The 72,089-nt window shown below is 45.3% G+C and overlaps 1 protein-coding gene across 1 annotated transcript; it reads right to left on the bottom strand.

Moving 5' to 3' along the window:
* Nucleotides 1-20,572: 20,572 nt before the first annotated feature.
* HAPSTR1 (HUWE1 associated protein modifying stress responses) lies at nucleotides 20,573-48,746 on the bottom strand. Its single transcript, XM_077448851.1, has 4 exons — nucleotides 48,279-48,746; nucleotides 47,629-47,709; nucleotides 30,677-30,952; nucleotides 20,573-20,955 (listed from the first exon to the last, which is right to left on the bottom strand). The coding sequence occupies exons 1-4, from the start codon at nucleotides 48,472-48,474 to the stop codon at nucleotides 20,714-20,716; spliced, it is 795 nt and encodes a 264-aa protein (XP_077304977.1). The 5' UTR covers nucleotides 48,475-48,746; the 3' UTR covers nucleotides 20,573-20,713.
* Nucleotides 48,747-72,089: the final 23,343 nt, after the last annotated feature.

The raw sequence follows: 72,089 nt of genomic DNA, 5'->3' as shown, positions 1-72,089 counted from the left end.
CATGTGTGGAGGCACAGCCTGATCGCTCTTAATTCAAGCAGATTGATCGGCAACCCGGGTTCTTCCGTCGACCAGAGGCCCTGAGCCGACTGAACCCCTAGCACTCCACCACAGCCGGATAGACTGGCGTCCGTTGTGATCACCGTCCATTTCAGAGGAAGGAACGATTTTCCGGACTGAATCACCGGGGACCTCAACAACCAGATCAGAGAGTCCCTGACTGGCTGGCTCACCTGGATCTGTTGATCCAGGGACAACTGAGATTTGTCCCATTTCAACAAGATCTCCTTCTGCAGTACTCTGGTGTGGAACTGGGCATAAGGTACTGCCTCGAAGGAGGCTACCATGAGTCCCAAGAGTCTGCAATTTGTCTGAAGGGAGAAAAACTCTTGCTTCCCTGGAGTCCAATAGTAAACCTAGGTACTCCAGATGCTGGGTGGGCACAATCACTGACTTCTTTAGGTTCAACAGCCACCCAAATTATTGCAGGGTCTGCATGGTGATCGCCACATCCTCCTCCAATTCTAAGGGGGAAGATGCTCTCAGGAGAAGATTGTCCAGGTAGCCCACGATCGCGATCCCGCGTTGTCGCAGCAACACCAATACTGGAGCCAGTACTTTGGTAAAGACTCGAGGGGCTGATGCCAGGCCAAAGGGAAGAGCCACAAACTGGTAGAGGGCTTCCCCGACTGAAACACAGACATTTTTTGATGCCGAAGGCCGCAGGTACGCATCCTGGATGTCTAAGGACGCCAGGGAGTCCCCTTGATGGAGTGCAGCGACTACTGAGCAAACTGATTCCATTCTGAACCTCTGCACTTTTACAAAGTGATTGAGGGCTTTTAAGTCCAAGATCGGACGTACCCCTTCCTTCTTGGGAACCAGAAATGGATTTGAGTAGAATCCCTGGAAGCGTTCCGATTCCGGAACTGGTACAATCACCCCCTGATTCAGCAAGTCCCTCACCACCCCCAACAGGGCCTCCCGGCGAACTGGGGATACGGGTATGCTGGAGGGGAAGAATCTGTTTGGCGGCCAAGAGAGAAACTCTATCTTGTAGCCTGTGGAAATCAGGTTGGAGACCCATTGGTCAGATAACTGGGAGGACCACCGGGCTGCAAACTCCCGAAGGCGACCCCCCGCCCAAGACATGGGTGGGGGCAAACCTTCATGTGGTAGCACTTTTGTTCGCAGGCTTGCGGTTCCAGGGGCGTTTTTGACAGTCCGTGGGCGCTCTGTCAGGCAGGGGACGTTTTGTCGAAGCACCAGGCGGACGAAAAAGCCGCTTGTGAGGGGGGAAAAAGAGGGCCCTTGCCTGCGGCGTGGCTCCTTAGCCTTCCTGGCCTGTGGGAGTAGAGTACTCTTACCACCAGTGGCATTTTTAATAAGGTCATCTAACGAGGCTCCAAAGAGCTGGTCGCCAAGAAAAGGAAGATCCGTCAGGGCTTTCTTGGATGCCTGATCAGCAGACCAGCACTTGAGCCAAATCAGGCGCCTCAGCACCACAGCTGGCACTGAAGCCCTGGATAACAGAGGGAGAGTATCCAGGGCCGCATCACAAACATACTTAAGGCCTTGCACCAGTTGGTCTGCTAGTTCCATGCAGACAGGGGAAGCCTGTTGCTCTCCCAATTTGCGGTGCAAAACTTTTGCCCACTCAGTCAGTGTCTGCAACACCAGTGCGGATGCCAGTACAGGTCGCATGGCTGACCCCACAACCGTAAACAAGGAACGAGGCACCGCCTCGGCCTTCCTATCCGTGGGATCCTTGAATGCAGGAGTCCCCTCAACCGGGATCGTGGTTACTTTGTTTAACCTGGATACTGGGGGGTCCATGACCGGAGGAGCCGACCATTTGTTGAAAAGGCTTTCCTCAAAGGGGTAACGCACCGCTATGTATTTGGGAACCGAAAAGGTCCGTTGCGGGCCACCCTATTCCTTGTAAATTAACTTATTTTGATAAGTCAGATACAGGAACACCTTAGGTGAACGTGCTGGCTTGTGGGACCCGAAAGGGACCGGTACATCAGCAGAGGGATCCGCTGGCTTCTGAATCTTCAGGGTATCACGCACAGCTGTGATAAGTGCTCCAACTAGCGCTTTGTCGCGCACGGACCCGGGGGGCACATCCTCACTGTCCGAGCGGTCCTGGTCAGCGTCATCTGACAAGACAGGGCAGGGGTCACCGGCCTCAGCAGGACCCGAGTCTGCGTCAGAGCTCTCCCCAGAGGACTGAGGGGGGGGGGGGCAGGGGCCGCTTTTTAGCACCTTTCTTCCCACGTACTGCCTCCATCTTGGCAACAAACGAATTGAGGACGGCCGTAAGGGTGTCCACAGGGGCCGCGCAGTCCGCAGGTGACCCGGTTGCAATTGCCTGGATTTTGGGGGAAGAAACACCAGTTTCTGAAGCCATGCTGACCCTACCCTGTCTGCCACCCGAAGGGGACTTAGCCAGTGGCAGCAGGAGGGTGGGACTGTCACTATCCTAAGGGGCTCTAATCCACTGGACTCACCACCCCGGGCTGTATTACCACAATGCCTGGTGATCCCCAGCGCTCCCAGATGCAGAGATAGCAGAAAACTGTGTTGGTGGCCATCCGGTCGGACGATCGGTGAACGATCGATGGGAGATGAAACACACATGTTCAGAACACAGGATAACCTTCCCAGTGCCCTGTGATGACCAAACAGGAAGCAGAGGGTACAGGAGCAGCTGCTAGAGCACAAAAACGTGGTCCGCCTACAAGAAAATGTCCGCCGGTGTTCTCAATAGGGAATTACCAGGAAAATGGCCAACTGAAGCCAGTCTGACCCTTGCCCATACTTAAAATGGCCACCAAACAGCGCTATGAGGGACTAGAGAGAACATGTGGCAGGCACAGTGCTGCACCAACACAGGGGCATGACTACACAGGCATCCAGCGGGACTAAGCTTCAGGACCCAGCACAGCCAAAACCCCAGGCGAGAGCCCAGACACACACGCTCAGCACATGTACAGCCCGGGGGGGGGGGAGGAGGGAGAAGAGAGGGGGGTGAGGGGGCCCCCAAATCGACCTCCCAGGGAATGCCCAGCTGCTCCACCCTGCCAGGCAGAGAGAGCTGTACTTACCAGTCCTGAAGCTGGGAGACATTCCACGGTAGTCAACTCCTGATCAGTACAGGGAAGACTACTGGCCTCGGCATACTGTGACGCAGACATCAGTAGCCTGGTCATATGTACGCCCCGGAGCATAAAGCTCACTGACCCCCTCTGGAGCTGAGGTATGTCGTGGCCTGCCGAGCCTTAGCTGGAACCTGCACACGCTCGGTGGCCGGACTGGGGAGACTACAAGGATAAGAGAACCAGCCTGTCACCCAGCCGTCTGTTGATAGAAGATCACAGGATCATTCGTCTTTCGCAAAAAGCCAAGCTTCTGCATCAAAAGGGTTCCTAGGTCTTATCTCCTCGCTAGGCAAGAAAAAAACTGAGTTCTGCCTGCGCAGGCTGTAGGGTTGTGGCCTAGGGACTGCCCCATGGGCGGAACTAAAAGTTCTGAAGTGTTATATTACAACTTGCCTAGTATCTCCAGTGATAGGGCTGACAACCCATTTAGTTACAGAGAGGAGCTGTGTCGGTCGGTGAATATAAGAGAAAATAGGATTTTTTTTGTACTCGCCGTAAAATCCTTTTCTCTGTAATTCACCGACCGACACAGCTCCTCTCTTAACCATTGGGCTGTTATGCCCACCTTTAGGAGAATACTAGGCATTACATGTTATGTAACACACAGAACTTTCCAGTTCCGCCCAGGGGGGGCGGTCCCATAGGCAACAACCCTCCAACCTGCCATGCAGTCATCAATACGTCAACAAGCAGTATAATGTAAAGAGAAAAAGGAGGGGCGGGGGCTGTGTCGGTCGGTGAATTACATAGAAAAGGATTTTACGGTGAGTACAAAAAAATCCTATTTTCTCTCATATTCACCGACCAACACAGCTCCTCTCTTAGCCATTGGGATGTCCCCAAGCAGTGCCGAGGGGTGGGAAAACAGCATAAAAAAACATCATCCACCACGGCAAGTAGGAACTAGTGAAACTTTACCCACAAAAAACAAAACCAGGGTACCCTCAACATGAGAGTACCCACAACCGCACCAAAACCTGCGGAATGTAATGCAACAGTGCATTAACTTAACAGTACTGCATTTTTATCAAAAAAAACAGGAAAAAAAAAAAAATATTGTATACTCAATTGCAACTTATACGGCCGTCTGCAATACTTTGCGGCCAAAACAGGCATCAGCCGATGCACTGATGTCTACCTTGTAGAATTTGGTAAACGTGTGGACAGATGACTGGGTCATCGCCTTACACACCTGAGCGACCGACGCTTGGTGTCAGAAGGCCCAAGACGTTCCTATTGCCCTTGTGGAGTGGGTCGTGACCGGAAAGGAGTGCACCTGCCCCTTCAAGGCATAGGCTTGAACTACAATCTGTCTGATCCACCTGGAAATGGTGGCCGACGAGACCGCCATGCCTTTCTTTGGACCAGCCATCAAAACAAACAGCGAATCTGACTTCCGGCAGGGAGCCGTGGCAGACATATATACGTTCAGAGTCCAAACCACATCCAGAGTGTAAAGGGACACCTCCTTAGGCTGTGTCAGCTTAGGACACAGACATGGTAACACAATGTCCTCATTGATATGAAAAGCCGAGACCACCTTCAGCAGAAAAGACAGTTGCGGACGCAACACCACCTTATCTTTGTGGATAACCAGATAGGACGACTTGCAGGACAAGGCTGCCATTTCCGAAACCCTCCTGGCCGATGTAATGGCCACTAGAAAGACCACCTTCTGGGAAAGGGTCAACAGGGGAATCTCCCTGATATTTTCAAATGGTGGTTTTTGAAGTGCCAGTAACACCAGGTTCAGATCCCACGGGGGGTAACGGAGGGACTACATGTCGCACCCCTTGAACAAAGCTACTCACTAATGAGTGAGACACCAGGGGTCGCTGAAAAAAAAGACAGCCAAGGCTATTTGCCCCTTAATAGTGCTTAATGCCAATTTCTGGTCTACTTGCTGAAGAAACAGCAGGATCCTCTATAGAAAAGGAGAGTGGATGCCATCCTTTCTCCTCACACATGGAGATGTAAGCCTTCCAGGTCCGATGATATATCTTCCAAGAAGAAGACTCAGCATAGTGGGGATCACCGAGTCTGACAGACCCCGGTTCCTCAACACCTGGCTCTCAATAGCCATGCCGTTAAATCCAGGGATGATAAAGCAGGATGGAGAAACGGACCTTGAGACAGAAGGTCCTCTCGTAACGGCAGTCGCCAAGGGGCATCTGTCACCAGGCGCACTAGGTCTGGATACCAAGGCCGCTGAGGCCAATCTGGGGTGACCAGAATTACTGGGATCCCCTCGACTTCCACCCTGTGGAGCAGACGTGGTATAGGCTTCAGAGGAGGAAAGGCGTAGATCAGCTGGTACTGACCCCACGGAGCCACCAGCGCGTCTGACCACGGATCCCTTGTCCTGGACACGAATCTCGGCACCTTCCGATTGAGACGGGAGGCCAGAAGATCCACGTCTACTGTGCCCCCCGCAAGCACAGTAGCCTGAATACCTCCAGATGCAACGCCCATTCTCCTGGTCCAGCATCTGGTCCGCCTACCAGTTCTCCACTCCCGGGATGTAAATGGCCGACAGGGCCGGTACATGTCGCTCTGCCCACCGAAGTATGTAAGCTACCTCCTGTGCGGCGGCTGAGCTTCTTGTTCCTCCTTGGTGATTGACGTATGCCACCGCAGTGGCGTTGTCTGACTGGATCCTGATCGGACGCCCTTGCAGTCTCATCGACCATGTGGAGAGGCATAGCCTGATCGCTCTTAACTCGAGCAGATTGATCGGCAACTTGGATTCCTCCGTCGACCAGAGGCCCTGAGCTGACAACCTCCATCACTCCACCCCAGCCGAATAGGCTGGCATCCGTTGTGATCACTGTCCATTTCAGAGGCAGGAACGACTGCCCGGACTGAAGCACTGGGGACCTCAGCCACCAGATCAGTGAATCTGACTAACTGCTCACCTGGATCTGTCAATCCAGGGACAATGGAGTTTTGTCCCACTTTGTCAAAATCTCCCTCTGCAGAACTCTGGTGTGGAACTGGGCATATGGTACTGCCTCGAAGAAGGCCACCATGAGACCCTGGATTCGCATGCAGAAGCGAAGCGACGCCCACTTGCGGTTCATCAGCAGTTTTGCCGTGGCTCTGAGAGTCTGCAGTTTGTCTGAAGGGAGAACCACTCTCGCTTCCCTGGAGTCCAGCAGCAAGCCTAGGTACTCCAAATGCTGGGTTGGTACTACCACCGACTTCTTTAGGTTTAACAGCCACCCAAACTCTTGCAGGGTCTGCATGGAGATTGCCACATCCTCTTCCAATTCCGATGCGGAAGATGCTCTTAGAAGATCGTCTAGTTATCCCACGATTGCGATCCCACGTTGCCGCAGCAAACGCCAAAACTGGAGCCAATACCTTGGTTAAGACTCGGGGGGCTGATGCCAAACCAAAAGGGAGAGCCATAAACTGGTAGTGGGCTTCCCCGACTGCAAACCGCAGAAACTTTTGATGCTGGAGGCACATGGGTATGTGCAGGTACGCATCCTGGATGTCCAAGGATGCCAGGGAGTCCCCTTGATGGAGTGTAGCGACTACTGAGCGAACTGATTCCATTCTGACCCTCTACACTTTCACAAAGTGATTGAGAGCTTTTAGATCCAAGATTGTAGTTCCCAAGAAGGAAGGGGTACGTCCAAACAGGTTTGAGTAGAACCCCTGGAAACGTTCCGATTCCGAAATGGGTATAATCACCCCGCTGTTCAGCAGGTCCCTTACAGCCCCCAAGAGGGCCTCCCGGCGAGCCGGGGAAATGGGTATACTCGAGGGGAAGAATCTGTTTTGCAGGCAAGAGAGAAACTATTTTGTAGCCGTAGAAAATCAGATCGCAGACCCATTGGTCGGACAGTCGAGAGGACCACCGGGCTGCAAACTCATGAAGGCGACCCCCCTACCGAGTTGAGGTGGGGGCAAACCTTCATGCGGTAGCACTTTTGTTCGCAGGCTTGTTAGGCTTGCGGTTCCAGGGACGTTTCTGTCCTTCCGTGGTTGTCGGGTCGTTTGAGCGAAAAAAAAGAGGGCCCTTGCCTACGGTGCGGCTCCTTAGCCTTCCTAGCCTGTGGGAGTAGAGTACTCTTGCCACCTGTGGCATTCTTAACCACTTGCCGACCGCCGCACGACGATGTACGTCGACAGAATGGCACGGGCAGGCATATGGGCGTACCTGTACCTGTATGTCCCCTGCCTTCCTGCGGTGGTCGGTATTCGTTCGGGAGCGATCCGGGATGAGGGGGCGGCCATTCATTCATGGCCACCCCCTCGCGATCGCTCCCGACGAATGGAAATCCTTCGTGACATCACTTCCTCTCCTGTAATGTAAACACAGGAGAGGAAGTGATGTAATCTCTCCTCCGTGTCGGTATTTTTCGTTCCGGCACCGAGGAGAGAGGATCGGTGAGTTGCACCAACACGACACTTCACAGTAGAACATGCCAGGCACACTCACACCCCCCCTTTACCCCCCGATCACCCCCCCCAATTACCCCTGCCCCCCCAGTCACAGTGACACCAATGCATTTTTTTTTTTGCATTGGTGTCATTTGTGACTGTAATAACTGTTAGGGCAGTTAGGGTTAGCCCCCTTTAGTTCTAATGTACCCCCCTAACCCCCCCAATAAAGGTTTAACCCCGTGATCACCCCCCGTCGCCAGTGTCACTAAGGCTGGGTTCACATTGCAGCGGTTTATGAGAACGGATGTGATTCGCACCGCACTGCAGTGCAAATCACATCCGATCTCTGCGATTCGAGTTCAGCCATTGGCCGCACCCGCCGCAAATTCGCACGGGACCCTTTTTTTGGTCCGCAGCAGAATCGGATCGCATGGGTGTTCACACCATGCGATCCGAGTTTGCAGATCGCACTGCGATATGCGAACTGATCTGGGGGTGTCATTAACATTTCACTGACACTCCCAGCAGTTCGCATAGGGCAGTGTGAACTGCCGCCGGGAGGCATGCGATGCGGGAACCCGCCGCGGATTCGTTGCGTTCCCGCATCACTCCAGTGTGAACCCAGCCTAATAAGCAATCGTTTTTCTGATCGCTGTATTAGTGTCACAGGTGACGCTAGTTAGGCAGGTAGGTATTTAGGTTCGCCGCAGCTTTTTATAGCGCCAGGGACCCCCATATACTACCGCATAAAGCCCCCTGATTGCCCCCTAGTTAACCCTTTCACCAGTGATCACCATATAACTGTTACAGGTGACGCTGGTTGGTTAGTTATTTTTTTATAGTTTCAGGGCACCCGCCATTTATTACCTAGTCTCACTAGTGTACCCCTAAATTTAGGGGTGTCTACTTTCCAAAATGGGGTCATTTGGGGGGGGGGGTTTGTGCCATCTTGGCATTTTATGGCCTTCAAAACTGTAACGCCCTTAGAAAGCCTGAAGGCGGTGCTTGGTTTTCGGGGCCCCGTACGCGGCTAGGCTCCCAAAAAGTCCCACATATGTGGTATCCCCATACTCAGGAGAAGCAGCAGAATTTATTTTGGGGTGTCATTTCACATATGCCCATGGCATGCGTGAGCAATATATCATTTAGTGACAACTTTGTGAAAAAATAAAATAAAATAAAAAAGTTTGTAATTTTCCCGCAACTTGTGGCAAAATATAAAATATTCCATGGACTCAACATGCCTCTCAGCAAATAGCTTGGGGTGTCTACTTTCTAAAATGGGGTCATTTGTGGGGGTTTTGTGCCATCTTGGCATTTTATGGCCTTCAAAACTGTAATAGGTAGTGAGAAGTGAAATCAAAAATTTACGCCCTTAGAAAGCCTGAAGGCGGTGCTTGGTTTTCGGGGCCCCGTACGCGGCTAGGCTCCCAAAAAGTACCACATGTGGTATCCCCGTACTCAGGAGAAGCAGCAGAATTTATTTTGGGGTGTCATTTCACATATGCCCATAGCATGTGTGAGCAATATATCATTTAATGACAACTTTGTCATTATTCAATCGCTTGAGGCAAAAAAATAAAATATTCAATGGGCTCAACATGCCTCTTATCAATTTCCTTAGGGGGTCTACTTTCCAAAATGGGGTCATTTGGGGGGGCTTTGTACTGCCCTGCCATTTTAGCACCTCAAGAAATGAGATAGGCAGTCGTAAACTAAAAGCTGCGTAAATTCCAGAAAACGTACCTTAGTTTGTAGATGTGACAACTTTTGCGCAAACCAATAAATATACAGTTATTGACTTTTTTTTTACCAAAGACATGTGGCTGAATACATTTTGGCCTAAATGTATGACTAAAATTGAGTTTATTGGATTTTTCTAATAACAAAAAGTAGAAAATATCATTTTTTTTCAAAATTTGCGGTCTTTTTACGTTTATATCGCAAAAAATAAAAAAAATCGCAGAGTCAGTCAAATACCTTTAAAAGAAAGCTCTATTTGTGGGAAGAAAAGGACGCAAATTTCGTTTGGGTACAACATTGCATGACCGCGCAATTACTAGTTAAAGCAGCGCAGTGCCAAAGTGTAAAAAGACCTCTGGTCATTTACCAGCAAAATGGTCCGGTCTGAAAGTGGTTAATGTTATCCAAGGAGGCTCCAAAGAGCCACTCCACTAGTTGGTCTGCTACTTCCATGCAGACAGGAGAAGCCTGTTCTCCCAATTCGCGGTGCAACAGTTTTGCCCACTCAGTGTTTGTGACACAAGTGTGGATGCCAGTACTGGTTGCACCTCTGACCCCACAATCGTAAACGGGAACGAGCCACTGCTTCTGCCTTCCTGTCCGTGGGATCCTTAAATGCAGGAGTCCCCTCTACCGGGATCGTGGTTACTTTGTTTAACCTGGATACTGGGGGGTCCACGACCGGAGGAGCCAACCATTTTTTGAGAAGGCTCTCCTCAAAGGGGTAACGCACCACCATGTATTTGGGGACCGAAAAGGATATTCAGGGTATCATGCACAGCTGTGATAAGTGCTCCAACAAGTGCTTTGTCGCGCAAAGACCCAGGCGGGGATTCATCCTCGCTGTCCAAACGGTCCTGGTCAGCGTCATCTGACACGACAGAGCAGGGGTCACCAGCCTCAGTGGGGCCCGAGTCTGCGTTAGAGCTCCCCACAGAGGACAGGGGCCGCTTTTTAGGTCCCACGCACCACCTCCATCTTGACAACGAACAAATTGAAGACCGCCGACAAGGTGTCCAAGGGCATTGCGCAGTCCACAGGCAACCCGGTTGCAATTGCCTGGATTTCCGGGAAGAAACACCAGTTTCTGAAGCAATGCTGACCCTACCCTGTCTGCCCACCTGAAGGGGACTTAGGACAGGGACAGTCTCATCCTCCTTACTGCTGCTGGCTGAGGAGCTCTTTCCCGCAGGACTCACCACCCTGAGGGGTTCTGCGCTATCCAGCAGGTAGTGCCTGTAGTCCCTGTTGGCTCCCAGGTGCAGAGGAATCAGTTCTGTGTCGGTGGAAGCAGCTTCTAATGGCACTGAAACCGCTCTGTATTGTGCTCAGGCCCAAGAAAATGGTCGCACAGGACATAACACAGGGAAAATGGCCGCCTGAGCACATGCTGCCTCTAGAGAACACTGAAAAACGTGTTCAGGCTTCCAGAAAATATCCGCCGACTTCCAGTATAACACCAAATCACAGGGAAAATGTACCCTCAAGCCCAGGAGAGCATGCATTCCCTTGCCCACACCTAAGATGGCTGCTGTATGCAAAAGCCATGAGGGACAGAGAGACACAATGGCGGTGAAATAACGCTGCACAGGGCTAAAAGCACAGCCTCACAGGCACCTCCAGGGACATGAAAAACAGGACCCAGGACACAGCCAGCCAGCACAGACATCAGTAGCCCGGTTATACATGTGCCCTGGAGCATAAAAGCTCACCGACCACTTCTAGAGCTGAGGTTTCGTCGTGGCCGACCCAGCGCAGAGCTGTGGCCTGCACACGCTCGATGGCCGGACTGGGGAGACAAGGATAAGGGTATCCAGCTTGTCACCCACCTGGCTCTTGATAGCAAATCACAGGAACTAACATCTTGTGCCAAAAAGCCAAGCTTCTGCAGAAAAAAGCAGACCGATGGGCCCATCAGGGCTAGGCAAAAATAAAACTGATGACTGCATGGCAGGTTGGAAGGTTGTTACCTAAGGGACCACCCCCTGGGCGGAACTGGAAAGTTCTGTGTGTTACATAACATGTAATGTCTAGTATTCTCCTAAAGGTGGGCGTAACAACCCAATGGCTAAGAGAGCAGCTGTGTCAGTCGGTGAATATAAGAGAAAATGTTATTTTTTTCAAAATTGTCGCTCTTTTCTTGTTTATAGCGTAAAAAATAAAAAACGCAGGGATGATCAAATACCACCACAAGAAAGCTCTATTTGTGGGAAAATTTTTGTTCAGCTGAACTGGCACCATTTCATTCCCGCATGTCAGTTCCGATTTCAGAGACATCTGTGCGGTTTCTGTACAGATGTCAATGTAAATCACGCCCCAAAATTGCAAAAAGTAGTACAGAAACAACTTTTTGAAATCAATGCAGCGTCACACCGATTAGGAACTTTGCCATTGACAGCAATTGCTACTGATTTGACATGTCAAATCGCACCAATGTGAACCAGGGCTCATATATGGTTTAGAAAGTGCATGCCCTGTTAGAATTTTCTCTTCCTGTCCAGCAGGGGGAGGGAAGGCTTGCCATTCATTGTGAGACAGCTGATTGGAGGAAAGGCACACACCACCTCTCCCCATAGGCAGAGACTTGCAGAGCTGTGCTGCGAATTGACCAGCTGTCTCCTAATCTATTTTTTATCAGTGTGTCAGAGAACTTGTCAGAAGTTATCAAGCCGATAACAAAAGAATGGAGCAGGAGAAAGCCATAGGACTTAGGGCTTTGGGGAAGAAAAAAAAACTGCAGATATATGTGCCCAGCTCAAATTTCATGAATCGGGTTTACATACACTTAGAATGCATTCTATACATTTAGGTAAAAAAAAAAAACTTTCAGTATCACCTCCCCCCCAAATACTTTCCCGGGCTCGTTTGATCCAGTGTGGCTCTCTCCATACAGGCAGAGAGGCAGCAGTGGGAGCCATTGGCTCCTGCTACTAATCAAATCCGGTGAGGGAGCTGTGGGCAGGGCTGATCTACACTATGTGTCTCTATAGTCATACATGGCCCAGCTTGGGAACAAACCCACACATCTGCCCCATAGCAAGCTCTTGCTATATGAGGCAGACACAGAAGAGGAGCCAAGGGGGCCAGCAGGAGACCCAAGAAGAGGATGTTCGGACCACTCTGCAAAATACCATCACTTGGGAACAATATCATTGCACAGAGCCGGAAAGTAGAACATGTTATTTGGCACTCCACATTTACTATCTTGTGTAGATTATGTGCAATGAATGTAGTCCTGGAAGTCACTTGAGGGTAAATACTTCTGCACTAGATTAGTTTGGCCTTGTGGGAGTTCTAATTCTGGATCTAAATGAGCTTTGAGCACAGAGAAATATTACCAACTTGGAGAAGAGGTTGTTACTCACTGAGCAGGTATTGTCTGGGGCTGGTGGGTGCAGAGGGCAAGCTCAGGATCCAGAGGCAAGTAGTTTGGTTAGGGCTCATGTACAGACTAGGTTGAATGCCAGCTGCGGGAAACTGCAGCATGGTTTTGCAGTAGGTGGTCAACATTTTCCAATCCTGACCATTATTCTTATGTATTCAGGAGAGGCAAGTTAAGCCTCCCCTAACTGCAACAGCTTCTAGACTCTTCTCTTAGAAAAGCCTGCGTGTATATAGACACTTAACCACTTCCCGACCAGCGCACGACGATGTAAGTCGACAGAATGGCACGGGCAGGCATATTGGCGTACAGGTACGTCCAATATTCAATGCCGCCCTGCCATCGGGAGCGCGCCGCCCGCGGCGCGCTCCCGCGCTGGTGGGGACCCCCGTGAGTCCGGTCGCGGGACCCGCGGACTCGATCGCCGCGGGCATCCCCGCGATCGTCTCACGGAGCGGCCCAATGGAGGAAATGCTGTATAAACAACATTTCTCCATTCTGCCTAGCAACTAGTGACGCTGATCTCTGCTCCATGTGATTGGAGCAGAGATCAGTGTACACTAAATGAAAGCCCAACCCCCCCACAGTTAGTAACACACCCCTAGGAACACTTAACCCCTACACTGCCACCCACTGGTTAACCCTTTCACTGCCAGTGTCATTTACACAGGAATCACTGCATTTATATAGCAGTGATTACTGTATAAATGACAATGGTCCCAAAAATGTGTCAAAAATGTCCGATGGGTCCCCGACAATGTCGCAGTCACAATAAAAATCGCAGATCACCGCCATTACTAGTAAAAAAAAATAAAAAATAAAAAAATAATAAAAAATTAAAAATGCTATAAAACTATCCCCATTTTGTAAACGCTATAACTTTTGCGCAAACCAATCAATAATCGGTTATTGCGATTTTTTTTACCAAAAATATGTAGAAGAATACGTATCGGCCTAAACTGAGGGAAAAAAGTTTTTTTTATATATTTTTGGGGGATATTTATTATAACAAAAAGTAAAAAATAATGAGTTTTTTTCAAAATTGTCGCTCTATTTTTGTTTATAGTGCAAAAAATAATCGCAGAGGTGATCAAATACCACCAAAAGAAAGCTCTATTTGTGGGGAAAAAAAAGGACGTCAATTTTGTTTGGGAGCCACATCGCATGACCGCGCAATTGTCAGTTAAAGCGACGCAGTGCCGAATCGCAAAAAGTGGTCTGGTCTTTGACCAGCAAAATGGTCCGGTCTGCAAGTGGTTAAAGTGGAGTTCCAGCGCCACGCCCCCCCAAAAAAAACATTTGAAATTTTTTTTTTTACTCACGTTTTAATGCCTGTTGCTAGGGGGTCCCTCGTAATCCGCCTTCTTTAGCACCTGGGCTCTTGATGTCACTTCCCTTGGTGCAGGAAGGGAGATGAGCTCTGCCCCCTCCCTCTAGGCAATCATCTGGGACACGTCACAGGTCCCAGATGATTATGTGGCCAGTCACGGCTCGTGCATTTGCAGTGGGTGCCCGGCTGCCACAGCCGGGCGCCCCCAGCTACAGAGGGGGGGGGGGGGGGAAGGAGACGAGCGGGGCTTTGATTCCCCCCCCCCCCCGCATCATCGCTGGACCCTAGGACAGGTAAATGTCCAATTATTGTCAGCAGCTGCAGTATTTGTAGCTGCTGACTTTTAAAATTATATATATATATATATATATATATATATATATATATATATATATATATATATATATATATATATATATATTTTATGCAGAACTCCACTTTAAGCTTTTATGGATTTGAGTTTAGCTTTGGCAAAAAAAAAAAAAAAGTATGTTTAGAAGCTATAGTGCACCTTAGCCCTGAAAGCGGTTATAAACCCTGCTTTGATTTGATTTTTTTTTTTTTTTTTAAGCCTTATTATAGGTTTATAGAAGAAAGGGCAGGGAAACATGTCAGCCCTCTAAGCTGAGGGCTTCGTTCTAAGACATTTCATAACGTGCCAATATGGCATTGTCTTGCATGTTTTTTTTTCCTTGTGGTTTACTACCTCTTCAAAACTAGAATAATTACAGAGAATATTGACAGCAAGACTAGTACTGAACTCATGTACTCCAAGTATGTCCACCTTGCTGATATTAGTTTAAGATCAGGAGCAGCGGTACTACAATAGTATATGTTCAATAGCACAAACAGATTTTAGAAGAGGGGGGGGGGGGGGGGGGGAGGGGGTTGGGTGGCAGTGAGCATTCTGCCACAACTGACTGCCAGACAGTGTTGTTTCCTGGTTGCTTAGTTATGGTACCAGTAATGAAGATTGAGTGAGATGTCGTGTGATGCTGTACCCAAATAAGATTTCCCCACAAATAGAGCTTTCTTTTGGTGGTATTTGATGACCTCTGGTGTAATTTTTTTGCTAAACAAGAAAAAGACAAAATTTTGAAAAAGAAATAATATTTTTAACTTTATTCATATTTTGTTAAAAAAAAAAAAAGCATATATTGGTTTATGCAAGATTTATAGTGTCTACAAACTAAGGGATAAGTTATGTAATGATGGTGATCAGCAATATTTTGCAGGATTGCAGCAGACAAATCTGACACTTTTTGGGGACCAGTGACAATAAACAGTGCTAAAAATAAAAAAATGCACACACTATAATGACACTGGCAGGGAAAGGATTAACATCAGGGACAATCAAAGGGTGAACAGTGTTCCTTGGGTGTGTTTTCTTACTGCATGTGGGGGGAAATGGACTAACTTGAGGAAGACATCCGTTTCCCATTAGCAGGAATCGCAGATATCTCTTGCCCCATCCAACAGAATGACGGTCTGCTTTGTTTACATAGGCAGATCACTGCTCTGTCTCTCCAGCAAACTATTGCTGATGCCGGACCCACTGATTGGCTCCCGCTGTGTCCAGTCACAGTGGGAGTGTAACTCTCCGCAGCACACACCCTAGAGTTAAAGAGGAGGTCCGTTTAAAAAAAAAAAAAAAAAGTCAGCAGCTGCAAACACTGCAGCTGCTGACTTAATAAACACACTCACCTGTCCAGGGCGCCCACGATGTCGGCCGCCCGAGGCCGACCCGTCCCTCGGCTCTCAGGTCTCGGCGCCGCCATTCCCTCTAAGGGAAACAGGCAGTGGAGCTTTATGGCTTCACTGCCCGTTTCCTACTGCGCATGCGCAAGTCCCGCAGCGCTTTCTGAATGGGACGCGCTGTGTTCTGGAACACACAGTTTCCAGAACACAGCGCGACCCATTACCCAGAAGACAGAAGATCTCCGCGGAGGAGGATGAGGAAGATTAGGAGAAAGTGCCTAGCAACAGGCATTTCTGGTAAGTAAAAAAAAATAATTTTTCTTCATTTTATTTTTTTTATATTTTTTGTAATTTTTAATATTTGTTTTCAGGGTGGCCCTCCACTTTAAATGGAAGAAATCACGTAAAGATACATGATTTTGAGCTCATATTTAAAACGCTGTACTCGGAGCTCTCTTTCCACCCCACCCCACCCCCCCGCATGCAGGGGTTAACTGTTAATGTCATTCTAGGGAAGGGAACCAAAAAAAAAAAAAAAAAAAAAACCCCAACCAGTTCACCCACTGCACAAGAAATACCATGTTGGGGGGGGGGAAGATATATTAAAAAAGTATTTCCCAAATTCTTTTAAGAATCGTACTGGCCTAGGTGGACACTGCATGCATTTCCTGCCAGCTCTAAGACGGACAACTGAGCAAAGAGCATAAGCAGAGAGAGCTGCTCTGACCCCCCCCCAATATGCTCACGGGAGCAGCTGGGTCAGGCGCAGCCAGATGCCATCTCTGTGAAACCACCCACCAGCAGGCTTCAGCCCACTTATGGCTGAAACGGGTCTCAGGTGTGCAGAACAAACTGCACTCCTGTGATTCACGGAGCGGTACAGCCAAACAAGCTTAAAAAAATAAAAGGGAGGAACCACAATGTTGTTAATGTTCTGTTTTATTGTAACTTTTTTGTGACAAGCTGCAGTGAAAACGAGAGAAGTTATTTGAACTTACCAGGTAATTAAATAATTTAAAGTAATAAACAAACCTCATTTCCAATATAAAAATGGCAGCTTTAATATCTGGCATTAACCCAAAGTTATAAGAGAACGTCGTTACTGCCCATAATTATTCAGCTTTTTTTTTTACATCCTTTTTTTTCTTGACACGCACAAACTATAGTTCCAAGTCTCACTTGGCAGGCTGGTAAAACTGCAGACTTAGTAATCAAGCACCTTCCATATTATAGAATCTTGAAGCAACAGATATGTGCAATACCAAATGGAACGATTGTCACAGACACGAAAGATATTTTCCAGGTTTGACAGCTGCACTTTACAAGTGGAAAATTATCAAAGGACTGTTCCAACTCACCAACTAAGACATTATTCATTAGAGCATCCTGCTTACAGAACTGTCTGGATTATTTATAACTGAGCAACATAAAGTGGAACACCAGAGAGAGAAAAAAAAAATATATATATATATATATATATATATATATATATATATATATATATATATATATATATATATATATATATATATATATATATATATATATATATATATATATATATATAAAATAGGGAGACTGGTGAGCAGTTTGAACCTCTGCTAGGCATTTATTGTGATGACTGCATCAGGGAGATTTTCACACATCTTGCAGGGAAGGGAGTGTAAATCAAAGACCGCAATAAAAAGGGTTGCGTCTCTTTGCCATTGGCCACTGCTACGGGATAGGAAGTGAGCAGGGAATCTGCCCACATTAGGGACCTAAACAGTGTTGAAGGTCTAACAGAAGAACCCCCCGTATAGCCTGTTCCACTTTAGGTTCTGCAAGTCCAAATTAGTACAATATTCCTTACATAATCTATAAGAGCAGAGCAAGGTCGCATTTATATATCTGCTCACAGACTGCAATTATTGAGAAATTATAATTTTGTTCGCCTGGTTACATACAGCAGTAAGATATAAAAAGTTTTGTTTCTCAGAAGGATAAAACTTAAAAAGCAAATGACTAAACTTCTAACATACTGTTGAATGCCAACACTTAAATCATGAACATTTTTTTTAAGCAGCTTTAGACATGCACGCAATTTTTTTTTTTTTTTTTTTTTTTGTTATAACCACTGAACATGTGCAAATAGCTTTTGAAAATGTCACAGTACACAAATAAGGCACTCCAGTGTGTGTGTTTAACCATCTTGAGACCCGACCACCAAGCCATTTCACCACCATTCGCAGGAGTGCCTTTATTGCCATAAAAATGAATTTCTCTTGACACTATCACAGATGAACTCTGGTGACAAACAAATTAAGTCGAAAAATGGCAAGTTAAGGCCAATTGATTTTAAGATGGGTTATAAGGTATTGTATAGGACATTCCCACATAAAAAGTATGGAGATCAAAGTTCCATTCAGCAAGCTATATAACAAGGCTGAATACTTCTCAAGTCACCAAAGAACAAAAAGTTCACACTAAACCAAATTATAAGTAAAAAAAAAAATCATTCCAAGTAGCCCTTTTTACTGGTTTATTTATAGAATCATTTGTACTATGCAAAGGACCACATACGTCTTTCAGCAAAAAGCAAATAGTGTTCACTTTGCTGTAAGCAATGGACATATTTTTGTAAAGCTTTATAATTTTCATTAGGTATATATTATCTGAATAAGTTAACTTATACATGAAGGGAAATTTTAAAGTGAACCTGTGCCTTGCTCATAGAAGACAAAGTAAAGCCTCGTTTACACTTTATGTTGAGAGCAGAAGAGGGGGAAAGAAAAAAAACAAAACAAACAAACACCACACACACAACACGGTTAACCCCCCCTTTTTTTTTTAGACCCCCAACTGCTCCCCCTTAGGCTGGAAAGGCAGAGGGCGGTGTACATACACCACAGTGTCAAACATTATCAAGATGTTGGGGTATACTGGTCAATACCACTCACCGAACATGACCCATTCAACTTAATGGGGGCACCTCACAACTGCCCTTAAATGCACACAGTTGCGGCATGCTGGTGCAGGGTAAAAAAATAAATAAATAAAAAATAGGGACAAAACAGGCAGTGAGAAGGCAATATAACAAACTTCCTCACTGCCTGTCAAATGTCCTCTGAAGAGTGATCTCAACAGGTATCACTCTTCAGGGGGCACCGTTTGCATAAACAAGGCCTATAAAGGCTTCCTTAACAGGAAGGACTTGATGCAAAAAAAGTAAAAAAAAAAAAAAAAAATTGTATTTTCAAATGTGGGGAGGGGCACTTGACCACCTCCTTACAATACAATTCTTTATGCATGAATGACCAATCATCAAGCCCAAGCACTGTAAAGCAGAAGCAGTGGTAGAGTGAACAGCCAAGTTCGGCAACTTTAAACTTTTACCATACTGGAGTGGCTTGTCAGCCCGATTGAGCCAGTTAGGAGAAAAACAACACCTGTTTAAAGCCCTTCTTGTAAGGCGAACCTGTTACATTGCTCATGAGGGCAAAGTACAGGTTCACTATACAACACTATGGGATTTACTAAAGCCAAATCCATTTTGCACTACAAGTTTTTACACATTTACAGCGACGGCACTTTCAAGTGCACTTGCCTTTAGTCAATAAACCCCAATGGAAATGACTTACAACTATCAAATATTTTAAAATAAAATTTAGCAGTCTAGGGCAGCTGCTGCAATATGCATTTAAAACACCCGTCACATTCAGATAGAATGTTAGAGGAAAGGTCAATGTTGTAGCACAAGATCAGTATTGTACAATTCAAACAGGTCTTATCAAAACAGATGCTTTAGGATCTTGCAGGATCTTCTTTCAATATTTGTGAACCCTGGTAGAGAGATCTCCCCTCACGCTACCTCTGCTACCTAAAGGCTTTGCCATTTATTGCCAGACTATACAGAACAAGGCCCCCTTGTAAGAACCCCCTTAGGAATAAATGTAAAGTACAACAGAGGATTTGTGACCACACACGGCATAACAAAAGTTGGCTTCCCTGCCAGAGTCCACAAATGTTACAGGAACACAGTAATTAGCTGAATTTGCAAGTATGCTCTAATTGAGTTATACATTTTTGGTTGATTTAAAAAATTAGTACAATGTACACAATCCTTAGCTGATTTTTTTTTGACTATGGGAAAAAAAAAGCAATGATGGAAAGAAAAGCATTTGCAGTCATTATTAGAAAATATGCAGCCTATAGACAGAACCTGTAAATCAATCTTACTGAACACAGATAAAGCAAGGTTAAAAAAACAATTTTTAAAACGTATGGGGGTGTCAACTTTAGGGTGATTTATACAGTTTACATTTACCCCACAATGATACAACCAGCATATAAGAATGAGCATAAATGTGTTTAAATTGACAATATTAAAAGCCTATTAAGAGTAATCTGGGAGAAGAATATTGGTAAAGGACAGCACAAAAATAAAATAAAAATTATTAAACCAGTGAAAAGTGCCTAGCACAGATCAACTGTTTATTAGCAGAACCATAGCACCTCTGGACATGATCACCATAATATGCAAGAAAAAAAAAAATGCAGTGTAATTGTAACTAGGTGCCTGAAAAGGAATGGAACCGATTGACTTGCACAGCTGAGTTAGGCAAATCCAAAATTGCAATACTGTTGAAGCAAAAATACTCAGACCAGTTGGGGAGTTAAAAAAAAAAAAAAAATAAAATAAAAAAAAAAATAAAAAAAATTATCCAACAATTTACATTTTCCCTTTTAGAGACAAGTAAGGTCACTTTGCACTCAATGAACTGATGTTCACGTTATGATAATCTTTCCAAATATTACACAAACCAGACGTCCTGTGCTGGGTGTATAGTTTAAAGAAAACCACAATTACAATAGCAGGAGCTCGCTTAACAGCAATTATTTAATAATTCAAGGGTCTTTAACAGTGAAAAGGGAAGATGGGCCTCATGTTTCTTTTTAAACAGTATGATGAGGATTAAAAGTGGCTTCAAAAGCAGCATGGTGGTAGAGTCTTCTGCAGATTTACATAAGTCGGTTGCGTTTGTGAGTTGGCGAGTCTGTAATGACATCGCCGCATTGGGCTGAGGTACGTTTGCGGTTGCCACTATCTAAGTGGAGTGCCATTTCCTCTGATATGAAAGTGTTCAAATCAACATCAAGGAGTCCATTTCTCCTGCGACTACTGGTAGAACTGCCGCTTACATGAGTTGGTGAGCCTGGAGTACTTGAGCGGACACTAATACTAGCCATTGCACCACTCAGCCCTGCAAAGAAAGAAAAAGTACATTACACGTTTGCCTGACAATTTCAACATTTTTTAAATGTTTGCATTTGCCTACAATTGTTTTACATTAAAACACATTTCACCCTTAGAGATACAGGGTGCGAGATGCAGTACATTACTGTTCATAGAAGCCCAGCAAGAACTGCTCTCCGTAGAAACATAGCTAGTCAGCCCCAAGTTAAGACACACTCGTAATGATAGATGTTGCCATCACTGCAGGCCTCCTCCTGAAAATGCTAGATTCTTGGCTGTCTGGCTAATACTTTTAAAAAGGCACAGACACAAAACCTGTATGTTATATAAAACGAGGGTCAGCGAATGCCTCATCTTTACGATTCACTGACCTGGAACAAAGCTTTGAAGCCAAACAATTAACATAACAGCCAGGGAACAGTGATTCTCAAAATAAGATGCAAGAAGGGGTAGCCTACATAATTCTTTCATGACAGGTCTACCTTAAGTAAAAAGCATAGGTACACTAGGGGTTAAGTCCGAGAAGGTGCATGACATCTCCATTTTGAAAGGTTTAGGAGCATACATGGGAGAGGGACCAAGTTATTCTACATCCTTTCCAAGTCTCTAAAGTCTACATTTGCCTTTCAACAGAGCGCAGCTATGCACACCCCTCCCTTTTGTTGCCCATTCAGGGAAGCCTTTGTATTGTGCGAATCAGTTCACGTAATACAAAGGCTTCTGTGATTGGACATGAGGAAGGTGGGGGGGGGGGGCATAGCAGCTGCACTGACTCCAATGTTAAAAATGCTTAGACCGCAAGCATCCGTGTCAGACTCCTGGAAATACAGCAATAGCTGTCTGCCAAGAGTGCAATAACTGTCAGATGTAAATAGATTAGCTCAGGAGAGGTCATTCACCTCCATGGACTTTAAAGCGGTTCTAAAGGCAGGTTATTTACGTTAATGCATTCTATACATTAGGGTAAAAATTTCTTCTGGGTGTAGGTCTTATACTTACCTTAGCCCCAGCGATGTGCGTGAGAGAAGCAGCACTTCTGAGTCGCTCTCCCCCCTCACTGGCTCACACAGCAAGGCTTTGCTGTGCGGTGTGTGAATGGGCAAGCCTACTCAAGTGTTCCCATAGCAAGAGGCTTGTTAATGGGGGGGGCCCACTTAAAGGGGGGGGGGGAAATTGGGCCAGAACAGGCAACGGGGGACCCAAAGAGAAGGTTAGACTGTTCTGTGCAGCCAAGTATAACGTGTTTGTTTTTCAGCGTGAGCCTTCACTTCAGGGAGCTGAATTCCTGAAATTTTACTTTAAACCAAGAAAAAAAATTAAAAAAAAAATTAAAAAAAAAACACACACCCCAACCCCCCACGAACATTATGATCCTTTGCTTTGATTGCAGGTATTCAGGAATGCTGCCCTATTCTGATTGGGGAAATCTGAGCCAAAAAAAAGCGCTAAAACCTAGTGCATTTTTCTGCTTCACTGATGGTTACTTATGGGTGGCACTGATGGGCATCACCAACGGCAGGCATTAGGGATGGTCACTGATTGGCAGCTGCCTGGTGATCTAGGGTGGCATACCTGGTGGTCCGTGCTCAGCACAGATCCCCGTCAGGAGAGTAGCCGATCAACTCTCCTTTACTCGTGTCAGATGCGAGTGAGGAAAAGCCGATCAGCAGCTCTTCCTGTTTACATTGTGATCAGCCGTGATTGGACACGGATGATCACATGGTAAAGAGCCTCAGTGAGCGGCTCTTTACTGATATCGGTGTGTGCCAGACAATATCCTTTTTTAAATAGTCTATACACCATGGGGAATAATCAAAGCCACCCTATAACAGGAAGTAAGATCAAAACGTAGCAAAAAATTTAAAGAAATTTCAGGATTTGGATGTGACAGAGCAACAGAAGGTACTTTGAGTTTATACTGTAATAGGATTTTTAAGTCATACCTGTAAAATCCTTTTGAGTACATCATGGAACACATTCAGGCTAATATTACCTGCTGGTTAAACTTCATCATTAGGTAAATGGTAAACCAAAAAGGTCGTCAGACATGAAGTGATCCCCTATATAACCCCTCTCATACAGGAAGCACTTCAGTTTTGTAGCCAGCACTGAATCCTCAAAAGAAAAATAAAATTAAAAAAAAAAAAAGAAGAAGAAGAAGAGGGATCTGTATCCCATTATGTACACAAAGAAAAGGATTTTACAGGCAAGCATTACGTAAAAATCCTATTTTCCTTTTTCATACATCATGGGACACAGAGTCAGGCTAATGTTCACTGCCTGCTGGGACATCCCAGAGCAATAGCCTTGAGGGAAGGCAGAGACACTGCCAAATAGCCCTCAGAACTTATGCAGCAGTACACTGCGGCCGAATCCTTGGCTGCTCGAACATCCACTTGATAAAATTTCCAGTTTAAATAAAAGGCCAACACCACTTTTGGCAAAAAGGATGGAACAAGTCGTAACATGACTCATGGTGAAGGATCAGTACAGTTCCCTGCATGAAAGGGCCGCCAACTCCAACACCCTTCTAGCCGAGATGATAGCCAGGGGAAGGCTAGCTTGAGTGACAGCAAGTCTAATGGAATTTCCTTAATAGGTCAAAATGATAGTTTCTATAACAGTCAGCACCATGTTCAGGTACCAAGGACACAGGTGACATAATTGAAGGGGGGGGGGTAGCAAGCTAGTTGCTCCTTGCATAAAGATTCAGATAAGTGAATGGGAGGCTAAAGTCCTCTGGAAGAATACCGATAGGGCTGAAACCTGACCTCTGACTGTACTCAGCCAATTTGATTTCCACAAGATGACTAATTAAAAAAAGCCATTTCTCACACAAAGCAATTCAAGTCTTCCATACCTAGAGTAGACACCACTAGTCCCGAGATGCCATGGTCCTTTAGCACCATGGCTTCAATAGCCATGCCGTCAAATTTAGAGACTAAATTGGGGTGAACTATAGGCCCTTGAGACAGTAGATCAGGGCGATGTGAAAGCATCGATGGCCCATCTATTGTTAGTCTCACAATCTCCGGGAACCAGGGCCTTCTGGGCCAGGCCGGTGGCACCAGAATGACTGGAACTCTCTCCGAATCCTGCACAACAAAAAGGGAAAGCATAAACCAGGGAGTACTGGCTCCATGGAACTATCAAAGCATCGTCTCCAATTGCCAGAGAATCTCTTGTTCGAGACAAACTGTTGTAGTTTGTTGTTGAACCTGGATGCCAGTAGGTCGGCTTCTGCCCATCCCCAACGTTGACAAACTTCCTGGAACACCTCTGGGTGTAGGGGTCATTCTCCTTGGCACATCTGCTGGCGACTAAGAATCTGTCTTCCAGTTCTCTCCCAGGATATGGCCTGCCAATATAATTAGCACATGTCCCTCTGCCCAGGCTAGTACTTAGTTCATCTTCTTCAGAGCTGAACGACTTCTGGTACCTCCTTGGTGTTTTATAAAGGTCACTGCCGTGAGATTGGTCGGACTAAACCCTGATGCGGCAATCCTGAAACTCCACTAGGACCGTAGGGCCAGACATACTGCCCATAATTCTAGGATGTTGATGCCAGGGTCTGCTCTGTCCCTGACCATTAACCCTGAGCTGCGAGCCCACCTAAGGTCACTCCCCTGCCTGAGACTGGCATCTGTAGTCAGTGCTCTCCAAGTTATCAGGAGAAAGAATTTTCCCTTGCACAGGTTCTGATCCTGCAACCACCAGTTTAGGCTTAAGTGTGCCTGAGGAGATAAGCTCATTGGATAATCCAGGGCTTTTCTTCCTCTGTCCCAAGCCAACAAGATGTCTTGTTGTAAAGGGATGGAATGGAACTGGGCATAGGGCACCACCTCGAAGGAGGATGCCATCCTCCCTAGAAGACTCATACAGAGCCAAATGGAGGGTTGTCTGGTGCCTCTTACCCAACACACCTGATCCTTATGGGTGTCAAGAATACTCTTGCTTGGACCGTTTAGAATCAGACCTAAACATCTTAGCCTTTGAGCTGGTCTCAAGGCTGACCTTTCAGTATTTATGATCCAGCCCAAGCTTTTCAAATACCTGTGTATATTATGCTCTGTTATAGCGCCTGTACTGAGTTCTCTGAGCAGGAGGTCATCCAGATACTCGTGCACCAAGTCCCTCTTAAAAGACCCAGTACTGGTACTAGGACCTTTGTTAACTACCCGGGGAGCTGTAGCAAGCCCGAAGGGTAGAGCCACAAACTGGAAATGACGTTCCTCTACTGCAAAATATAGGAACCTCTGATATAGTTAGTAAGGTTGAATAAAGACACCAGTCCATCCAGTTCAACCTGAGCAAGTGTCTACAATTGTCCCTATCCCTGTATATTGCACACTCACATCAGTCCCTACCCCTCAAGGAGCCCACAATCCAAGGTCCTCATTCATATGCTAGGGCCAATTTTGGACAGAAGCCAATTAACCTACCAGCATGTCTTTGGAGTGTGGGAGGAAACCGGAGTACCCGGAGGAAACCCATGCAGGCACAGGGAGAACATGCAATCTCCAGGCAGGTAGTGTCGTGGTTGGGATTCGAACCAGCGACCCTTTTTACTGCTGGGCGAGAGTGCTAACCACTACACAACTGTGCCGCCCAGGCTGATGAAGCTGAAAGATAAGTACAAGTTCTTTATATCGATGGAGGCTAAACTCTCCCCTCTGGAGTGAGGTTACTACTGAGCAGACAGACTCCATCCGAAAGGACTGTATCAAAAGACACTTGTTCAGGGATCTTGGGTCCAAAAAAGGCCTTGTGTCTTTGTTTGGTTTCTGAACCGTAAATAGGTCCGAGTAAAACCTTTCGGGTTTCGGGTACCAGAACCTCCACAATAACCCCTTGATAGGCAGTAGATTAGGGATATGCAATTAGCGGACCTCCAGCTGTTGCAAAACTACAGGTCCCATCATGCCTCTGGATGTCATGCTTGTGGCTGTCAGTCTTGCCATGCCTCATGGGATTTGTAGTTCTGCAACAGCTGGAGGTCCGCTAATTGCATATCCCTGCAGTAGATGACGTAGTGCCTGAAGCAATACTTTTTTTGGAGGATCTGAGGGAATGCTGATCTTACAAAACAGAAGGGGCACCCCTCCTATTCATGAGATATAATTGAGGTGACCCACTTGTCCTGAATTGTTGCTCTCCAAAATGTCCACAAAGTGCAGCAGTCTTCCCCCACCTGATGAAGTGGGGGCGTCCCCTCAAAAGGAGGGCTTGGTGCTGATTTTAGAAGAATTTTGGACCCAGAACCTTTTCTGGCCCTAGCACCCTGTTAGCGGTGGAACCGCCCTGACATTGAGACATTTGAGGAAGCAGTCCCTGGGTTTTATACAAGAGATTTTTGATGTCTTTCTTCACAGGAAGTAGAGAACTCTTCCCTCCGGAAATCTTTTGGATGTGTTTGTCCAAGTGATCACCGAATAAACGTTCCCCCATGAAAACAGGAATCCGTCCAATAACTTTTGACAAAGAAGCTCGGCTCACCAGTTAAGACATAAAAGTCTGCATATGTACAGACAAGAGCCAGACAAGAAACCTGCTGTACGGAATCCTTTAAAGCATCAACAGCAAAATACAGCACTCGAAGAACATCTTACTTTCAAGCAGATCATCCTCCTGGTTAGGCCTATCAGGCCGTTTGACCAAATCCTTTATGGACTGGTCCCCCGCCATTTGGTGCTTCTCCGGGCTCTCCCATGCCATCGGGGGCCTGGAGAAAGAATCGGCCGGCTCTAGATGACGATAGAGATTTCCGGTGACCAGACGGTCACCAGTCATCTCTATGACCAGAGGCCCGGGTGTGACGTTACGACATTGTTCCTGGGTTTACCGATCTTATGCTTTCCAGCCCAGGGACAAGAGATGCAGGGTCTTATTGACCCCGCTTCTCTCCATAAAGAGGACCTGTCACAGATTCCTATTACAAGGGATGTTTACATTCCTTGTAACAGAAATAAAAGTGATAAAAACAAAAAAAAAAAACAAACACACACACACAAACACACACAAACAAACACACACAAACAAACAAACACACACAAACAAACAAACACACACAAACAAACAAACACACACAAACAAACAAACACACACAAACAAACAAACACACAAACAAACACACAAACAAACACACAAACAAACACACAAACAAACACACAAACAAACACACAAACAAACACACAAACAAACACACAAACAAACACACAAACAAACACACAAACAAACACACAAACAAACACACAAACAAACACACAAACAAACACACAAACAAACACACAAACAAACACACAAACAAACACACAAACAAACACACAAACAAACACACAAACAAACACACAAACAAACACACAAACAAACACACAAACAAACACCCACCCGCGCGATTGTCTCACGGGGCGGCAGAACAGAGAGATGCAGTTGTAGACAGCATCTCCCCGTTCTGCCTAGCAACAAGTGACGCTGATCTCTGCTCCATGTGATTGGAGCAGAGATCAGTGTTCACTAAATGAAAGCCCAGCCCCCAACAGTTAGTAACACACCCCTAGGAACATTTAACCCCTACACTGCCACCCACTGGTTAACCCCTTCACTGCCATATACACAGGAATCACTGCATTTGTATAGCAGCGATTGCTGTATAAATGACAATGGTCCCAAAAATGTGTCAAAAATGTCCGATGTGTCCGCCCTAATGTCGCAGTCACAATAAAAAAATAAAAATAAAAAATAAAATTGCTGATTGCCGCCATTACTAGTAAAAAAATTAATAATTAATAAAAATGCCATAAAACTATATGGTAAACGATATAACTTTTGCGCAAACCAATCAATAATCGCTTATTGCAATTTTGTTTTACCAAAAATACGTATTGGCCTAAACTGAGGGAAATTATATATTATATATATATATATATATGATATTTATTATAACAAAAAGTAAAAAAATGTGTTTATTTCAAAATTGTCGCTCTATTTTTGTTTATAGCGCAAAAAATAAAAACCGCAGGGGTGATCAAATACCACCAAAAGAAAGCTCTATTTGGGGAAAAAAAAAAAAAATGGTTGTCAATTTTGTTTGGGAGCCACGTCGCATGACCGCGCAATTGTCAGTTAAAGCAACGCAGTGCTGAATCGCAAAAATTGGTCTGGGGCTGAAGTGGAGAAATATATATATATATATATATATATATATATATATATATATATATATATATATATATATATATATATATATATATATATATATATATATATATATATATATATATATATATATATCCATAGTTAGTTTGGGTGTTCCGAGTAGTTTTCTACCAAAAAAAAAAAAAGGCCGCTTTTTTTTTTACATGCGGTAGAGAAGTGCTAGAATATGCTCAGTACTCAAGCGGTTAAGGAAGAGACGGCTGCATGTATGGCTGGCATGCTCCATTTTTTTTATAACAAACTTTTCATACATAGGATATAAAAAGCCCCTCAGTCACCTCTGCAAGATACAACTTAAAAAGGGCACCATTTCGGTCAGAGTCAGGATTAAAAACCTGAGGCAGACAGCGGATATCTTGTCCAGATTGCTCGGAACCAGACTTATCTCCCAGGCACTCCACCAAATCCTGAGTTTTAAGCTCTTCCCCGTACTCAACCTATTCCTGCTCCAGACAAGGAGACTCCAGGGAGGGGGGGGGATCTGTCACGCTTCCGCTTCCTGTCACCCTGCGGGATGGAGGCAATCATGCCTTTGCTCTAACCCGTCTAGGGCTGACGACAGGGCATCCTTTGTGATAAAGGTGAAGCAGCAGCATTGACTATAGGTACAACGGCTCAGATTGCCCAGGAGCCTCTGGTCTTTCAGGGGATACAACACTAGGGATATGACTAGGTTCATCAGGAACTACTGATGACGTAGGTGTGCCCTTCCCTGTGGTGTTAGTCCCGCGCCTCTTTTTGGAAGACAAAGAGTACTTGGGTGCAATTAAAAAAAACTCAGAAGGGAGACCCATAAATAAGGCTCACCAAGCCCCTATGCAACAATCCTGCCAAGCAACACCTGGTGACTCACGTGACCCGGGTAATGAAAAATGAACCACTGCAAGTTTTTGTTCAGAGTCTGCTCTGTGTCCCACAGCTGCCTTATCGAAGCACCACATGCTTGGACTGTGCAGCTTAAATAAGCTGGGTGTGTGATGGACCGCTCTATGCGTGTGTGCATGCATGTGCCTGGCCCAGCAAATGGGCGTGGCTATTCAAGTGTGTCCAGATAAAGGCTACAGTGCATGTGCAGGCGAAGCCGCATTCGCCATGACCGCCAAACTGCTGAAGGCATGTGCGCCATCATGAAAAAAAAAAATATTAATAATAATTTTTTTTTTTTTTTTTTAAAAGGTACATTTTGTACACACACTAGGGGTGCAACAGATCGTCACCGATCCGTGATCCGAACAGGTCAACCTGCTCGGATCGGCACATGCCGCGATCCGCTCCACGGTCTCAGCCTTAGGAAAGGAAGCGGCTTCGGCCTAGCTCCGAAGCAGCAGCCATCTTTCTACACCGATCGCTCAGACGGAGCGATCACTTGTAAACAAATCAACGTCATGTCATGACGCCGGTTCCTCTCTGTACTAACCTGTACAGTGGAGGGGAGAGATCCTGAGATGGAAGCAGCCATCCCTCCATACCCTGCAGTACTCAGCAATACTCTAGCGATACCCAGCCATACTCTGCCAATATTACAGTGGGGGAGATTGTGGATATTACAGTGGGGACTATATGGTGGTGGAATTTTCACAGGTTTTTGCAAGTTAAATTATTTGCTGATCGGAAAAATGATCCGATCCGTGACTCTGATCCGAGGAACGTTCCAATCCGTGAGTTTTTTGATCCGTTGCACCCGTAGTACACACCCACAGCTAGCGTAGAACTCCCCCTGTATGGTCAGCGCAAACAGGTGTCCAGCCTTTAGCTAGCTTGACCGATTGTTAAAATCACTGGGACAACCCACAATAAAATAAAAGGGTTTCACTTACCCGTTCAGGTGCAGGGCCACTTAGATTCTAAGGGCCCAATCATCAACCTTCACAGTGGGTTCCTGTCACTTGGACCTTCAAGGACTGGGTACCCTTTCTTGTTTAGGGTCCACTCCCTTGGACCTGTACAGAACCCCGCAGGAAATGCCTTAGCGCTATAGTGTCCAGGATTTCCACTCCGCAGGGTCCAGCGCCCAGAGGCCACGTTACAGGCAAAACGTTGCAGGATCTTGAGTCTTTTTTGGGAGGCTCAGGTACCATTTATACAAGCATAAAAGCCTGTGTCAAATGGATCCGATCGGTCAATCCCTGGATTCATTTTTGGAACCGTTTGTGGGACTAGAGACCAGGAGCTCAGAGACCTCAAACAACCATGCCATCCCTCTTTCAGACACTTGTAAAAACAAAACAAAAAACTGAAGTGCTTGCTGTATGGGAGGGGTTATATAGGGGATCACTTCCCGTCTGAAGACGTTTGGTCTACCAGTGTCCATTCACCTAATGAAGTATAACCAGCAGGTAATATTATCCATACTCTGTGTCCCATGATTTAAGATAAAGAATGAATTTTTTTTTTTTTTTAAACCAGAGTTTGGGGTCACGTTAAATCTGGCATTTGCCCTTTGCTATGCAGATACTATACAAATCACAGCAGCAGTGCTAGTGCTTCAATCATATTCAGTTCAAAACACTTGCCATGGAGCGCTATTGCTTCTCGGAAGGGCTGCAAATCAGTCTCTACAGATGAGCCAGTTTCAGATGGTGTAGCTCGGTTAGGAGAAACAACAGTCAGTCTCGGTGGTGCACGAGAGTTACGTGGAGGTGGAATTTTGCCACACAAAAAGCTGATCAAATCCTCTCGACGAATAGTTCGTCGTCGTTTCTTAACCCAGGCTAAAACTTCTTTATTGCGTCGTTGGCATCCAGTCTGAATTCCTAAGTCCAAAGTCCGCTGATGGGCATCCACACTTTCTGTAAAGTAAATGCAAAGTCATTTAGTAGCACATGCCATACAATTTAAAAATGTATATACTGTAGATTTATACCCTTACAACTCATTGAAACAAAAATTCATTCCTCCTGAAAAGTGAAAAACTGCTGATATAAACTGACAGGCCTTTCAGTATGTCAGATTAAAGCAAAGAAAGTAAAAATAAATAGCTTATTCTGCAAATATATTCCCAAAAGACCTGAACCAGATTTGTTGGTACCTCTAGAAAAGATTATAAATTAACGATCATGATAGTTCAAATTAATGGTTTTCCGTCATTTGCATCACAAATCATTTGTATATATGTTGCCATCAGTCAGCTTATTTAAAGTCCAACTATAGGCTAACCCTCCCCTATTTTTGGTAGTGTAAGGGAGGGTTATAATCCCTCTGTGATTGAGCAGTTTTCCTTCACTTCCTGTTCCATAGCCAAAAACAGTAAATGAGGATATTCCTTGCGCCCCCCCCCCCCCCCAGTTTACTTTCACTGATAACCGTAAACAGGACAAATAGAGGGTGGTCCTCCCCAACAGGGACATGGACAGCAATAAAAAACTAATAGGTGTTCCAAACCATCACCAAAAAAATAAAGTTAAAATAAAAAAAAGGGAGAAAAAAAATAAAAAATATGTTTTGTCGTTATAGTGTATACACTAGAGGTCGACCGATATGGGTTTTTCTCTGGCCGATGCCGATATTTAGAAATCATGGCGGCCGATGGCCGATATATGATGCCGATTTTTTTGGGCCGATACGTTAGGCAGTTATTTTTTTATTTTTTTTATCCCCCTTCATCTCATAAAACCTAACAGACACCTTTCCCACTGGGGCGTTTTTTTTTTTTAGGTGCTTTTGGGCTAAAAAAAGCGCCTGTAAAACGGCTCCCCTGCAGTCTGTGTGAAAGACAGAGTGCTTTCACACAGAGGCGATGCGCTGGCAGGATGTTAAAAAAATAAAAAAATAAAAGTCCCGCAAGCAGCACGTTTGGAGTGGTGTATACCGCTCCTCCAACACTCCTGCCCATTGATATTAAATGGGCACCACTGCCGAAGCGCATGCAATGCAATTTGGCAGCGGTGCTTCACCGGCGCATTTAACCTAGTCTTCGGCCGCTAGCTGGGTTATATGCGCGCCACTAGCAGCCGAATAGCACCGCTAAAATGATGGTAAAGCGCTGCTAAAACTAGCAGCATTTTACCATCAACGCCTGCCCGCTCCAGTGTGAAAGCAGCCTATAAAATAAAAACAGGTAGTCAAAACTTTTGGACGAAAAAATGGGCTAACTTTGCTGTTTTAGTTTTTTTTTTTTTTTTTTTATCATTTAGTGTATTTTTTCCCCCCAAAAAAATATGCATTTGAAAGACCTCTGCGCAAATGCCGTGTGACATAAAATGTTGCAAAAACCGCCATTTTATTCCCTAGGAACTCTGCTAAAAAAATATATATAATTTTTTGGGGGTCTAAGTGATTTTCTGGCAGAAAATACAGGACTTTTACTTGTAAGCAACAAGTGTCAGAAAAGATTGTCTTTAAATGGTTAAACTGAGAACTCTACACACAGAGTTGAGTTCATTCATTGAAGTGTAAACATTGCATCTTTTTGCTCTTTTCTTGGCAGACTGCCCAGAGAGGAGGAAAGTTGTTTCTATGAAGACTCAGGCAACTTACACTGACTTCTATTACAGAAGTCATTTCCAAGTCCAGCTGTTCTAAGGCCCCTTTCACACGGATGATCCGTCCAGGCCCGCCTGTCAGTTTTTCAGGCGGACCTGAACGGATGCTCCATAGAGGTCTATGGAGCGTCGGATGTCACATCCGGCCCGCTCCGAAAAAGTGTGACGGAGGAAAAAGCTATTTTTCCATCAGTCATCGGATCGGATCAGGTGACGACGGACACTGCGGTCCGTCGTCACCCGATCTTCCATAGGGGAGAGCGGCGCTGTGACAGGTCTGTCCCTGCGCAGAGACGGACCTGTCATCTTCTGCTCAGCGGAGATCGCTCCGGCGATCCCCGCTGAGCAAGCGGACATCCACGGGCGGATCAGCACTGAGCCGCCCCGTGTGAAAGGGGCCTAAATCGGCCTTTTTATCAGCTCAATCAGCCAATGCTGATTAATTAAATAAACGGCAAATATCGGCTGGCCGATATATCGGTCGACCTCTAGTATACACCACACTGAATGAACATGGACCAGATAAAGCAAACAAAACATTTGTCCAAAAAGGATTGTAGAAGAATAGAGACCAACATGTTAAAAAGGTATAGAGATAATATATATATATATATATATATATATATATATATATATATATATATATATATATATATATATATATATATATATATATATATATATACATACATACACACACACCATTTAACACGTTGGTCTCTCATATATTATATATATATGAGACCAACGTGTTAAATGGTGTGTGTGTGTGTGTATATATATATATATATATATATATATATATATATATATAATTTTTTTATTTTTTTTCAGGAAATCTCCCTGGGAACTAAAGGGAACGTAAGGCTACAGGACCATTTCAAAGTAGCCTGTTAAATATGCCATTAAGCGTTTTATCTGTTTGGCAAGCGCAAAAAAAAGTTACATACAAATATCTTACAAAAGCGATTACACCCCTAACATTTTTGTAAATATTTTATATCTTTTCATGTGACAACACTGAAGAAATTACACTTTGTAGTAACGTAATGTGTACAGCTTGTATAACAGTGTAAAATTAGCTGTCCCCTCAAAATAACACGCAGCCATTAGTTTCTAAACCACTGGCAACAAGAGTGAGTACACCCCCAAGTGAAAAAATGTCTAAATCGGGCACATTAACCCATCTTCCTATCTCTGTCATGTGACTTGTTAGCGTTACAAGGTCTCAGGTGTGAATAAGGAGCAGGTGTGTTAAATTTGGCGTTATCGCTCTCTTACTGGTCACTGGAAGTTCAACATGGCACCTCATGGCAAAGAACTCTGATGAGCTGGAAAAAAAAAAAATTAAACCGTTGCTCTACACCAGTGATGGCGAACCTTGGCAGCCCTGATGTTTTGGAACTACATTTCCCATGATGCTCTGGCACTCTGCAGTGTAGGAGAGCATCATGGGAAATGTAGTTCCAAAACATCTGGGGTGCCAAGGTTCGCCATCACTGGCCTAGGCTATAAGACTGCCAAGACCCTGAAACTGAGCTGCAGCACGGTGGCAAAGACCATACAGTGGTTTAACAGGACAGGTTCCACTCAAAACAGGCCTTGCCATGGTCAACCAAAGAAGTTGAGTGTGCATGCTCAGCATCATATCCAGAGGTTGTCTTTAATACACGTATGAGTGCTGCCAGCAGAGGTTGTTTGGGGGGTGGGGCGCGCGTGCCTGTCAGTACTCAGACCATACGCCACATCACATTGGTCTGCATGGCTGTAGTCTCAGAAGGAAGCCTCTTCTAAAAGATGCACAAGAAAGCCCGCAAACAGTTTGCTGAAGACAAGCAGACTAAGGACATGGATTACTGGAACCATGTCCTTTGGTCTTATGAAACCAAGATAAACCTATTTGGTTCAGATGGTGTCAAGCGTGTGTGGCGGCAACCAGGTGAGCAGTACAAAGACAAGTGTGTCTTGCCTAGTCAGGCATTGTGGTGGGACTGTCATGTCTGGGGCTGTGCACGAGTGCTGCAGGCACTGGGGAGCTACAGTTCATTGAGGGAACCATGAATGCCAACATGTAATGTGACATACTGAAGCAAAAGCATTATCCCCTCCCCTCAGAGACTGGGCTGCAGGGCAATATTCCAATATAAATGACCCCACACCTCCAAGACAACCACTGCCTTGCTAAAGAAGCTGAGGGTAAAGATGATGGATTGGCCAAGCATGTCTCCAGACCTAAACCCTATTGAGCATCTGTGGGGCAACCTCAAACAGAAGGTGGAGCGAAAGGTCTCTAACACCCATTAGCTCTGTGATGTTGTCATACTGGAATGGAAGAGGACTCCAGTGGCAACCTGCGAAGCTCTGGTCATCTCCATGCTCAAGAGGGTTAAGGCAGTGCTGGCAAATAATGGTGGCCACACAAAATAGACACTTTGGGCCCAATTTGGACATTTTCAAATAGGGGTGTACTCACTTTCTTGCCAGGAGTTTACACATTAATGGCTGTGTTATTTTAAGGGGACAGCAAATTTACAGTTATACAAGCTGTACGCTCACTACTTTTCATTGCAGCAAAGTGTAATTTTTTCAGTGTTGTCACATGAAAAGATAAAATATTTACAAAAGTGTGAGGGTGTACTCACTTTTGTGAGATACTGTACATCTGTTCATCCAGCCAGAACACCTGTAAGCACTTAACTTCTGGTACTCTGCCTCTGAACTTACCATTGACTACAAGCCCCCACCCTCATGTTATGGAAAAGAGAGGAAGCTGTTATGTAGTCCCAACACTCACTGTCCTACAGTCACAGTGCCTCTCACTACAGTTTGTACCCTGGAACACAGGAAGTGTGTTAATGGCAAAATTAACACGTTAACAAAATAAAAAAATAAAGTGTAAAAACAAGAAAACAAACGTAACCATCGCAACAAAGGATCAATAAGCTGTAACATCATCAATTTTCGATCTTGGGTTTATATACATTTTACGGACTAATGGGCACATGGTCAACCTCCCTGGACATGGCTGCAAGAAGAAATTTGATCCAAGACTGAACAGAAGGATAATAAGAATGGTAGACAGAGTCAAGGAAAACTTCGAAAAGATAACTGCTCAACGCCAAGATCAAGTACATCAGTGTCTGATCATAAAATGTTTTTGAACAGTAGTGGGCTCCAGGAAGGTAGAAGGACTCTACTGTTTAACCCCCCTGACGGTCTTCCCGAGTCTGGCTCGGGGTGGAATTTTTGTACCATTAGTGGTAACCCCGAGTCAGACTCGGGACTGCATCGCTGGATCCAGGAGGTTTACTTACCTTCTCCCTCGGATCCAGCGTTGTCTCCCCGCTGTACGAGCGAGCCGTGTCTCGCTCGATCTATTACGGAGCCGGTCTCCGTTCCCTGCGAGCGTTGCGACGCACGGGGATGGAGATCGGCGCCAAATTCAAAAAGTGAAACACACAGTATAATGTAATCTTACAGATTACATTGCTGTATGTAAATATTTCACATCCCCTTTGTCCCTAGTGGTCTGCCAAGTGTCCTGCATGCAGTTTTATATTATAAAAACTGTTCTTTATGCCTGGAAACTGGAGATTGCCCATAGCAACCAAAACTGTCCCTTTACATCAAAAATGGTTTTAGACCAGCTAGAAAATAGTGATAATAAATTGGAATCGCTCGCAGAATTGAGCGATAGCGATTTGTGGGGAGATCCGTCATCAAATACTGAAAAGTAATGACAGTCACAATTCTGCAACTGAGCAAATTTCAGTGTTTTTGATTTGATTACATTATTGAATAATTTTTATTATTGTTATATTATTATTTGGTACAATTTATAGTTATTTATTATATTATAATTTATGATTTCATTTTTCAAACTTTATTATACTCGGGATGTCTGCTAGACTCTGGTTTGGACAGATTTAAGAGAGTTATTCCTAAGAATTAAAGGACTACAATATAAAACGCCAAATTTTCATGCAAAATAATTGTACCGCTTTTAGCACCTAAAATCCGAAATAATCGTACCGCCAGGGAGGTTAAAGAAAAATTCTGGGCAGATGACAAAACTGGAGATTTTAGACAACTCAAATTCAGCTATGTTCACAGAAGAAGAAAAAATAGAATGGTTTCTAAAGTTAAAAAGTCCAGCCTGAGCTTTTTAGGCTGGGCTTCTCCTCTTGGTCACAGGAGTGCAATTTGTTTTGCACTCCTGTGCCCCATTTTCAGCAGAGAGTGGTTTGAAGTCAACTCTCCACTGTCACTGCCATCAGTCGAGGCAGCACATCATCCAGATTTTCCAAGTCTGGATCCACCAACTGCCTTGACTGATGGCAGTCTGAGTCGCCCGCTCCCTGTCCCTCCACAGCTCATCACTCCACAGCTCATCACTCCAATGAGCGTGGAGGATCAGAGCAGACAAGATGCTGACTGACGGGCAGCATGTCTCTGCTCGGGGTGGAGAACCGAGCCATTGGCAGTGGTCGGTGGCTCGGTTCTCAGTGCAGAGACAGCAGCAGCATCAGTCTGATCCTCCAACTATCGAGGGAAGTATGAATATTAAAAAAAAAAAAAAAGTTTTGCTTCTTTACCGCGAAAAAACCTTTCCATATTTGGAGACAATCTTTTTTGCTCTAGCCGTAGAGTGCCCCCTTGTCCTCTGTGATGACCTTAAAGTGAATATCTCAACACCAAGTTCACTATATGGACCACTATTGTATTTGTACATGTTGATCATATCCCCCCTTAATCTCCTCTGCTCAAGAGGGAATAGATTCAGTTCCTCTAATCTTTCCTCATAGCGGAGCTCCTCCATGATTCTTATTAGTTTTGTTGCCCTTCTTTGCACCATCTCCAGTTCCCAGGTAGGTTTACAAACGGAGATCTTTTGGGATTGATGACGTGACATGTACCTGGATAGAAAAATGGTTGCATTAGCGTGTCCAGAGATTGGTGATAAATGGCATATACTCTGAAAGGTCTGGAGTTGCGAGCGGTGTGCCCCAGGGCTCAATTTGGTTTAACTTGATGATCTGTGATAAATGATAAATGATCTAAAGGTTGGAATACTGTAAAAAGTTTAGCCTCGGTGGCTGCCAATGATACAAAGCAAAAATTCAAGTTACAATCCTTCATTGTAGCGTAATTGAATTGGAGAGAAACCAGAAAAGAGCAACAAAGCCAATAAGGGGGCCCAGTGAAGCAAGTCAAGAGTGTCCTGGAAGCCACACATCAAAACAGATCTGCTGCGATAGAGTGAATGGCAGTCTCAACTTTGACCATTGCCAGGCCACGTACACCCCACGGAGCTTAATAATGGGGGGGGGGGGGGGGGGGGATCATGTTGTGCAGCTTCTGGAACACATTTTGTTAACACGTTTGAAACAGATAAGCTTCTTGATCAGCTGGCATGCACAGTGGTGGGTGCAGGTTCAGCATTCCTTCATAGTCCGAGCTGCACACCACCTCTTTTCTTGGTCTGCAAAAAGGGGCTGGAGGACTTCAGTTATGAGGAACTTCAAGACATTAAGAGTCTCTTCTCCAGGGAGAATACGTTTTAAGAGACTGCAATATACAAATCTTTGGCGACTCTTAGATTGTGGAACCCCCTTCCACAGTTGGTGGCCTTAGTGGAGAGGAGTTTGTGAAAAAAAAAACAAAAAAAAAAAAAACACAAACTTTTAGAGGTGCTTCTCTGCAAAACAATGTCAAGTTGAACTGAAGTCTGGTTACTCATCCCTTACCAACTAGAACTATGTAAGAAGCCTCGTTGGAGCACTATAGATGTCGCCTGTCTGCAATGAATGCCTCTAAAGGCTGTGCAACTAAATATTTGGTTATGGGTCTCAATTTTTGTCAACATTTTCACTTAGTTCACTGTATAAAATATTCTGTTGAATCCAAAAATCAAAAGGCAAACTCTGATTTTCATTCAGTATAGAATTATGCATATCAATGTCTTGTGGAAGGGTAACCAGATCTCTCACAATATACACTGCCTTGAAAAAATATTTATACCCCTTGAAATTCTCATATTTTGTCGTGTTACAACCAAAAATGTATTTTATTGGGATTTTATGGGACAGATGGACACAAAGTGCCACATAAATTGTGACGTGGAAAGAAAATGATAAATTGTTTTCAATTTTTTACAAATAAAATAAGTAAAAAAAGTGTGGCATTTGTATTCAGCCCCTTTACCCCGATACCCCTAACTAAAATCTAGTGGAACCTATTGTCTTCAGAAGTCACCTAATTATTAAATTATGTCCACCTGTATGTAATTTAATCTCAGTATAAATACAGCTGTTCTGTGAAGCCCTCAGAAGTTTGTTAGAAAAACTTAGTGAACAAAAAGGCCAAAGAACACACCAGAGAGGTCAGGGATAAAGTTGTTGAGAGGTTTAAAGCAGGGTTAGGGAGAGAGATCTCCATCTCTATATCCCAAGCTTTGAACATCTCACAGAGCATTGTTCAATCCATCACCTGAAAATGGAGATTGTGAACCTCTGCATCAGTCTCAAGTCTTTTGCAGACTCGAACAGGTTTTCTTCTAAGATTGCCCTGTATTTGGCTCCATCCATCTTCCTATCAATTCTTCCAGCTTCCCTGTTCCCACTGACAAAAAGCATCTCCAAAACATGATGCTGCCACCCCCATGTTTCACGTGGGGATGGTGTGTTCAGGGTGACGTGTTGTGTTAGTTTTCTACCACACACACCACTGGCTGCTTCTGACGAATGCTCTCCTTGCCCAGCCTGTCAGTTTAGGTGGACAGCCATGTCCTGGTAGGATTGCAGTTGTGCCATACACTCCATTTACGGATGATGGATTGAACACTGCTCTGTGAGGTGTTCATAGCTTGAGGTTTTTTTTGTTTTGTTTTTTAACAACCTATCCCTGCTTTAAACTTCTCCACAACTTTATCCCTGACCTGTCTGGTGTGATCATTGGCCCTCATGGTGCTGTTTGTTCAATACGGTTCTCTAACAAATATGAGGGCTTCACAGAACAGCTGTATTTATACTGAGAATAAATGACATGTGGACTTTACCAATTAGGGGTCTTCTGAAAGCAATTTGTTCCAGTAGATTTTAGTAAGGGGTATCAGAGTAAAAGGGGGGGGGTGAATACAAATGCACACCACACTTTACAAATATGTAGTTGCAGCATTATGTTGTGGGGATGCTTTTCTTCAGCAGGGACAGGAAAGCTGGTCAGAATTGATAGGAAGATGGATGGAGCCAAATACAGGACAATTTTAAGAGCAAACCTGTTAGAGTCTGCAAAAGACTTGAGACTGGGGCAGAAGTTCACCATCCAGCAGGACAATGACCCTAAACATACAGCCAGAGGTACAGTGGGATGATTTAGATCAAAGCATATTCATGTGGTAGAATGGCCCAGTCAAAGTACAGACCTAAATCCAATTGAGAATCTGTGGCAAGACTTAAACATTGCTGTTCGCAGGCTTCCCATCCAATTTGAAAGAGCTTGATTTTTTTATTATTTTTTGCAAAGAATGGGCAAAAATGTCACTCTAGATGTGCAAAGCTGGTAGAGACATACCCAAAAAGACATGCAGCTGTGACTGCATTGAAAAGGTGGTTCTCCAATGTATCAACGCAAGGGGGCTGAATACAAAATGCACGCCGCACTTTAGATATTATCATGTATTTTATTATTGGGTTTTTTTTTAGCGCTACACCTCTCTTTATATTATTATCCCTTACACTTCATGTGCCACTCTGTGTTGGTCCATCACCTAAAATCCCAGAAACTAACATTTCCATTTTGGTTGTAACATAACAAAATGTGGAAAATTGAGGGGTGTGAATACTTTTTCCAAGACACTGTATACAGTACATTTATTTTTAATTGATATTTTGGAGGACACCCAAGCCCAAAGTTGAGAGATCAAAGAATTGGAGTTTCATCACTACTAACAATATTTAAAGCGGAACCATTTTATTCAAAAGCAAAATAAAAAAGTTAGCCAAGTTAAAAGATAAAATAAATACAGCTTAATGCTGGGTTCACACTGCTGCGGGGGGAGATCCGGATGTGATTCGCACCCGCACTGCAGTGCAAATCACATCCGATCTCCGTAGCGATGCGAGTTCAGCCATACAGATAGTATGGCTGAATTCGCAGCGCTCCCGCAGCAAACTCGCACGGGACCCTTTTTTTGGTCCGCAACAGAATCGGATCGCATGGGGGTTCACACCATGCGATCCGATTCCTGTGCGAGTCGGCAGATCGCACTGCGATATGCGGACGGATCTGGGGGTGTCATTAACATAACATTGACACTCCCAGCCGTCCGCATAGGGCAGTGTGAACTGCCGGCGGGAGGTGTGCGATGCGGGAAAACGCTGCGGATTCGCGGCGTTCCCGCATCGCAGCGGTGTGAACCCGGCCTTAGCCGTAATATTTACCTTGGATCCAAAGATTGCCCCTGCGGTACTATCTTCCTGCTGCTAGATGCCTTTAAATCGGCTGGCCAGTAGGATACCCATTTCCTCTAAACCCTGTTCATAATGGCATCACCAAGATATCATAATTTCAGTCACTCTGCTTTCTTACGAGTAGCACGTTTCTCCTCAGCATTCAAACTGATTGGCTTCTTGTGCTACAACTTGTTCTCATACTCCAACTCTGCTATAAAAAGGGACTGTAAAAGGCTGATACCAAGTGCGTATGAGGGCATTGCTTGTACTTCTTGAAAGACATACCCAATAATGACAGAGCTACAATGATTTGTATCTTGTATATCTGCCTTTTATTTAAATACACCTACACTGTCAGCCATACACATTTATACCCATCTCTGTAGGCTTTGGGGAAAAAAAAAAAAAAAAAAAAAATAAAAAAAACACACCTTCCAATATCATAGGCAAACTTTACCAAACAAGTCTTGTTTCCAACTTCCAGGTCTGTTTCCTGCCGTAGTATAGTAAAGCTCAAGAACAGCTCACCCACAGCAAATCAGGATATAAGCACAGTGCCAGGCCATGCTGCTGGAAATAGGACTTCAGTAAAAGTTAAACCATTGCATTCTATGAAATTAAAATGCCAGACAAGTACAAACGCACGGTTCATAGTGAGTGTGCAACTATATCGTTACATAGTTAGTCTGGTTGAAAAAAAAAAAAAAAGCAAAAAAAAATATAAAAAAAAAACCAAGTCCATCTAGTCAACCCACAGGAGGAAAGAGGGGAAAAAAAAACCCACGCAGACCAGATTTACTTTTAGATATGCACTTAAAGCGGGAGTCCGCATTTTTTTATTTTTTTTTTAAAGCCAGCAGCTACAAATACTGCAGCTGCTGACTTTTAAAATAGTGACACTTACCTGTCCAGCGCGCCCGCGATGTCGGCACCCGAAGCCGATCTCTAGATCGTCTTGTCGGGTGCTGCCGCCGCCATCTTGGGTATGGGAAACAGGAAATGGAGCCTTTCGGCTTCATTTCCCGGTTCCCTACTGCGCATGCGCGAATCGCGCTGCGCAATAAGGATGGTCCCCGCTGCCTCTGGGATCTGTATGTTTCCCAGCAGGCAGCGGGGCACTTGCGGAAAGGGGCGGGCACTTGCGGAAAGGGGCGTAATCTACGCCCCTTTCCGCAGAGAGCTATCCCGGAAGTGGGTGCAGAATACCTGTATTGTACAGGTATCTGCACCCCCCTCCCCCCTGAAAGGTGCCAATTGTGGCGCCGGAGGGGGGGGAGGGTTCCGATGAGCGGAGGTCCACTTTAGGGTGGACCTCCGCTTTAAACACACACATTTATACAGATACAGACTTGAATCACATTAAATCAACCTATAAACAGATTTTTTTTAAATGGCCCTTTCTGATTAGAGATGAATCAGGCAGAGTAATGTGTAAAAAAGCACCTGCACTGGGCATTAATTCTAGTTGAAATATTTAGAGTTGCCAATTCATCTTCTAAGCAGTTTCCTTGGGAGCCAATTTACAATGCAATGCGAGAAGCACAACAGCAAATAATTTACCTCTCGGAATACCAACTTTTAGATCAGGAATAAGAAAAAAAAAACCCTACTTGGTCTGACAGCGGAACGTTTCTGCTACCAAACATCTATCCACTAAAACCATTTAATGCCACCTGCTTCTCTTCCATTTACTAAAGTACAAAGCATGTCGTAGCTTTACCAAAGCAGAACTAAAGTCACCTTCCCTGTAGCAATGAAACAAGTCCCCTCCCAGATGCCAGCATCTTCACTGGTCTTCTCCCAGGTTTGGCATCTTTGGCTATTTTTATTGGCTGCCCAGGAAGGACATGACCCCCACCTAATCGGCAAGAACTGAATAAATTCCAGAGCAAGGGGGTGGCGAGTATGTACACTGAGCTGTGTAACTTTCTGTACATTTTACAGAAGTTTGCACACAGGAAAGTAAAAATAAATTCATTTATTGCAAAAGGGGCATTACTATCATTACTAAAACTGATTTTTTTTTTTTTTTTAAACAAGAACATACTGAACAAAATGTGCAGTCTAAAGCAGGCCATAGATAAGTCAGTATTTTGATCACCCAGCTAGCTGATTTTTTTTTTTTTGGAACAGATTCCCCTATCCACATATTCAAGGTGAACCATCCCAACTGCACTACTGTATGCTGACAGCAGGGACTCCCCCGTCGTCAGAATATACCGATCTGAGCTGCAATGCTGACCAAAGCATAGTCTTCCAACAAGCCAGTTCAAAGAGCAATCGGTCCTCAGAATGACTGCTCTCAAACGAGAACTACCATTGATGAATAGGAATTTTGCAGGTACCTGCTGAATGGGCCAAAGTTCAATCCATCTATGGGCAGCGTAAAGCTGTAAGACTATACAAGTTTTGACACACTGATAAGATTGGTTTACATCCACTTCAGTGCAATCACTAACACATGAGATGCTAAAGCTTGCCTGGGGGTGGGGGAAAGATTACAAGTTCAGGCTCCAGTACCACTAGTATACCAGCATCTTCCTCAGGTCAGGCCACTGACATTACCCTACTGGAGCTGCATCATCCAGAACCCAACTTATCTTATCACGCCAAGAATGAACAGTGATATACATTGCATAGCACATACCATAAACAGTACTAGATTGGACTTTGCATGTTTAGTCTGCCAAAGAAGAAAAATGAAACTCCTAAACAGTTTAAATATCAAAAAACGACTACCACTTTAAAGTTCCCCTGTCAGGGTCCCTGCAATAGATCTGGCTGTCTGTCTATCTTCCTTCTGTCTAAGCACTGAAAAAAAAAAAAAAAAAAAAAAAAAAAAAAAAAAAAAAAAGATTTAGACACGCATTCAAAGCCACCTCTCCTCTGTGCAATCCCTGTTAGGATAGCTTTTTAGAGACAACTGACAGTGAGAAAGCAATGCAACACCTCCTCACCACCTGTTTTAACCTAATTTTTGCTGATAAATGTGCCCCAATCGCATGCTTTGTGCATGGTTGTGGGGTGTGTCCAGCGCTACTAGGAGGTCGACCGATATATCGGCCGATATTTGCCGTTTTTTAAATAATCGGCATCGGCCGATTGTGCTGATAAAAAGCCGATTCTACAGGGGGACTTTGAAATGACTTCTGTAAGAAGTCAGTGTAAGTTGCCTGAGTCGTCATAGCAACACTTTCCTCCTCTCTGGGCAGTCTGCCAAGAAAAGAACTAAATGATACAATGTTTACACTTCTGAATGAATGAAGTCATCTCAGTGTGTAGAAGTTCTCAGTTTAACCATTTAAAGCGGAGGTCCACCCTAAAATGGACCTCCGCTCATCGGAATCCCCCCCCCCCCCCAACTGCACCCACTTCCGGGCTAGCTCTCTGCGGAAAGGGGCGTACGTTACGCCCCTTTCCGCAAGCGCCTGCCCCCTTCAGCAAGTGCCCCGCTGCCTGCTGGGAAACACACAGCTCCCAGAGGCAGCGGGGACCGTCTGAATTGCGCTGCGCGGCTCGCGCAGTAGGGAACCGGGAAATGAAGCCGAAAGGCTCCATTTCCTGATTCCCATACCCAAGATGGCGGCGGCAGGACCCGCCAGACGAGCGAGCGATCGGCTTCGGGTGCCGACATCGCGGGCGCGCTGGACAGGTAAGTGTCACTATTTAAAAGTCAGCAGCTGCAGTATTTGTAGCTGCTGGCTTTAAAAAAAAACGCGGAGTCCCAGTGGACTCCCGCTTTAAAAACTAAATCTTTTCTGACACTTTTTGCTTACAAGTAAAAATCCTGTATTTTCTGCCAGAAAATCACTTAGACCCCCCAAAAATTATATATATTTTTTTAGCAGAGATCCTAGGGAATAAAATAGCGGTTGTTGCAATATTTTATGTCACACGGCATTTGCACAGAGGTCTTTCAAATGCATTTTTTTGGGAAAAAAAATACACCATTTAAAAAATAAAAACAGTAAAGTTAGCCCATTTTTTTTTTTTTGTCCAAAAGTTTTGACTACCTGTTTTTATTTAATATATAGGTTTTTTTTTTTTTTTTATCTAGATCATACATACAAGTAAACTGATTGGAGGTTTGTTTTGTTTAATAAATGTTTAAATGTAAGAAATTTTCTGTATCACTTATGAAGGCTGCTTTCACACTGGAGCGGACAGGCGTTGATGGTAAAACGCAAGTTTTAGCGGCTCTTTACCATCATTTTAGCGGTGCTATTTGGCTGCTAGTGGGGCACATATAACCCAGCTAGCGGCCAAGGAAGAGGTTAAATGCGCCCATGAAGCACCGCTGCCAAATCGCATTGCATGCGCTTCGGCAGCCGTGCCCATTCATATCAATGGGCAGGAGTGGTGGAGGAGCGGTATACACCACTCCAAACGTGCTGCTTGCAGGACTTTTTTTTTTTTAAGATCCTGCCAGCGCATCGCCTCAGTGTGAAAGCACTCTGTCTTTCACACAGACTGCAGGGGAGCCATTTTGCAGGCACTTTACAGGCGCTATTTTTAGCCCAAAAGCGCCTTAAAAAAACGCCCCAGTGGGAAAGGTGTGTTAGATCAAGGGGGATTAAAAATAAATAAAATAAAATCGGCCTAACATATCGGCCCAAAAAAATCAGCATCGTATATCGGCTATCGGCCGCCATGATTTCTAAATATCGGCATCGGCCAGAGAAAAACCCATATCGGTCGACCTCTAAGCGCTACTCTGTTCGGTGAGCTTGCCAACTGCCAGTCGCAATGTGTTGATATTTAGTTGGGGTAGTCTTTGCCAATGGGCATGAAGTGAAGCACCCACATGTAAACAAAACACATTCCAAGCAATGTGCAACTTAATTGGAGAGGGGCGCTGTTAAAAAAAATGTGTCTCAACGCCTCCCCCACCCCAAAACCATGCAAAACATCCAAACACTCATAGAAGTCTGGCATGCCAAAGTTATGAAGCCTGCAGCATTGGAAAGAGGATCCGTAGGGGACCAGGACCACCAGGGCAAAGAAAATATGAATGTTCTGCTATTGCAAGGCCTTGTAGCCACATGTTTTTAACCTGAAAAGGTTGCTGTCATTTAAAGCCCAACTTCAAGAAAAATACATTTAAATAGTAAATTGTGCATCAATTGCATTGTTTCCTCAGCCTTGCTTCCAAACACCTCGTCCTAGGCAATCCTGCAGCATAACAAAGTCAGTGTCCTCTATAAACAAAGCTAATATCTTGCCCTGGGGACCAGGTATTTACCTCATTATCTTCTTGAGCACTAATCCTCTCACTGACCTCCTGAGTTCTGTCTTTGAGAGGATCTGGCTGCTGAAAGTGTTCTCTACATCAAGCAGGCAGTGATGTGGACACCCAAAGAAAGACCAGAAAGTAAACAGAAGCTCATGTGGTCAGTTAAGTAAAATTAGCATTTTGCTTTTTTTTTCCCTTCTTACCAATTAAAGAGGAGTTGTTATGCTGTAGTTGAGCTTTAAAAATGGTAGATTTTACATTTTAATGCAGTCTATGCATTGAGGTAGAAAAAAAAAAAAAAAAAAAAAAAAACACTTCTGTTGCAAAGGACCTTGATACTTACCTGAGCCCAATCTTGATCCAGCAATGTGAATGAGAGTATTGGCTCGCCCAGTTCTTTCCCTCCGCACAGGGCATATAACAAAGTCACTGGCGCCTGCTAATCCAATCCTATGTTGACAGAGCTGGGCTGAGCCCTGGAGATCTGTGTAAATTGCCATGGAGCGGCTCAGAAGCGAGCCTGCCCATAGAAAGTTGTATTCTAGACGGGCACTCAGTGTAGCGGGTTGAAGAGACAGGAGTGCCAGCATGGGACACCAAAAGAGGAGTATCAGGGCTGTTCTGTGCAAAACTACTGCACATAGCATGCAAGTATGCAAGTATAACATGATTATGGAAAAAAAAAAAAAAACACATAGAACCTTTGCAATTTAAACTTCAAATGTAGTTCTAAACTGTTTTACATTTAGAGTTTTTAATCAAAAAAATAAATCCTAGTGATCCCTCCACATAAAAAATAAAAAAAAGGTACACAACTGTTCAAGGTGACAACGCTCTGCCCAGGCTCCCACTTGTTTTCCTACACTATCACCCTGTAACACTCTCCCAGTGGGGACTACAAGTGACTGTGCCCACACTAAAAAGGGCATTGTCTACCTTCTATAAAGCCACCCCAGTGTAGATGTGAAGAGGCTGCAGGAGATCAGCAACACTGCAAAGGATGAAAAGACATGTACGCCTCAAGTTCAATTACGCAGAATAAGAGAAAAATAAAAAAGGGGGGGGGGGGGAGAGGATTATTACCTAAACCAATTACTACAAAGATTTGGATTTCCATGTTCTAGCTTTCAGTTGTTGTTTAGGAGTTGTATTTTATAAGTCAGCCCCACAGACTAGAGGTGAGAAAATCGCACACACATTACATGAAATCCTGACAGATGGCAGTTGGTTGAGAAGCGCATTAGACAGAACACGATGTGCACACAGCCAGCGCCGAGTCTGCTCCGGCCTCTTCCTACCTTTGTACAGATTGGTGACAGCTGTAGCAGCGTTCTGGAAAGGAGCCCACAGTGACATTCCTTGTTGCTGACAGACACGATCTGTAAAGAAGACACAAGGCACTGACGTGAATACAAACAGAAGTCCGGACTCCTCTGCCGGCACCATCGGCCATATTCGCCGACTTCGCCATTTTGACCAGACCCAACGTTCCAATCCCGTAAATAACCGGCTGCCAATTAGTCACAATAAAAGGCTGCAGCGCCATTTTGTTTTCGGCTGAACAGCCCTAATCCCCCGTCTTTCCGCCGCGGATCGGACTGTCGCTGGCTCCTTCCGGCCGTCTAGGGGCATCATCGGGAGCCGGGAGTAAACACAGCTGTCATGACGGAAGGGCGTCCCTGGTGGGCGATGCGGTCAATGACACCCCCGGGGCTGATAGGGAGCGCTGAACACGCCCCGAGCGCACACACATAGGTGGAGCGCAAAACACACAAGAAGGCCAATAACACTCTTCACAGGTTGCTATGGGTTACATCCCTCGGCCTATACAAATCGAGGGTCAGAGGGCGGGGCTAAATGCAGCTACTTCGGTACGGTGTTCCGCCATTTTGATTTTTTTGGCCCCAGTGTTCCCCAGCCCCCTCCCCGCTCCCCACCCGGTTCTGACCTTTGTAAAGCTGGGCCACGGCCGTGGCGGAGTTCTGGAAGAGATGCCAGAGCTTCTGCTGACTCTGCTCGGCCTCCTCCTCTATGGGCTCCTCCTGCTCGGCCTCAGCCAGACACTGGCGCTCCCATTTAGTGAACCAATGTTCGGGTCCGTGCTCCTGAATCTCGGCCTCACCCTCTTCTTTTTTCTCCTCCATTCTCCTCCACTCGGGCTCTTTCCTCCCTCCGCCCGTCCTCTTGGAGGCGTCCCCTCCTCCCTGATTAAATCCTAGTTCCGTAGCTGCGCTCGGCGTATCGATGCTCCGGCCTGAGGGAAAAGGCCGCCTTCTGTGCACCCCGGACACCTACTTCACCCCCATGGCTCCTCCATCCTGAGCTAAACAAACTGCATCTCTGACGCCACTGCCCTGACGCGAATAGCTAGCTCGGCACAACTTGCTAGCTGCCCGGCGCCGCCTACTACCGACTTGTTCCTCACACAGCTTCCGAGGGAACCGCCCACCGCCGCCTCGGACCCCTACGATTCGTCCAAATGACCCTGGCGAACTTTTGTTCTCGATTACTATTGGCGCCTCCCGCTGTATCTCAAGAACGTCACGCGTTGTGGGGGTTTAGCTCAAGTTTGGTTGGCAGGCGCGGAGAACAAATGTTACACGCGTGCGCAGATGACTGAGCCAGTATGGTGCTGTTAGGGACTGGGATTATTCCTGACAATAGTGAAATTCAAAAGAAACACTGTCGGGTAGATATTTGTACAAGACACGACAATTATTAATAATAATATTTTTATATGTGTTCTGTTTTGAGTAGTAAGTAGCATATTATTATGCTGAGGATGAAATTGTGAAAAATAAATATTTTCAACAGTATCAGTTACAGTAAAACCAAAAGGCAAACCTTTTTCATTGTAGACAGAAGAGGGGGGGGGGGGGATTATAACCCCTGTCAGTTTTTGTTTTTCTTTCTCTGCCATATGTGTCTCATTGGGGAGATTTCCCTTCACTTCCTGTCCCATAGCTAAACCAGGAAGTAAGAGAAAATCCCCCAAAGTGAAGGAACCAGGGTCACCAGAACTAGTGTCTCCATTGGACGATTTGCTATGTATTATTGTTCTGGGGACAAGCCAAAATTTTGGATTTTCTTTGGCTTTTAATGATAAAAATAAACAAGATAATTAGAGAAGGCGAATTGCCATATTGGGGTACAGACAACAATAATCCTGACAGATGTCCTATTCTATTCTTTCTTCACTCTAGCCACAAAAAAAAAAAAAAAAAAAAAAAAAAAAAAGAGGTTTACTGGATATAAACCCTCTCCTATACCCAATGAAGGGAAAAGCCTCAGATGATGTACAGAGATGAAATGAAACAAATCCTCCTACATACGTTTTACAGACTGCACATAGGTACATACTTTCAGAGCTGTGCTGTGAATAGACCAGCTCTCTGCTAATCTACTTATAGCACCCTCCCTGACACAAAATTTCAGACTGCTTTGTGATTGTCAGATGTCATCATGCTGATAACAGAAGAAAGGAGCAGGAGAAAGCCACGGGACTTACTGCATGACTAATGCCGATGCGGCTCACAGCAGTGGTCCTGTGTGTCCTGGTTCACCGTTTTACGTCTGATTTCAGCCTACATTTTCGGCTGCATTCAGACCTGGAATGGACCAAATGCCGCAAAGGGCTCCTGTGCAAATTCGCACCAGAGCAACATCGTAGATAGGTGAACTGGCTTCATAGAGAGCCAGTCACAACCTCCTGCTATTGCAAATTGGATGTGGGCAATTCATAATAGTGTGAACCCAGCCTGAAGAGAGAAGAAAACTGCAGATATGTGCCCAGCTCAAATTTAATGAATGGGATTTACATCCATTTTGGCAATATTTAAAAAATCTGTTAAAGGCCGCGCTTAGGTCAGCAATCTCGGTTGCAGCCTCCCCTAAACATAAAGCTCCCCTACCAGAGTCTTACATAGAAGGATTATACAACAAATGGGGTCAGTGGCACTACCTTTATTTAGTTAGTTAGTGTGTGTGAGTGTGTATATATTGTGCCCTGAGTATTTTCACTAGAGCTGCATTAAGCTAATGTAGCCCATTGCAGAGAAATTTAGAGGGTATTAGACGTATAGTGATATAAAACAAGGACCACACTATATACGCAAAGGTGCGTGTGCCTATTGCAGGGAAATCTAGAGGGTATCAAACATGCAGTGATATAAAAAATGTAAAAAACAACAACACACTATATGCATAAAGATACGCGTGCTATACTATATGTTAGTACATAAAACAAAAATACAATCGCGCTCCCCAATAAAACTCACCCACTAACAAAAACAAAATAGTGAAAAATTAATCGTGATACATATACACAAACAGTGCATACACAGTATAAACATTTGAGGTCAAACAAATAAATACATAAATAATAATAAAAAAATTTATTGAAATAAGGATTAATTAAATACAGACATAAATAAATTCATGCGATTAAAAAATTTATTGAAATAAAAATAAACGAAATATAAACATAAACAATTCATACACTTATTGTAAAGTGCTCGAAAATTGAAATGTGCAAACAACAACTTAAAGACACAAACACACGTGCCCAATAAATGTTCTCAAGTGAATAAAAAATAATATAAGTGCAAAAGTTCATCAGTTGAAGGTATCTCTCCAATTAGACTCAGTGCAGAGCATAGACCTCCTTCACAACCACTGTGCTGGTTGGTAGAAAAAAAATGCGCGCTTACCAAATCCTAAAAAGATCTGGGCATGTATGGCAAAAAATCTCAGAGGACCGTCACACCAGAACAACATCTCATCTCTCCACACGCATTTCAATGATGGAATCGCTCATAGAATATAGACAGAAACTCCCATAGTGTGAATCCGTATAAAGAAAACTTTATATTTAAATCTTAAAAACATACTCATAAACAAAATCAATCAAATAGCGTTAAATGCCGGCCGGCAAAATGAACGCCCAAAAGTCACATGATAGCGTCAACACGTCGAGACCACCCTACGTCCGTTTCGTCACATATGACGTCGTATGGGGTATGTTAGTACATGTATTAGTGTATATGATCACCAGATGTCCCCAATACTATGTGATAATAAATACCAATCTAGGATGATCAAATAGTCATGGGGTCAGTTAATCATCAGATGGAAAAGTACTCAATCCCTAATCAGGAAGTACTATACATACCATGTAAATATTATACAGTGCAATATAACCAAACTGTGTAGTGGCTAACGTGCGAACACACGTAAAAACCTTTTGAAAAAAGTAAAAAAACAAAAAAGGTTTATACAAAGTTTTGTATGAAAAAAATAAAAATAAATAAATAATAATAATAATAATAATAATAATAATATATATATATATATATATATATATATATATATATATATATATATATATATATATATATATATATATATATATATATATATATATATATATATATATATATATATATATATATAATATTGTCCGTGGCACCTAAATAGTGCTCAGAAAACAAAAAATTGTGAAGAGTCTATATTAGGGATGAGCCGAACACCCCCCGGTTCGGTTCGCACCAGAACTTTCGAACGGACCCCAAAGTCGTACGAACTTTAGAACCCCATTGAAGTCTAGGGGACTCGAACGTTTGAAATTAAAAGTGCTAATTTTAACGGCTAATATGCAAGATACTGCCCTAAAAAGGGTTTGGGGACCTGGCTCCTGCTCCAGGGGACATGGGTCAATGGCTAAAATGTTTTTAAAAATGGCCGGTTTTGGCGGGAGCACTGATTTTAATGACAATTAAAGTGAAAAAAAAAAAGTGAAATATTCCTTTAAATATGGTGCCTGGGGGGTGTCTGTAGTATGCCTGTGAAGTGCCACGTGTTTCCCGTGTTTAGAACAGTCCCTGCACAAAATGACATTAAACGGAAATAACATCATTGAAAACTGCTTGCGGTTTTAATGTTATATCTGGTTCCTGCAATATGGTTGAAAATCATTGAGAAAAATGGCATGGGTAGCCCTCCCTGCCCATTACCAGCCTATTTGGGTCTTGTACGCATATTAAAAAAAGGAAATGCGTGTGGCCCCCAGGCCCTATATACTCAGAACAGCAGTATACAGGCGGTGCAAACAAGACAGGGACTGTGTAGGTTTGTTGTGTTTTTTTATTTTTTTTATATAATTCTTTATTTTTGAGATTTTCCAAAATTTACAGACAACTATAATACGTATATAAACCATCACATAATAATAAATACAACATCATTTCTTATAAAGGTTGTCTTCCTTTTCCCTCCCTCCCCCCCCCCTTCCCTCCCCTCTCTCACTCGATCCTGCTCCATGGGATTCCTTTTAACTAACATTCCACCATCTTCAAATAAATTTTCAGTTTTACCAAATAGTACCCAGAGACGCCATTTATTCTGGTACCTCTCCTCCATGTTATCCAGTTTATACATTGACTCTTCAATAATTCGTGTCCTTTCTAATCTTTCTGCCCACTCCCTCATCGAGGGAGGATCAGATCTTTTCCATCTTAGCGGTATCAATGATTTAGCAGCGTTTAATAAACAGGGGATCAAGGAATACCCATACTCCCTCTCTCCTTTTTCTATATCATGAAATAGGCATACCCATGGATCCCTCCTAATCCTTTCCCCTGTTATTTCAAAAATAGTTTCTATTACTTTATCCCAAAATGTCTGTATCTTAGGGCACAACCACCATATATGAGCGAATGAACCCTCCCCCAAACAGCCTCTCCAGCATGACCGGGGGGGTCGCACTACATATTTTATTTCCTTGTTGTGGGGTTATGTACCATCTTGTTAAAAGTTTATATGACATCTCTCGTGTTTGTGAGTCTACGGCAACCGAATAGGTTCGTCTAATTATCCTATTTCTATGATAATCGTTCCTTAAGGACCCGATTTCGCTTTCCCATTTTTCTAGGTAGGGGGGATAGTTTTGCTCTATTTTTTCTATTAGGATTTTATAAAGTTTTGAGATCCTTTTTTCAAGGCACTGACGGTTCACTAATAGCTTCTCCAGTGGTCTATATTGTTCCTTACCCCGTAATGGCTGTGGTAGAGACTGAATGAAATAATATAATTGATAATATCTCCATTTATCTAATGGTTTGTGACCCCATTTCCCTATAATTTCCTCATATGTGCACATCCTATTTCCTTCCATCACCTCCTGTAGTTTAATGTTGTCTTTCTTAACCCATCTACTATAATATAAATATTCCTCTTGACCTGGGATAAAAAATTTAGTGTCCAATAGTGGCATTAATGGTGAGTTGTGCTCCCAGTTATGTCTCTTATTTATTGTGTCCCATATCTGAAGTAAGTTTTTTGTCAGTGTGTTTGTGCTATGGCCTAATTCTCTGTGTTTTTCAGGTATCCATACTATTTCCCCTAATTCCCTTCTACTTAACTTAATTTCTAATTCAACCCAATCCTTTCCCTTTTTATTGTGTATCCAATCCGGGATTCGTGAGATTGCTATGGCCTCGTAATACTTTTTGAGATCCGGCATTGCCAGCCCTCCCCTATCTTTACTTCTTATCAGGGTATTCAGTGCCACCCTCGCCGCTTTTTTTTTCCATATAAATCTATTAATCAAAGTTTTTAGTTTATTTAAATAGACCTGTGGTAACACTATTGGGATCATTTGGCATGTATAGGTGAAAATTGGTAAGATAAACATTTTAACTACGTTTATTCTACCTGTCCATGATAGAGCTTTATGTTGACACCTTTCCAAATGTTGTTTAATTTTATTTAGTATGGGTATGTAGTTGGCCTCAAACAGATCACTCATCTCTGCTGTCAACCTTATTCCTAAATAGGCCAGTTCCCTCCCACACCATCTAAAGGGGAATTTAGATTGGAGGATGTTCTGCTCTGTTATTGGCGTATTTAAATTCAAAATTTCAGATTTAGATATATTAACCTTAAAGTTAGAGACCTTCCCATATTTTGATAATTCTTCCATTATTGCTGGTATGGAAGACCCAGGGTTGGAAATATAGAGCAAGAGGTCGTCCGCAAACGCTGCAACCTTGAACTCCCTCTCAGCAGCCCATATCCCATGGATGTTTTGATTCATCCTAATGGCCATCAGCAGGGGTTCAAGCGACAATATAAATAATAATGGGGATAACGGGCAACCCTGTCTTGTCCCTTTGAACAACTCAAGGGGGCAGGACAGGGCCCCATTTATTCTTATTTTAGCCTTAGGGTGGGTGTATAGGGCTTCTATCCAGCCCCTCATCCGCTCCCCTAATCCATACCTTTCCAGCACTTCAAACAGGAACCCCCACCCCACTCTGTCAAATGCCTTTTCCGCATCTATTGACATGAGTACCGTGGGGGCACCCTGTCTTACAGCTTCTTGGCATAACATAATGGTCTTTAGTGTGTTATCCCGACCTTCTCTCCCTTCGATAAATCCAACCTGATCCTGCAGTATCCACTCTGACACATGTGGTCCTAATCTTTCAGCGATAATTTTTGCAAACAATTTAATGTCTGAGTTTAGTCGGACCAAACGAACTCCTCCACTGCTCTAGAGGCCTCGGTTCTGGGTTCGTTGGAGGCCCTCAGGCTCCTAATATACCGGGGCCCTAGGGCTCCTTTTTCTTTGACTCCCTCCATGGTCGCTACTCTGCGAGCATGGCGGGCGGGGCTGGCCCTGGAGAGACGTGAATGTTCTGATGTGTCCCCAAATGCCCCACTGTGGCTGAATCCTGGCCTGTTTCACCTATACCAGATCCCTGACCCATACGCATGGACTAAGCTAGGGATTAAGCTTGTGTCGCATGTTGTGGAGCAGGGCTCTTTACTCCCCTTTACCAGCCTAATTTCCAGGTACAATGTACCTGGACACTATCTATTCCGATACCTTCAATTGGCCCACGCGTTCACAGCACAGTTCCCGAACTCCTCCTGCAATCTGACACAATCGAAACTAGAACACACGCTTAGGACTGACTGCGACAGGAAACCTACTTCGGTTTTATACTCCCATCTCATAACTGTGTCGCTGCCGGCTCTTGATAAACTTTGGGCCAGGTGGCAGACTGACATCCCATCACTTGACACGGATGACTGGGATGATGTGTGGGACCTTCCTTTCAACTCCCTGGTCTCTATTAGGGACCGTCTTGTGCAATTTAAAATTGTACACCGGGCCTACTATACCCCGTACAGACTCCATAGGATGAACCCTGCGCACTCTCCGAGCTGTTGGCGATGTGGTGCCTCCCCTGGGGACTTTTCACATATTTTCTGGCTGTGCCCTAGGGTCCAGCAGTACTGGGAGTCAGTGTTACATCTGATCAACAAGGTCACCAAGACCACGGTGCCTCTGGCCATGGAGGTCTGCATGCTGGGACTCATTGAGCCCGTGGTGCAGTCCACGGCCAGACACACGATGATTGGTCTGCTACTCTTTTATGCTCGTAAAAATATTGCTATGCACTGGAAAAAGGCAGACCCCCCGTCCGTGGTGCAATGGAAGCGCCTGGTGAATAACAGTCTTCCCCTCTACAAAGATACCTACCTGCATCGGGGGATGTCCAAAGAAATACGATAAGGTCTGGCATATTTGGGTAGCTGACCCCGAAACTGCTTAGCTGGGGATGATGGTTGTGGTTGCGGGAGGGTATTGTTCCGTTTGTTCTATACCGCCATATATGTGCTCCCCTCCCCTTTTTGGGGGGAGCTGTCTTTTGTTTCTTGCTCTTATGGAACACGATGAGGGACTGTATATACTGACAGGAACTATGGGGGCAGCCAGTGGAGTACCCTTGTTGCTTTTTGCTATGACTATTGAGGTATTATGTTGCATTGACTATCTCTGTGTCATGAAACAGCTTTTGTATACTGTGAGCACTGTTGTTTTTCTATGTTGTTTGTTATGAAACTTTTAATAAACATATTTAAAAAAAAAAAAATGTCTGAGTTTAGTAAGGAAATTGGCCTATAGCTTTCCACTGCCGTTGGGTCCTTTCCCTCTTTCAAGATCAGGACCACATGTGTCAAGAGTGTTTCCTCGCGGAATTTTTCGCCCTTCCCCACTGCATTAAAATAGTCGCATAATTTTGGGACTAGCTGTTTTTGGAATTGCTTGTAATATGAGATCGGGAAACCATCGGGCCCCGGGCAGCCTCCCTTAGCTGTATTTTTGATCGCCCTCTCAACCTCCCCCCTTGATATTGGGGCTTCTAGTGCTTCCATTTCTATTTGCTTCGCCCTGGGGATATCTATCCGATTTAAGTAATCCTTTATTTCCTCCCCTACTCGATTCTCTACCCTATCCTGTTGCCCGATATTATAAAGGCCCCGATAATATGTAAAAAATGTGTTCACAATATCATCTGGCATATTTTGTATGTCCCCCTCAGCATTTCTTATTTTTGGGATAAAGGTTCTATTTTTCTTTTCCTTCACCCTCCTAGCCAACCATTTACCTGATTTATTCCCCCATTGGTACCTTTCTCTTCCCAAAATATGGTAGGCCGTTCTCCTATCCTGCTCCAAGCAATCATCTAGCTCTCGTTTTTTTGTTATTAAATCTTGGGTGTCCTGAAGCCCCCACGGTCTCCTCTGTTCCAATCTCTGAATTTCCTCGTATAATAGAGTTTTCCTCCTCTCCCTCTCTCTCTTTTTCCCTGCGCCGATCCCTATTAATACCCCTCTTATAACTGCCTTATGCGCTTCCCATAATACAGGGCTAGAGGTTTCCGGTATGTCATTCAGACTAAAAAATTGTGCAATCTCATGCTCGATCCTGTCTACTGTATCTTTATCCTGTAATAGAGATTCATTCAATCTCCAATTCATCCTCGGTCCATGATCCCTCCCGATCTCCAGCTGGATCAACACAGGTGCATGATCTGAAACTGTTCTTATCTTTATTTCAGCCTTCTTGAGTGCCCTTAGAAATGAATGTTCCAAAAAAATATAATCTATTCGGGAGAAAGAACCATGGACCGAGGAGAAACATGTATAATCCCTATCTTTTGGATGTAGTGTTCTCCAGGTATCGTATAATTGATATGCAGTTAACGCCCTTAAAAACATTCTCTGTTTATGTTCAGATATCCTAGGGCCCGCCCCTGTAGTATCTATTTTAGGGTTCATACTCCAATTGAAATCCCCTGCCAGGATTAATTTCCCTTCTTTAAAGTCTTCTATTTTATTCAATACTTTCTTCAGGAATCTACCCGTATTCTTGTTTGGGGCATAAATATTGACAATTGTACATTTAAAATTAAACAGCCTGCCTTTTAGGCACAGGTAACGACCCTCCGGATCCACTAGTCGCTCTTCTAGGTTAAACCTCGTTGTTCTACTAAACCCTATCGCAACCCCTCTCGAATAGGGGGATGGGGAATCCCCATAAAACCACACCGGAAAATTAGCCGAATTCAATCTAACCCCAGAAGTGCATGTTATATGCGTCTCTTGAAGACATACTATATTTGCGTCCATGTATTGCAATTCGTCATTTATCCTATATCTTTTCCTTTTTGAGTTTAAACCCCTTACATTATAAGTGATAACATTAAGGACTACCATACCTCTCTACCCGGGGTAATTCCCCCTCTTTCTTTTTTTTTTTTCTTTTTCCTTCCTTTTTTTAAGCGTCTAGTGGATCCAGTGGTACCTGTCCCCGCTAGCCCTATGGGAGGACCGAGTGAGAGCCCCAAAAAGCAACCAAAAACCACCCCCCTCCCTCTCCCTCCCTCCCCCCCTCCCTACTCCCCCCTTGTCCTATAACGGAACGTCTTATGAGACTGGGTAGGACACCCCCCTTCCCGTTAAGCCTATGGCACTGGTGGACCGATATTTGTGTTTGCCGCACCCCCATAGTGTCCCTAGGGCTCACACCCTTATCCGCCCGAAACTCCCCCCACCTCCCCTCCCCCCCTCCCTCCATCTCCCCTCCCCCCGCACTCCTCAGCTCTCAACGCTGCCCATTAACTCAACTCATTTCCAGTAATCTTCTTTCGTCTCCAACTGCTCGGTCCATCCTGCCATTTCCTCCCCTGGGTGCTATTCCCCTCCCCCCCTAATACATCTTCACAACCCCATTCAATCTGTGGGGCAGGGTGTATACCTAACTGCTCACAAAATTCTGGGAGGTCTTCTGGGAAGCGTAGAACTGCAGATCGTCCCTCTTTCTTCCCTATGAGGCATGCTGGAAATCCCCATTGATATGGGATGTCCGCCGCTCTCAATAATTCCGTGAGTGGTTTTAAGCATCTCCTTCTTCCTAGTGTCTCCCCCGCTAAGTCAGAGTAAATCTGCAGTTCCGTGCCCTCATGGACCACCCCAGACTGTATTCTCACTCTTCTCATTACCTGCATTTTTTCTGCTACATTATGAAATCTCACTATAACGTCTCGAGGTGCTTCTGATCTAACCCCCCGGGGACGTGTCATTCTGTGTATTCTATCAATTTTCAAAGGGACTGTAACTTCCTTATCCACTAGAGGGTTAAAAATCTGTTGAGCTATCTCTCCAAGGGCGGAACCGCTATGTGTCTCGGGGAGACCTTTTATCCGTATGTTCTTCCTCCTGCTTCTATTTTCTTGATCCTCCAACTTATATCTAATTGTTCTATTTGTCCTCCGGAGGGCTGTTATCTGCTCTAAAATTCCGTCCATCTTACGCTCTTGGGTCTCAACTCTATTTTCTATCTCCTCCACTCTCCCTAAGACCAAACCTATATCGCTTCTTATTGTTGCGATATCCGCCCTTAGAGAGACCTCCATTCTCGAGAACATCTCAGAGAGCATCTCCCTAATTTGTGGAGGCTGGGGGGTTTCTTTGTGACTTTCCGAAACCATTTCTTCTGCCTCTCTGTTAACCAACTCCACCTCTCCCCGGGGATTATTCTGATCTGCTCCTTCATTCTGTGGGTTTACTCCAGTTTTTTTTTTAAGCTCACTTGACTTTATGGCAGGATTTTTTACCCCCCTACCCTCTTCCCCCTTCTGCCTACTTGGGCCCGAGCGGGATGGTTTTTCTGTCCTGGGGCTACCGATCTCTTCATCCTCTCTTATACTAGAATTTGCAGCCAGGTATTTTTGGATTCCGACCGGGCTTGCAGCCGGGGTGATCGTCTTACTTGCTTTGCCTGCCTTTCCCTTCATTTTGGCAGGACCAAGACCCTCCTCCCACTATCTATCGATCACCAGGTTATTCTCTTTACTATTTTCCCCCTCCCTTTTCTTTCCTTCCCCCTCTTGCCCCCTATCTCCACCCTAATCTAATATACCTCCCTCCCAGACCGTTGAAAATCTCCCAGGGGTCTAATACCACCCACAATGAGGTACAATTAAATCAAAAGAATCGACCGCAGCCACTAGCTTACTTTCAAAAAAAAAAAAAAAAAAAAAAAAAAAAAAGGGATGGGACATAGTTCAATTGCTTTCCACGCCACAGGTAAATCATCTGTCCAAGTCCATACCGTATATCTCCACGGTTTACCTATAGCGTAGTAGACTAGGCAACGAAAAGTTATTGATATTAATATTCTTATAGCTATTATAATGAGTACGTCTTATACTGGTAATAAATTATCCCGCCTTAAAATCAGAAAGCAAAGAACGGTATCAAATATATCCAGTCCTTTAACTGTTGAATGGAGGCAAGCAAAACAATCACACAGCAAGAGAAGGTTTTAAATGCATTTTCCAGTTTTTCCCACCAGAGAAACTCTTACATCAGATATCAAACATCAAGATGCATCCAGTGTCTACTGTTCAGTACAGCACAAACTTCACCCTTTGGTTATGTACATATATATTCGGCCGTTCTTTTATGTTCAAAAAAGGGGGGTTTAGCAGATGAAGCAGGTTCCAGCAGCAAACAGATTATTACTTTTCCTCTTCTTATCTCTTCCCCCTCTCCTCTCCAACTACACTTAAAGCCTAGCTGAAGCAGATTTGGGGCATGCAGGGGAAATACTGTCCTTCGGGGGTCCGCATTCAGAAACAGCCTTCTTGTTCCATAAAGGAGGGGGGGGAGGGTACACACAAGTAAGCCCAAGCTATAACCAGGGGGGTACCTTCCTGTCTGGTGTACTGTCCGTGTATCTCCTATGTTCCGCAGCTCCAGCAAAATTCGCATAGAGTACTACCAGTCACTGTTGTTTTCCTTCAAAGTCTATTAGTTCATCTCAAAATAGGTATAGGACGGTGTTCACCATAAGCTCCCCGCTGTTCACTCTGAGGGGGCTCCACAGCACATATGCAATATCGAAGCTTCACCCATGTAAAAAAAACTTCATCAGTATAGAGATATCTTGGCTTTTAAATAATCTTCAACATAGTTTCCATCTAGGATACTAATGCCCTTCTTCCAATGTATCTGTAGGGGGTTACTGTATTTCCTGGGGCCCTCACCAGTCGCAGGTCTTCCTCCACCTGACACTGCCACCAAGCTCCCCCTACAGATACCACCAAGCAGAGATACTGTATAGCTGACTTAGCCTTCACAGGCTGATAAGCTTACCACCTCCCTGGTGCAGCCCTGAGGAGTCAGTCCCAGCGTCCCGCCATCAGCATTATCTTCCAGAGGCCCTCTTTCATCCCGGAGCAGCTTGAGGAAGCGAGGGTCAACAAGGATGTTAAAGTACGGAGCATCAGCCGGCATATGCAGAGTTAGCAGCAGACGGAGACCGGTGGGGTCCTACTTAGTCATCCCGGTATGGCCCCGGCGCCTGTGCCTGCTTCCCGGTCTGCTCGTTTTCTCCGTCCAGACCGTATCCCCTCCGGAAACCGTATCAACGGTGTCAGCAGTCCGGTCCGTCCGTAAGACCCGAGGGGCTGAGCAGTACGCTGCGCTCCATGCGGCGTGAGGTGAGGGGTAGCGAGGGAGAGCGGGGAGGACACGGAGGAACGAGCTACAAGGCCACGCCCCCTACGTCATGACGCAATCACGCCCCACAAATCTAGGTTTGTTGTGTTAAGTTGAATCTGTTTGTAATTTTCAACTGGTACATTTTTAAAGTGTAGCTCCAGTCAAAAAAACTATTTTTAAGCTTTTTGGAAAACATAGGGAAGAGTTATCACCCCTGTATAATTAGTTTTGTCGTCCATCTTTTTTCATCTCACTTGCTGTTGTCTCCTTCCGTTTGCAAGTAGGAGATGTTTGTAAGTTGGATGTTTGAAAGTAGGGGCCTGCCCTATATGCTCTGCAGAAATGGCGGAACAAGGTGTTGGTTTTGCCACAACATTGTAAGCCCTCAAAGTGACTCTTGGTGGGCACTGGAGCGCCCTGCTGTGAACGATTATATCAAGAATTGTAATTACATGCCATTGTTGAACAGTGGTAGAAAAATTGACATTTGGTGGTTGTGGTGCTGGTGCCACAACACTATAAGTCCTCACAGTTACTCTGGGTGGGCATAGGAACGGGCCCTCCTGTGAAATATTATATCAAGAATTGTAATTACATGTCCCTGTTAAACAGGGGCAGAAAAAATGGGGCCTTAGACACTGGTGCCACAACACTGCAACCTCTCACATATACTCTAGTTTTATTGCAGGAATTAGCCCTGCTGCAAAGCATTGCATCAAAAATTGTAATTAAAACGCCCCTGTTAAACAGGGGCAGAAAAATTGGGCTGATGGCATCACCCAGAACCAGAAATGTTCTTCCAACATATCAGCGGAGGAGGAAGAGGATAGACAATCAACATAACAGGACAGTCACTCAGCATCAGCATAGGCAGTCTTGAAGGGATGTGATATTTCAAAAAAAATTATTCGGTTACATCAGCTTCAGGTGCTTGGTAGCTGTGGGTGATCCAAGACCGATTCATCTTGATGAAGGTCAGTCGATCAACTGATTCGGTGGACAGGCGCACCCTGTGATCGGTAACAAAGCCACCAGCAGCACTGAAGGTGCGTTCCGAAAGAACGCTGGATGCAGGACAGGCCAGTAGCTCAATTGCATACTGTGCAAGCTCTGGCCAGTGATCCATCCTCAAGACCCAGTAAGCCAGAGGATTTTCGGTGGGAAAGGTGTCCAAGTCTGACCTTGCCCCTAGGTATTCCTGCACCATGTAAATCAGACGCTGGCGATGGTTGCTGGAACCGATCATACCTTGGGGCTGCGGACTAAAAAATTGTCTGAAAGCATCAGTCAGACGGCTCCCTTCTCCACCGCTCCTTCTGACCGATGTCTCAGCAACACGTTGTCCAGGACCAGGAGTTTGTAACCTCCCAGTCTCTGGGAACGCGTTGCACAGACCTTTCTGCAAGGCCTCCCGGAGATGTCTCATCCTCTGCTCCCTCTGCGATGGCAAGATAAGGTCGGCAACCTTACCCTTGTACCGTGGATCAAGGAGAGTGGCCAGCCAGTAATGGTCCCTCTCCTTGATCCGAAGAATACGAGGATGCTTCCGCAGGCTTTGCAGGATCAGGGAGGCCATGCAGCATAGGTTAGCTGAGGCATTCAGGCCGGAGTCCTCTGGGTCACTAAGGGCAACATGATCCGCAGCTACCTCCTCCCAGCCACGTACAAGTCCACGTGTTTCTTGGGACTGTAAATCATCCCTACAAGACTGCTGCTGCTGATGCTGAGTGCCAGCCTCCACCTCCATGCTAACACAATCATCCTCCTCCTCTTCCTCCTCCTCATCCTCTTCCTGTGTGATGGGTGGCACAGCAGGAACACTGTCTGGATAAAGGGGGCCTTGAGAGGCAAGGAAGTCCTCCTCTTCCTGCCTCTGTTCTGCCTGAAGTGCCCTGTCCATTATTCCACGCAGCGTATGCTCCAAGAGGTGGACAAGAGGTACAGTGTCACTGATGCATGCACTGTCACTGCTCACCATCCTTGTGGCCTCCTCAAACGGTGACAGGACAGTGCATGCATCCCTGATCATGCCCCACTGGCGTGGTGAGAAAAAACCGAGCTCCCCTGACCCTGTCCTGGTGCCGTAGTCGCACAGGTAGTCATTGATGGCCCTCTGCTGCGTGTGCAGCCGCTGCAGCATGGCCAACGTCGAGTTCCATCTGGTGGGCATGTCACATATAAGGCGGTTCTTGGGCAGGTTCAACTCCTTTTGGAGCTCAGCCAGCCGAGCACAGGCATTAAATGATCGGCGGAAATGCACACAGACTTTCCTGGCCTGCTTCAGGACATCCTGTAAGCCGGGGTACCTGCCCAAGAACCGCTGCACCACCAGGTTAAGGACGTGAGCTACACAGGGCACATGGGTCAGTTGTCCCTGTCGGAGGGCGGAGAGGAGGTTGGTGCCATTGTCACAAACCACCATTCCTGGCTTAAGCTGGCGTGGCATCAACCACCTCTCGGCCTGCCCCTGCAGAGCTGACAAAACATCCGCCCCAGTGTGGCTCCTGTCCCCCAAACAAACCAGCGCAAGCACGGCATGGCATCGTTTTGCCTGCATACTTGCGTAGCCCCTGGAACGCCTACGGAGCACCGCTGGTTCTGAGGACAGAGCACTGGAAGAGGCCATGGAGGAAGAAGAAGAGGAGGGGGTGGAGGAGAGAGGTGTGTCACAACCAATAGTAGCATTTTGGAGGCGTGGTGGCGGAACAACCTCCAACACTACTGCACCTTGTCCTGCATCCTTCCCAGCTGCCAGAAGAGTGACCCAATGGGCCGTGAAAGACAGGTAACGTCCCTGTCCATGCCTGCTGGACCATGAGTCAGTGGTAATATGCACCTTACCGCTGACCGCCCTGTCCAGCGAGGCAAGGACATTGCCTTCCACATGCCGTAGAGAGCCAGAATCGCCTTCCGTGAGAAAAAGTGGCGTTTGGGGACCTGCCACTGAGGAACCGCACATTGTACAAACTCACGGAAGGGGGCCGAGTCTACCAACTGAAAAGGCAGCAGTTGAAGTGCTAGCAATTTAGCCAAGCTAGCATTCAACCGCTGGGCATGTGGATGGCTGGGAGTGAACTTCTTTCGCCGGTCCAGCAGCTGGGGCAGGGACATTTGCCTGCTATAATCGGACATGGGTGTACTGCTAGCAGAGTGCCCGGAAGCACTTGGCTGTGACACATCTAATTCTACACCTTCATTCCTCTCAGAACAGGTTTCAGAGAGGACTGAAGGTCTAGTGGGGTTGGAGATGCCAGCTGATGAGGAGCAAGGAGAGGTCCGCTTTGTTCTTTGGTGTGGGTCTTTGAGGTACGCTTGCCAACGAGCTGCATGGCAGGTCAACATATATGTCTGGTCAAGCATGTGGTGCCCAAGCGGCTGATGTTTTGGCCACGCGAGATACGCTTGAGACATATGTTGCAAATAGCAGCGGTGCGATCTGATGCACTCGTCTCAAAAAAGGCCCACACCAAAGAACTTTTAGAATAACGCGCAGAGGCAGCGCCCTGCACAGGCGGAGCTCCGCGGTGTGATTCAGTCGGTGTGCTGCCCCTAAGCTGGCCCCCAGAGGGCATCCTGCCTCGTTGGACATGTGCCTCCTCCTCCTCCTCCTCTCTCCTACCAAGCACCCATGTGGAGTCAGTGCCCTCATCATCCCCTCCCTCTTCATCGCTGTAGCAATCCTGGCAGTATGCTGCAGCTTGTGGAACATGACTGCCAGATTGCTGTCCTTCTTGAGCATCCCCTCTCTCTGCGCTCACGCTACTGCCTTCCTCTAGCTGAGTGTCATCATCAGAGCCTACAAAACACTGGGCATCCTCCTGGAGCATGTACCGAACACTGTGCTCAAAGAGTTCAGGAGACTCCTCAGGAGGACGTGGTGGGTCTAGGGAAGGAGTCACTGATGATGACATTGAGAGGAGGGAAGACAATGCTTTGGCAGCTGCTTTGCTAGTACCCTGAGACTGGGTGAGAGAGGATGAGGAGGATGAAGAGGGCTTGGTCATCCACTCTACCAAGTCGTTGGCATGTTGCGGTTCAACATGTCCAGCTGCCGAAAAGAAGGACAAGCGTGTCCCATGGCCACGTGCTGATGACAATGCACCGCGTCCACGACCAGCACTGTTGTCTCTAGACACAGAGCCTGCTTGCCCTCTTTTATTGGCTCGCGCCTTTCTGCCTCTCCTTGCTGGCCTTCCAGACATGATAATGGCCTGAAGGGAGTTGGGTAAAACAGCAGTTGGGTAGTGTATATTGTGCTGGAGGCACACAACACCCACTAACTCCTGCAGATGCCTTTATTATAGAACACCAGAGATAAAGGGGTATACTGTAATGGAGTCACACAACACCCACTAAGCCCTGCAGATGGCTCTATTAGAGAACAGCAATAAAGGGTAGATACAGGTGTATATTGTGCTGGAGGCACAAAAAACCCACTAACTCCTGCAGATGCCTTTATTATAGAACACCAGAGATAAAGGGGTATATACAGATGTATACTGTGCTGTGCTGGAGGCACACACAACTTCCAATAACTCCTGCAGATGGCAAGTGGGCTCAAATAGAGAAGAGCTATGTAGGTGGATATAGCTGTGTGTACTGGGTACAGAGCACGCAGACAGCACGCACAAGCTCCTAACACTACTGACTGCAAGCTCTATTATAAAAGATAGATCACTAGCTATATAGGTGAGGTGAATATAACGGTGTATACTGCGGTCAGGGCAAGCAGACAACAACCACTACAGAAGAGCAAGATCGAAAATCGGCCGATAACGATCGGTGTGTACTGTGTTGAAGGTACACAGAACACCCACTAACTGCTTCAGACGCCAACACACTACACAAGGCCGCCGCGCTGGCGGCCTTATATAGTGTGGGGCGTGTACTACACAGCCTGAGCTATGATTGGCCACAGGCATCCTGCCTGTGGCCAATCATGGCTCTCCTCGCTGCTGGCGCTGTGATTGGCCAAGCATGCGGGGTCACAGTGCATGCTTGGCCAATCATGAGCCAGCAATGCACTGCGATGACGCAGTGCATTGTGGGCCGTGAGCGCCACACGAATTTGGCGCGAACGGCCCATAACGTTCGGAATTCGCCGAACGGGCGAACAGCCGATGTTCGAGTCGAACGTATGTTCGACTCGAACACAAAGCTCATCCCTAGTCTATATACATAGAGAATTGTCCATAAAGTTAGTCATAAATTAATGTGCAGAAATCCAAAAGAGATTATAAAAGTGACTTTCATGCTCGTGGTATCTCCAAGTGACTTGAGTGCTCCCCCTCAAGGATTCCTACTCACCGGATCTTCACACCCCTACAGGGGTAGTGTGCGTGTAATTCCACTCCCTTAAAGAGGAGGTCAGTTAAAAAAAAAAAAAAAAAAGTCAGCAGCTGCAAACACTGCAGCTGCTGACTTAATAAACACACTCACCTGTCCAGGGCGCCCGCGATGTCGGCCGCCCGAGGCCGACCCGTCCCTCGGCTCTCGGGTCCCGGCGCCGCCATTCGTTGTAAGGGAAACAGGCAGTGGAGCCTGATGGCTTCACTGCCCGTTTCCTACTGCGCATGCGCGAGTCCCGCAGCGCTTTCTGAATGGGACGCGCTGTGTTCTGGAACACACAGTTCCCAGAACACAGCGCGACTCATTACCCAGAAGACGCCGCGACGAAGGGAGAAGACAGAAGATCTCCGCGGAGGAGGAAGAGGAAGATTAGGAGAAAGTGCCTAGCAACAGGCATTTCTGGTAAGTAAAAAAAAAAAATTTTTCTTCATTTTTTTTTTTTATATTTTTTTGTAATTTTTAATATTTTTTCGTTTTCAGGGTGGCCCTCCACTTTAAGGATGTACCGGCTCAGCTCCTTTGGCTTCAGGCTTCACTCTGCACAACTCCAGGGATCAGGATCAGGGCATGCCCCTCTTATTATTTAGAATGCCAGATGTCTCAGATTCTGATTCAGAGATCGATTGAATATCAAAATAACACTGCTCCTGGATACATTACTCATGTATCCTGTGAGTAGGATCCGGTGAGTAGGGACACTTGAGGGTGAGCGCCTCAAGTCACTTGGAGATACCACGAAAGTCACTTTTATAATCTCTTTTGGATTTCTGCACATTAATTTATGACTGACTTTATGGACAATTCTCTATGTATATAGACTCTTCACAATTTTTGGTTTTCTGAGCACTATAAAACCTGTGTAATAATTTAGTTGCCACAAACAATATTATTTTTTTCCATACAAAACTTTGTATAAACCTTTTTTGCTTTTTTCAAAAGGTTTTTACGTGTGTTCGCACCTTTGCACTGCACAGTTTGGATATATTGCACTGTATAATATTTACATGTTATGTATAGTACGTCCTGATTAGGGATTGAGTACGTTTCCATCTGATGATTAACTGACCCCATGACTATTTGATCATCCTAGATTGGTATTTATTATCACATAGTATTGGGGACAACTGGTCATCATATGCACTAACATATAGTATAGCACATGCATCTTTATGCATATAGTGTGTTCTTTTTTTTTTTTTTTTTTTTTTTTATATCACTGCATGTTTGGTACCCTCTAAATTTCTCTATTTCTCTGCAATAGGCACACGCACCTTTGTGTATATAGTGTGGTCCTTGTTTTATATCACTATACGTCTAATACCCTCTAAATTTCTCTGTAATAGGCTACATTAGCTTAATGCAGCTCTAGTGAAAATACTCAGGGTAATATATATATATATATATATATATATATATATATATATATATATATATATATATATATATATATATTGTAATGTTCGGGGGACCAGGTAGACCGCAGGACACAGGCTTTTCATACAACAAACGGTTTATTAACTTAAATAGCTTTACAGCAGCCAAAAACAAAAAGGAAAAAGATTTGTAGTCTCACCGACTTGCAAAGTCCAGAACAGCTGTCCTTATCAGAAACAGAGCTTGGTCTTGATGGCAGGTAGTTTCCCCTGCCAGGAGCCTTACAAACAGGACACTGCTGTCCACTTCATTTGCTGCAACCCAAAACAAACGCCAAACACCATCCACCATGTGTTCTCCACTCCTCCACACCCATCTACAACTTCCTGTCTTGCCTTTTAAAGACACTTCCTCTAACAGGTGGGTTAATCAATTTTCATTCCCTAAAGAGAGCACAACCCAAACAGAGCGGAAATATAGCGTCCTTCCAGGACCCAGCCACGGCGTCCATTACATATCCCCCCCCTGTGCCCCAACGCCAAGGAGGTGGAGGCAACAGTGGAGCTCAAACAATGGACTCGGGAGAGGGCATCTGCATTTTGATGTAGTCTCCCGGGCCTATGCTCCACTACAAACTTAAATTCCTGGAGTGCCAGGAACCACCGGGTAACCCTGGCATTAGTCCCTTTTCCCTGTCTCAGCCATGTTAAAGGGGCATGGTCAGAAATCAACCTAAACTTCCTCCCCAAAAGGTAATATCTGAGGGATTCCAGAGCCCACTTAATGGCCAGACACTCTTGTTCAATTATGGCATAGTTTTTCTCCGCTGGTGTTAACTTCCTGCTGAGGAAGACTATCGGGTGTTCCTCGCCATGAATAACCTGTGACAACACCGCTCCCAATCCTACATCGGAAGCATCAGTCTGGACAATAAATTCTTTTGAAAAATTGGGTGCTACAAGGACAGGGTGTTGGCACAGCGCCGACTTGAGCTCCAAAAAAGCCTTCTCAGCGTCTGCATTCCACTCCACCATGACCGATTTCCGACCCTTAGTCAGATCGGTCAACGGAGCCGCCAACGTGGCAAAGTTGGGTACAAACCTCCTGTAGTATCCCACCATGCCCAGGAATGCACGTACCTGCTTTTTTGTGAGGGGGCGGGGCCAATTCTGTATAGCCTCTATCTTGTTGACCTGAGGTTTCACTACCCCTCTACCCACAATATAACCCAGGTATTTCACCTCCTCCATTCCCAAAGCACATTTTTCAGGGTTTATTGTAAACCCCTCCTTCCAAAGAGAGTCCAGCACTGCCTGCACTTTGGGCAAATGTGATTCCCAGTCTTTGCTAAAAATGACTATATCGTCCAAGTATACTGAGGCATACTTCCGGTGAGGTCGTAAAATCCTATCCATTGCTCTCTGGAAAGTGGCTGGCGCAGTTTGCAATCCAAAAGGCATCCTTTTGTACTGAAAACTCCCCTCTGGGGTAGAAAAAGCAGTTCTCTCTCTAGCAGCCTTAGTCAACGGTATTTGCCAATACCCCTTGGTAAGGTCTAACGTAGTGATATACCTGGCTGGACCTAGTCTCTCGATAAGCTCATCTACCCGGGGCATAGGGTAGGCATCAAACCGGGAAACTTCATTAAGTTTCCGGAAATCATTGCAGAATCGCAGAGTCCCGTTGGGCTTCGGTACCAACACAATCGGGCTCGACCACTCACTCTGCGATTCCTCAATAATCCCTAGGTCTAACATTTTTTACTTCCTCTGAAACGGCCTTCCTTTGAGCCTCTGGAATGCGGTAGGGCCGGACAAAAACTTTGACTCCTGGTTCTGTGACAATATCATGCTCTACGACACTAGTGAGCCCGGGCAAGTCTGAAAATTTTTCTTTATTTCTCTGCAAGAACTCCTTTGCCTGCTGACTTTGGGTTTTAGACAGGGTATTTGCTATTTGGACACTCTCCACCCCAACCCGAGGCTCAAGTTTTGTACTAGCCAGGGAGGTCGCTGGTTCCCTGCCTGTCCAGGGCTTTAACAAGTTTACATGATATATCTGGAAGGGTTTCCTCTTGCCTGGTTGGTGGACTCTATAATTTACCTCTCCCATTTTTTCTACAACCTCGAAAGGGCCTTGCCAGCTGGCCAAGAATTTACTTTCCACAGTGGGAATCAACACTGCTACTCGATCCCCCACTTGAAAGTTCCTAATTTTGGCTGCCCTATTATAGACCTGTCGTTGAGCCTCCTGGGCTTTTTGTAAGTGTTCCTTAACTAGCGGCATCACAGTTCGGATCCTCTCCTGCATTTGAGAGACATATTCAAGAACACTTTTATGCTGGATTGGTTCACTTTCCCATTCTTCTTTAACAAAGTCCAGTAGTCCGCGAGGTCTCCGCCCATATACCAATTCAAAGGGCGAAAACCCAGTGGAGGCCTGGGGCACTTCTCGGATAGCGAACAGGAGAGCTGGTAACAGGCAGTCCCAGTCTTTCCCATCCCTTTGTACCACTCTCTTGAGCATAGACTTAAGGGTCTTATTAAAACGTTCTACCAATCCATCTGTTTGGGGATGGTAGACCGATGTGCGCAGCTGTTTAATCCGGAACAGTTTGCATACATCAGCCATAACCTTCGACATAAACGGGGTGCCCTGGTCTGTGAGTATTTCCTTGGGAAAACCTGTCCGTGTAAACAACTGGAATAACTCTCGTGCAATAGCCTTAGAGGAGGTATTCCGCAGGGGTAGCGCCTCAGGATATCGAGTGGCATAGTCAAGGATCACTAGTATGTAAGAATGACCTCGAGCCGACTTTACCAAGGGACCCACTATATCCATGGCTATCCTCTCGAATGGGACCTCAATTATGGGTAGAGGGACCAACGGGCTCCGGAAATGGGTCGCCGGAGCGGTCAACTGACAGGTGGGACAAGAGGTACAGTATCTCCTTACCTCTGCTTTCAAGCCTGGCCAGTAAAACCGGTCGGCGATCCGTGCCTCCGTCTTTTCAACTCCCAGGTGTCCCCCTAACACATCATCATGGGCCAGGTCCAGGACCTTGCGTCTATATTGTTGGGGTACCAATAATTGTTCTACCACATTTTCTCTCACTTTAGTAACCCGATAAAGCAATTCATTACGTATTGAAAAATGTGGCCACCGCTCATTAGCACCTGGCTCTTGGGGCTCCCCATTTATTACTACAACCTGTTCCCGTGCCCTGGCCAAAGTGGGGTCCTGCATCTGGGCAGTACCAAATGCCCCCTGGGGAACACCCAAATCTGGCAAGTCAGGGGTAGAGGCCATTTCCTCATCATTTTCCCCCAGCATTACCTGAAGCGGGGAAGGTTCCCCCCCCTCAGTGTTCAGGTAGGTCTGAGAACCCCACATATTGACATCTTTAACAGAATCAGCACTATTTTCATCATTATTAACCAAAGTCTTGGCGTTTTTATCAACTGGGTCCATATTATGAACATGTGGCATCTCAGGGTTATTACCCTCTACAACAGGAACAGAGGGACTAGTTTCTTCCCAGTCTCTGGACCTTTCAGATAGTTCTCCTTGTCTCCAAAGTTTTGCAAATAATGGACAGTCTCGTCCTATGATAACGTCATGTACCAAGTTCTTTACCACCCCCACCTCTTGAGTATCAGTGCCACATGCTGTGGAGATGGACACCGAGATGAGAGGGTACTCTCTAGGGTCCCCATGAATGCACACAACCCGCAAAATTTTGCTTACCGGACCGATCTTCCCAATTACTCTAGGGTGAACCAGGGTTACCATGCTTCCAGAGTCCAGCAAGGCCCATGCAGGGTGGTGGTTCACTTGGACTTCACACTCAAAATTCCTCTCTCCAAGGTCAAGATGTGTTGTACACGATTTATGGGCATAAAAAGACCCCCTCCGAAGAACCCCGCATTCCATGGGTTCTTCCTGCAATGGGCAGTGGGCCCGGGTATGGCCCCAGGCATGACATCGCCAACATTGTACATCCCCTCCTCTCCGATCAGGAACAGGTCGCTGAGGGGGTAACGGGTGTGACTCTTGGCCTTCCGGGGTGTTGGTTCCAGGGCTCCTGGGGACATCCGTTCGAAGGGCGGCAGTTGATCGGAAGGGCCGTGGCAGACTGGGCCCTTGACGCTTGGTGGGGCCAAGCAGATCCTCCACC

This window comes from Lithobates pipiens, unplaced genomic scaffold (assembly GCF_037356315.1).
Source record: "Lithobates pipiens isolate NorthernLeopardFrog02 unplaced genomic scaffold, aLitPip1_a1.2 Scaffold_22, whole genome shotgun sequence".
NCBI classification, from domain to species: domain Eukaryota; kingdom Metazoa; phylum Chordata; class Amphibia; order Anura; family Ranidae; genus Lithobates; species Lithobates pipiens.
The sequence above is the reverse complement of the archived record's forward strand: the minus strand, read 5'-3'. Positions and strand labels throughout refer to the sequence as shown.

Excerpts from the sequence above, each read along its gene's own strand:
- HAPSTR1 (XM_077448851.1), bottom strand. The coding sequence starts at position 48,474 with ATGGAGGAGAAAAAAGAAGAGGGTGAGGCCGAGATTCAGGAGCACGGA. Across the intron at positions 47,710-48,278 it reads CGTGGCCCAGCTTTACAAAG|ATCGTGTCTGTCAGCAACAA; the intron begins GTCAGAACCGGG and ends TCTTCTTTACAG. Across the intron at positions 30,953-47,628 it reads TGTCACCAATCTGTACAAAG|AAAGTGTGGATGCCCATCAG; the intron begins GTAGGAAGAGGC and ends TTTACTTTACAG.